The sequence below is a fragment of the Mustela erminea genome, chromosome 16, assembly GCF_009829155.1.
Source record: "Mustela erminea isolate mMusErm1 chromosome 16, mMusErm1.Pri, whole genome shotgun sequence".
Lineage (NCBI taxonomy): Eukaryota > Metazoa > Chordata > Mammalia > Carnivora > Mustelidae > Mustela > Mustela erminea.
In genome coordinates, this window is record NC_045629.1 from 32,404,996 (window position 1) to 32,472,377 (window position 67,382).

Below are 67,382 nucleotides of genomic sequence, written 5' to 3' on the forward strand. Positions count from 1 at the left end.
CATTTCAGATACCAGGAGAGAGTTAAAAGAGAAGGGAGGGCACACCCCACCTCTTAATGATGTGTCCCCATTAGAGAAGATGGGCTACTCTCACTCCCACCCCCGTTGGCCCGCACTGGGTCACGTAAACATGGGAGCCGGCAAATGTGATCTTTATTCTTGCAGGTCAAGTGCTCAAACTAGGAACTGAAAGAAAGAATATATACTGGAGGAAAAGGAATAGCCTCTGCATGGGTAGGAGACAGAATGCTGGGCAAAAGCTCTGTACACATCTGATAGCCGCAGTATTTTATGAATTACTCCTTGTATCTATGTGTGCATTATGAATTAGAAAGTTATTCCAGATCCCCTGAGGAATCTAGGCTGTCTGTGTCTAAACTTCCATAATTGCAAAATGGAGCGATCACATTAACTATAAAAAGGCTCAAGAAGGGGCGCCTGGGTGGCTCAGTGGGTTAAGACGCTGCCTTCGGCTCGGGTCATGATCTCGGGGTCCTGGGATCGAGTCCCACATCGGGCTCTCTGCTCAGCAGGGGGCCTGCTTCCCTTCCTCTCTCTCTGCCTGCCTCTCTGCCTATCTCTCTCTGTCAAATAAATAAATAAAAATCTTAAAAAAAAAAAGGCTCAAGAAATATTTGCTGACTTGATGAATCTTAAGTCAGAATTTAAAAATAAGTGAAATAATCTTTAAATCCAACTTAGTGGGGCACCTACGTGGTTCAGTGGGTTAAGCACCTGCTTCTTGATTTCAGCTGAGGTCATGATCTCAAGGTCATGAGATGGTGCCCTGCTTGGGTTCCCATGGAGCTCTGTTGGAGATCCTCCCTTTCTCTCCCTCTGCCCCTCCCGCCAACACATGCTCACTCCCTCTCTCTCTGTCTCACTCTTGCTCTCAAAAAAATGAAGGACTAAAATCCTTTTTTAAAGAAAACTCAACAATGGAGTTAATATTATTATTATTTTTTTAAGTGGGCTCCATGCTGCCTGGCCTTGAACTCACAACCCTGAGATGGAGACCTGAGTCGAGATCAAGAGTCAGTCACTTAACCAGCTGAGCCATGCAGGTGCCCCAAGTTAATATCTTGGAAAATAGTTGATTTTTTGTTATTGCTTATAGCCAGTGGTTAAAAATTGATTTTTTTTTCTTTACCAATACCTATATCCCTTAAATAAAGGTGTCTTGTTTCCATTTTAAAGTAAGATTTCAGAATCAAGGGGACAATTTATTTCTCAAATTTAGGAAATGCTTCTTAGGCTGTAAAAGCCATGTTGTATGATAATGAGTATGTACAGGTAAAAGAAAGTTTGATGAAAAATTTGGGTTCTGTTTGAATAGTAAAGAAAGTGAAGCCAGAAAATCTTTAAAGTCTTGACATCAGGACTAAACAAATAAGGAAGATACAAATGTCCAATCACTCATTAAACATATATTTATTGAGCACCTACTTTGTTCTAGATTAGAAGCTGGAAATACAAGGATAATAAAAGTAGACGAGATTCCTGCCCTCAAGCTTTTGCATGCTGGTAAGAGAGACAGGGAATAAACAAATAAACATAGCATGTAATAATCGATAAGATAATGATAAGTACTTACAGAATAAATAATTAGTGTATTTTGATAAATAATGGGGCATCTCCTTTAGATAGAGTAGTTGAGGAAGGTCTTTCTAAGAAGGTAACATTAAAGAAGAGACCAGGAGGATAAGCCACCAGATTTGGAAAGTGGAGGGAGAAGAAAATTTCAGACAGAGAGAACAAAGATCTGGAACAGAAAATATGTCGGCATGTTCAGTATAAATCGTAAGGCTAATAATAAGTGCCAATATATTTGTTTGCAGTATGAGTCTCTGAAAAGTATCCATGGTTAGAATTGTTACCTATACCACTTCAAAGTTAATTCTTTTTATTAGTTAAATAATAAAATTAAAAAATAAACGTGATGTGATGAGCACTGGGTGTTCTACGCAACTGATAAATTATTCAACACTACATCTGAAACGAATGATGTACTATATGTTGGCTGATTGAATTCAAAAAAGATTAAAAAATAAAAATATCTTTTTATCTTTAAAAAAGATAAAAATAAAAATAAAAGATAAACCAATAGGTATTTATTATAGGTATTTAGGTATTAAAGTTTGATGGCCAAGAGATAATATATGCAAGTAGAAGCCACTACAATGAAGTATTCCAGAAATGAATAGAACAAATTACTAAAAAGAAAAGAGCAAAATACTAGAACACGATTAATTTTAAGTTTATTTGCGAACTCCTGGCTGTTGCCAGTTTTTAATTGAGTACTCCTAAAAACAGATCTCACTTGAATTTTATGGACATGCTGTCACTCCCATATTTAGCTGGGGATGTGTTTACTTTGTAATTGGAAGAATTATCCATTCCTAGCTCTGCTGGATTTAAAGCAGGGTTGTTTTCTCCATCTTGAACACAGGGCTCTTGTCCAGCTCGAATCCCCAGGGGGAGGCGCACATCTATATCGGGAAATCCCATCGAGCTGAGCACATCGCCCTGGCCTCAGCCCTTCCGTTCTTTCAATACATCCCCCCTCACTTACAGAACAGATGCTTGAGATATGGTTTGCAATCATGACCACCCCTTTTGTGTGCTGACCCTTTCTTTAAATATAGAGGAAAACATTTTGCAATTTGTTATCAAGAAGGTTTGCATTCCCAAATTTACTCAGGAACATCCTAAGTTGTCAAATCATCTTTTTCCCTGAAACTCTTCAAAAGGAAAACCTATAGAGATTTGGGGATGAAATTTTTTTTTCCAAAGATGTTCTAATTCTTTTGCCTTTTAATGGATGATCTGCCCAAGACATGCATAAAGAACCCCTGGGCACAAGCGCTGTGGCCCATGGAGAAGACATTTGACTTTCCTGGCAGCTCTGTCCACAGTAGCACGTGTACCATAAGCACAAGATCAAGGACCAGAACCAGCATTGGCTTTGGCAAAGAAATTTTCTTAGAAAAACTTGCCTATCTTTTCCTAATGAGGAAATTTTTTTTTTAAAAAAACTGAAATTTTTCTGTTTTAGAATCATAATATATAAGCTTTGGGGGGAAAAAATTACACAGAAGCAGAAATGTACTTGTAATGCGAATGTGGCTTCTGCTTGGAAAGAAATCTTTTTAAAAACCACAATGGTCGTGTCACATCTGATTGACTGATGTGAGTAGTACGTGGACCAGGTGTAAAGGGGTGCCACACGTTTCCTGGGGGACCTATGTTGGGGCTGTGACTCGCTGGCTGCCTCCCACTGGTTCCTGCTGCAGAGTTTGTGAGAATCACGGGCCCGGAGGGTGCTCGCCCAGCACAGACTGTCCTCCTCGCTATGATTATGTTTAGCTCCTAATCAGGAAGGGACTGAATATCTTTTAAAAAGACAGTCGATGTGTTTGTATACCCTGGTGGTCAAGGAATGAAATTTTAGATAAGGAGGTTATGGATTACATAATGGATTTTCCACCAACTTTTTCCAGCGATTTCCAGTGATTTCCACTTCTATTATGTGTGATTTCCACTTCTATTATTATTCCAGTGATTTCCACTTCTATTATGTGTCCTGAATTTATTCTCCCCCCCTGCCGTTTCTGTTTTTAGATCTTCTGTCCGCTCATCCTGGTGCAGTAGCAAAGGATCAGTAGACTTGGAGTCAGAACACTAGTATGTGTGATTTGGAACAGGTCGCTCTACATCCATCAACCATAATTGTCTAAATTATAGAATGAATTCTAACACTTGCTGACCTCTCAAGGATACTGCCAGTATCAAGTGGATTTGATTATGAAAGCCTGTTGTAAATTGTAAAGAGTTAAACAAATGTTAGTTTTTTTCTCAGTTGTCTTACTTTGGCTTGGGGGAAGAGGGTTCATTCTTGATTGTGGATTTTTTTGGATGATATTGAAGATAATAGACATGAAAACATCGAAAGATATCCATGTCCTGTTTCCCCATCAGCAGGACAAAGTCTGGATTTAAGAGGATGCCTGATATACTTTCATGTGCACAGGAATCACCCGGACAGTCTTGTCAAATACAGATTTTAATGCGCAGATCCGAGTGTGGCAGGAGACTCTGCATGTCTTCTGTCTCCCAAGGGAAGCTCATGTTGCTGGTCCCTCCACTGCACTTTGAGGACCAGTGGATCAGAGAAGGGGGTGAAGGGAGTAGCTGATACAGGTAAAGGGAGTGATGAAGACAGAGCCTTCTTTCCTGTTGCCTCTTCCTCTTGGTAACGTATCAGTGAAATGAATTAGCATAATAGTCACTTGCTAAGAGATCTTTCTGTTAATACCGTTAAGGATCTGAACATGACTTGTTCTGAACCAACCACATTTCTTGAGGAGTAATTCTAATGGAAGAGATACGGTAAGAAACTGTGGCCCCACTCAGAACATGCCAGCCCTGCTCAGGATCTTCTACTTACATGGTAAGAAACTAGAGAAATTCAGTTTGTAAAAGAAGTGGTCCATATTCTGCCAACTGGGAACCGATCCAATGCTGATAAGATCATTAGCTCCTGTGACCCTAGCCGTATTTAAAAAGAGTATTCTCTTGGGACCCTAGTATAACATGTCTTGATTGGACATTGTAAACTAACATCCTTGTCATTCACATTTAGAAGCAAATGACTTCCTTCTAGCATTTTCACAGCCATTTGGTAGCCTGCCATGATATTATGCATTGTTCAGAATAATTTTCCATGTTACTGAGGTTGATTCCCCTGATTTATAGCTATTTGTGAAAGTTGGCTCTCCAAAGGGGTAGAAAAGTCAGGAAGAAAATAACTTTATAATAAGCCACTCCAAACAAAGAGCAGATGTGAAATTCTTGAAATACATTAGAATTCCATAAAGGAAAAGGCTTATGATATATAGCTCTTGCTGACCCAATTCAAATGTATAACTATTGAGCTTCTCTTTCTTGACACACAGAGATATCTTGACTCCTTGTTAGTTACTAAAATAATCACTCCTGGAAATGTGCTGTTGTGATTTGCAAGAAAGGTACACAGGCATAACCTTTGTTAGGCACTATTCTCAGAGCTTTGCTGCTTACCTCGTCACTCCACTTACATTAGCAGAATCTTGGTTAAAATTACCTATAGAGGAAATACAGAGAAATATCTGTTTATACCAATAGAATAATACACCAATATTACCAAAGATCTGGGAAGCCGCTTAATCACAGATTCAGAAGGACAGCAAAGTCCTATTATAGGGTAATATACCAATAATACCAATGGAATAGTGAGCATCCTTTAGTAGAATTGTGAAATTCTACACTGAAAAAAGAAAATCAGGGAAGAACTAATTTTGTTGAGTGAATCTCAACTATATAATGAGAACTCTAACTTAGTTCTCTACTTTTGTTTATTGTAGAGTTTTTAAGATCATTAATATGTAGAGTCAAAGAAAGCCGAAATACTCAATGGTTTGGTTCCATCATTTATTTCCTATTTCCTTTAAAAAGATTTCCTGAGTGGCCTCAGTTGGTTAAGTGTCTGCCTTTAGCTTGGGTCATGATCCCAGGGTCCTGGGATTGAGCCCCACATCAGGTTCCCTGCTTGGTGTGGAGCCTGTTTCTCCCTCTCCCTCTGCTCTTCCCCACTACTCGCTTGCTCTCCTGTGCTCTCTCTCTCAAGCAAAATAAATAAAATCTTGAAAAAAAAAAAAAAGAAGATTTCTTCAGTGGCTAAAGGGCAAATCTGTGTCATGATACAAACTATATCCAAAAGAGTAGTTGTTAGTGGCACCCAAATCCATTTCAAGTTCAACATTAGACTTTTATTGCTCTGGAATGATCACTTCCAACTACAAGGATTTTTTTTTAAGATTTTATTTATTTATTTGACAGAGAGGGAGATCACATGCAGGCAGAGAGAGAGGGAGAAGCAGGCTCCCCGCTGAGCAGAGAGCCCGATGCGGGGCTAGATCCCAGGACCCTGAGATCATGACCTGAGCTGAAAAGGCAGAGGCTTTAACCCACTGAGCCACCCAGGTGCCCCCAACTACAAGGATTTTAAAGAAGAGTAACAAATTCTCAGTCTTCTAGCCCGTAATTGCTCAGAGGTCAAGTACTGAGTCTTCACCAAGTATATTTCTATAGTTTTCGCTTTCTTTGTTCTTCACTACACAGAACTTAAAGAGTTCTTATCCCTCCAAAATGCATCTGGGACGCTTGCCAACAACTGTTTTCCAGCAGCGATGGCTTCTCCCTTTCAATGTTTCATCTGACTCCAGGGGCTAGGGACTTTGCTGTCCTTATGAATTTGTAACTAAGTGGCTTCCCATACCAATGCAGTTGGGTAAAAACAGAAAAGACCCATACTGAGTATCATTAAGTGTCTGCGCTTTACCCAAAAATAGGGACTGCCTGTTCTTTCAACACAGGCAGATTTCCTATGTACCTATATAACCCTGAACTTGCCAGATCTGTTTGATCAGGACTGGTGACTGGTCAGAGAGCAGACTCCTTGACATTCTAGTCTGTGCACAAGGGCAGGGCAAGGAATTCACTCTATTTATTAGGCCCTCCTGGGCCACACAGCAGTCCTAAGGGAAATGTAGATTCAAGTGGTTTTAAGAATGCCCCAGCTATTGAAATGCCAATGATAGAACCTCTAATGGGTCTCCTTAGCCCTTCGGGTAAAATTCTTTTTTTTTTTTTTAAAGATTTTATTTATTTATTTGACAAGCAGAGATCACAGGTAAGCAGAGAGGCTGGCAGCGAGAGGAGGAACCAGGCTCCCTGCAGAGCAGAGAGCCTGATGTGCAACTGGATCCCAGGACCCTGGGATCATGACCTGAGGCAAAGGCAGGGTCTTTAACCCACTGAGCCACCCAGGCACCCCCCTTCGGGTAAAATTCTTAAGGAAGGAGAATGGATTACATCACATAGCAGGTTCAGTGTTTATGCTTAAGGTTCAGTGTTTATGCTTCCTTAAACCTTATTCAAAGAACAGGACACTCATTACAGTTCTGTTTTGGGTTCTCAGTTAAGCTCCCTCCATGTGTTTCTGTCTTTCCCTGCCATCTAGCTTCCTTCACCCTGAGGAGTTAATTAGCTTCTTGAAGACTGGGCCTTTTCTTATTCATCTTTCATGTTTGTTGAGTGAGTGACTGACTGCCCATTGAATTAGACTGGGATTTGCAGAGCAGAGTGCTTGTTCAAGGTGGTATCTAATGTGCTGTGATTAACTATTACTGTGTAGAAAAGAAAGTATCCCCCCCCCCCATATTCACTGAGATCAAGAAAGCAGGGTGGGTGGAAGTGTTTGGTATTCTTGTGGCTTATGCACCATACTTTTACTTTCTGGAGTACACGCCGCAAATAATTGAATATTCAATATTGCCTGCTTCCTCTTTTCTCCAGAGAGGAGAGAGCCCCCTTTACCAGAATGGAATTATGTTCCTTTCTCTTCATCTGGGAATCAGTTCTGTTTTTACTGAGGAGTTATTTCAAACACCTTCTCTTTATTGCTCACCCACTGATTCTGATAACAGTATCATCCATTGATACTGTGGTTATCTACTGATAACCACAGAGTTTTGACTGAAAGGAGGAAATGATGCTTCCATTTAGACATTTGCTAATGGTAGAATGGTCTACAAGTGATCTCACACATCTACCAGCTGAATCAGTAAAACGGATAGAAAGCAGCAGGAAGACTGTGTGGATCTCGTGAATCCTACAGGAATTCTAGATTCAGTGAGTCATAAATACAGTTAACAAATACACAGAGAAACAAAAGTGTTTCCTTCTGTGCTTTTCTTATTCCCCGTGTCTTCTCCACCCAAATGTTTTTACACCCACATCAGTAATTCAAAAATCTAAAATCAACATGAATTTTATACAAGGTAAATACAGTGTGTACAGTTGAAAATCATGGATCTAATCTATTTTCCATGTTACAACAGAAATAAATCTTAATCATATTACTAATTCATGGACTCACCTATTTTTCATAATTTCTAAATAAGAAAATCCCTCAGCTTTTTTATGGAACCAGGAATTTAACAGGAATCCTGTTAAATCGGGTTTTTAGTCATCCCTGGGTTATGCATGTGACTTATCAGAGAACAGAAAAGCAGACAGATTTCCTGTTTATAGTTTAACATTCCAGACCTTACCATTTCAAGAGGAAAGAAGAGAAAGTTCGACGTGACGGCGTATTTTAACGTCATCTCATTGCTTCTCTTTGTCTGTGAAACTCCGAAACTAACTTGTGTGAGACCTAGCCCTCTGTTTTCAAACTCAGCACGGACGGAGGCTGCGTGCGCAGGGTAGTATGGTGGAATTGTGAAGTAGTGCTCATTCGTGCCCGTATTTACTCAGCAAATGTTTATAAAACTCTGCTAGGAATCACCTTCCACCTTGAGCTGGAAATTTTTTAAATTAAGAAATTCAAATTCCTTCACTTGAGCTTTCAGTCAGAATTAGAGATTTAAGTACATGGTTATATTGTAGTGGAAATACAGTGGAGGGAATTCTTTATTTTTTTTAATTTTTTAATTTTTTATTTTTTATAAACATATATTTTTATCCCCAGGGGTACAGGTCTGTGAATCACCAGGTTTACACACTTCACAGCACTCACCAAAGCACATAGTGGAGGGAATTCTTAAATTCTTCTCCTTGGAGGTCGGTCAAAGAAGTTAGCATGGGATCCATGTCTCTTGAAGATGATGTTGGGTGGGAAGCAGTGTGAGATGGGGAAGGGAAAAGATATAAATGTGTATCTCTGTCCACATGGAACTTCTAGAAGTTGGGGAAGCAGGTAACTAATTAAAATAGAAAAGTTCACAAACATAGGAAGATTATTTCAATATTAAAGAGCCAGTCCTATTAGATACGATGATATAAAATATAGAAATAAGTGAATTTTTTTTAAGATTTTATTTATTTATTTCACAGAGAGAGAGATCACAAGTAGGCAGAAAGGCAGACAGATAGAGAAGGGGAAGCAGGCTCCCTGCTGAGCCCAAAGCAGGGCTCAATCCCAGGATCCTGAGATCACAACCTGAGCCAAAGGCAGAGGCCCAACCCACAGTGCCACCCGGGTACCCCCAAATAAGTGAAATCTTTTTTTTTTTTTTAATTTTATTTATTTATTTGACAGAGAGAGATCACAAGTAGGCAGAGAGGCAGGCAGAGAGAGAGGAAGGGAAGCAGGCTCCCTGCTGAGCCCAAAGCAGCGCTCGATCCCAGGACCCTGAGATCATGACCCGAGCCGAAGGCAGTGGCTTAACCCACTGAGCCACCCAGGCACCCCCCAAATAAGTGAAATCTTAAAGATCATCTAGATCAGTCCCTCCTATTAAAGCTGGAGAAACTGGAGATTTGCAATGGAACTGAACTACAGAAGGTCAACCAGCTACAGAAGGTCAAACAGGATTCAAGACCATGACTTTAGATGCTGAATAATACACCAATTAACAGCATCTTACAGGATCTGCTTCCTTTTATTAATGGAATGATGCAAGGTTGTAACACATTCAACTTTATTCAATTCTTTTCTAACATCTAACCATTTAGGAGCCTGATAAGTAATAGGAAAGCTTCCATATAGTCATTATTTGGGATACTTCTCATGCACACACAGACACACACACACACACACACACAACAAAACAAAAAACCTATATGCTGAATAGAAGGATTTATATGTGTGATATAACAATAGACATAATAATAACATTTTACATATAAATAACGCATTACACTTTACATAGTGCTTTCAGATGCATGAAATATTTCCTCCCGCATCAACTGTGTGAAGTAGCCATTATTGTCCCCCTTGTACAAATTAGGACATCACAAGTGGCAAAGCCCGGCTTCAGATCCATGTGTTCCCACTTTGCTTACAGGATTCTTGCTGTTACACTCCTACTGCCTCTCTAAAACATGAAATAGGCAATAGATGCCTTGCATACCAGTCAAGCATTAATTAGAAGTCACTGGGACCTAGCACTTTCCTGGAAGCCTTCATGGACACAAGGCAGTTTTAAGATTTGGTGTCACCTTCAACAGCAAACTCCCACAAGTTCAGAAAAAAACATAAAAACAATGAAGCACTGAACTATTAATTAGTAGAAGTTTATTGTGTACACACCAAAAAGACAGTTTGCAACCAGGGACACCTAAACCAAAACATGGAATGATGCTCAGAGGTATGTTGTTAGAATGCAGTTCACATAATCTGTAGGCAGTAACTGTTTCCTCTTCACAGCAACTGGTTACAATATTAGAATCTTCTTAAATGAAATGGACTTGTTCAGTGGCTATTTCTTATCAGTTTGGGGGTACAATTTAAGTTCTGCTTATAATCATCACAGGCATAAGCTCAAAGCAACCCAGGTCAAGTGAGCCTCCCTTGTCTTGCAAAATGAACTAAATTAAATTTTGTTTATATGGCTAAACTGGTTTTGTTTGCTCAGGGAAATTTCGAGTCTGGTCTCTGTGTTTGATTTTAACATTGCAGTCTAGGGGTGCCTGGGTGACTAAGTCAGTTGGGCGGCCGGGAACTTGGTTTCATCTCAGGTCATGATCTCATGGGTGTTGGGATTAAGACCCACACTGCTTGTGCTCTGTGGGGAGTCTGCTTGAGATTCTCTCCTCCTGCCCCTCCCTGTGACCCCCTCGCCCCCACCATCACCGTTTGCTCATGCGCACTCTCTCTCACTCTCAAATAAATAAGTCATAAAAAAACAGTGCCATCTAGCTGAGGAAAACAGGATTGAGATGAATGAAATATGGTATAACATAGGTAGGTTTAATAAAAATCCAAATTTTTAGGTTTGGCTGGCTTTAAGTGCACTAAGTATTCACCAAATGCCAAATTACATCAAGAAAATACAGTACAAGCCTACCAATGATTTATTTTGGAAGTTTTAAACCTGAACTCTATCATCAATTTCGTCTACATTATTTATCTTATTTTTTAAGGTTTTATTTATTTATTTAATGTTAGAGGGAGAAAGAGAAGGAGAGAGCAGGAGGAGGAGCAGAGGGGGAGGAAGAGGGATAAGTAGACTCCGAGGGAAGCTGGGAGACTGACATAGGGCTCCATCCCAGGACCCTGAGATAATGACCTGAGCCGAAATCAAGAGTCAGATGCTAAACTGGGCAAGGAGGCTCCCCTACACTCTTAATCTTACTTAATGTGACTTCCATGCATTGACATTGCATTAATAACTTGAAAACAAATGCAATTATAGAAAATCAAGAATAAGCCTACTATAATGCCAAATTCAGGATTGTGCAAAAATTCTTGTCTATCTTAAATTCCAACAAAAGAATAATATTATTTGGCCATAATGAGTGTGAAACTTAAGACTTTCACATATCTAGTTTTCAAAGCCCTTTAAGTATAGAAGCATCAGTCCTTTGGTGTTGTTGGGACATTCACTTTGCAGCAGCAGACCTATTAGAAGTGTTGCCTAGGGGCCCTTGGGTGGCTTATTGAGTTAAGCATTGACTCTTGATTTCCATTCGGGTCACAATCTCAGGGTCATGAGATCAAGCCCTGCATTCAGCAGGGAGTCTGCTTAAGACTCTCTCATCCTCTCCCTCTGCCCTGCCCCTCATGCTCTTTTTCTCAAATAAACAAATAAATCTTAAAAAAAAAAAAAAGAGGGGAAAAAAAATACCTGTTGCATTGCAGTTGGTTGCTAAGGGGAGGATTTTAGATAGTGTCCAAATCCCAGTCAGGTAACAGATCTAAACACTTGCATGTCGTCACTGGTATTTTTAATAGACAGCAAAATATGAAAGTTGCTATTTCAAAAATTAGTCCCGTACTACATTTTCTGAGAGATTTGAACTTCTTTCCTAAATCCTGCTGAAAAAAAAATAGTTTCTCTTTTGCAGCAATTTTAGCATTGTTTTATAGCTTTGTTTTCCCTGTTGCTCCACATTTTGCTATTTTGAAAACTCGACTTTTCCATATGTCATGGATAATGGCCAATTGCGTTGCCTTCTGTGGAAAGAAAGATAAGAAGTAAACAGTTGCTTTCCTAACAAAAGACTTGATTACATCTGAGTTGATTTTACCATAGTATTTTCACTACGTACTGTTATTTAGTGTCATGTTGGGGACATTTAGTACTCCTGACTTTGATGACCTTTCACTCCATTTTAGTGGATGGCAATGTGATAATAGCCTACATTAAATTTCTAGCTTTGGAAGACTTTGGCACAGTGGTCCCCAAACTGGCCACACATTGGAATCACCTGGAAAAATACCGACACCTGGGTCTCACCCGTCACCCATACACTATGACTTAGTGGGTCTGTGGTACAATCTTGGTATTGGAGTATTTTAAAACTTCCAGATGATTCTAACATGCAGCCACATTTAAAGAGGTACCACTCAGTTTAGAAAAAGTATTCCCAAAAGCTAAGCCAGAGTAACTTAGTAAAAAATTAGAAATATTACAGTTAACATGAAACTAAAAGTGTTATTGGTAAAATCTACATACTATGCTATTTCTAGGCAGTGATATGCTTTCTGCTAATAACTAATGAGCGATCTGTGGAGAGATACTTTAAGACCATATTGTTTTTATGCTTATATAAATAATGTTTTTAATAAATTTAGCCACATGGTCTGTAAATCAATATCAACAGCTCTGAGATCTTGTGAATTCTCTTCATTTTGAGGTGTAACGAAGTAACCTATTTGAGCATCATATATGTTACTAGGTAAATAATAACAAAAGACATTTCCCTAGGGCTTTTCCTATGCCAAGGACATTACATATTTTAATTTATCTATCCCTCACAACTCTTTGAAGAATGTTCTATTATTATCCTTATTCTTACAGCGAAGGAGCTGAGGGGCAGAGAAGTTAAGTAACTTGCCCAATGACACACAGCAAGTAAGCAGCAAATTGGAATCTGAACTAGGTAATCTGATTGCTCTTAGCCCCCATGTTCTCCCAAAAAGAACTTTTTGTTCTATCAAGAAGAATTGAGAATCAAAATTATATTCTAGACTGTTTCTGAATACTGCAGAACACTAGCTCCCTCCCCTACTTCTGGTTGTTCAAAAATCTTTTTCAAATCTAGCAACATGTAGCACCTGCTGAAATGATCATTTTGTCTTTCTCATTATCAGTGCAGTTCCACTTTTCCTGTTCCAAAAACAGAAACTGCTTATGACTTTGGTATAATAGAGCAATTATGTTTATTGAGGAATACATTTTATTGCAAGTCATATTATTACAACCTCTAAAAATAGCACCACAGTTTTAAAACTCTCCTTTTTTATGGGTTTATTTGGCTGGAGCCAAAAAAAATAAATAAAAAAACCACACCTCGGTTATGATGCCTCTCAGACACGTGTTGATCAAATACCCAGGGGCAGAGAGGGACTTGGCCAAGTGGAGCTAAAAAAATATATTCTTTTTTGGTTGGAAATAGCTTTAAACTTGCAGAAAAGTTGCAAAACCAAACTCTTACGAAGAAAAGACATATTAGCTTCTAGTCAGATTTGTCTATTAAGTTTTACCCGCGTTTGCTTTATCAATTGCTCTCACTAGTATATATACACGCAGACAAATACACATACATTTTTTTTCAGTTTTTTAAAGTAGATTGCATATATTATGGCCTATTACCCCCAAATACTCCAGGGTGTGTTTCTCAAGAATAATGATATTCTCTTGTATAATCCCAGTATACTTCTAACCTAATTTGCCATCTATATTTCAATTTGTTTTTTACTGGATTTAGTCATCACATATTTTGAATGTAACTTAATCTAGAAAATTTCCACAGAGCCTTTCTTTGACTCTTATGACAATTACATTTTTGAAAAATTTGATCAACACCACTCTCCTCCTCTTTTTCAATAGAACATTCTTCATTTGGAATTTGTCTCATGTCTCCCCATGACTAGGGGAATCCATATGCACAGATGAGGATTCTGGACTGAAAGACTACATAAGTGATGTTCCTTCTCAGGGTATCACAATTGAAAACACAGGTTCTTCTGTCCCTCTTTGGCGATGCTAGGGGTGATTCCCCAATCAAGGAGTTGTCTAGTTTTTCCATGGCATAAACTGTTTTTTCTGCTAATAACTAATGAGCGATCTGTGGAGAGATACTTTAAGACCAAAGTAATATCCTTCTCCTAATCTAAATTTCCCTCCAGATTTAGCATCTACTGGCAATTCTTGCATGAGCCAATATTTACTGTGATAGTTGGAAAATTATGACTTTCCATTTCTAGCACTCCTTCCACATGTGCTGGTCAGCCCACAGCATTCTGCTATAAGGAAGACTCTTCTCTTTCTCCCTATTATCGTTATGGTTTCATGGATCCTTATTTTTCCTTCCATGGTTTATAAGTTATGATTTTTTTTCTCAATTATTTTACTTTTTCAAACTGTTGCAGTTTTAACTAAGGGAAACACCTCCAAGCTGGCTTCCATATTTTTGGTATTCTTCTATTATTTTTTAAAACACTTCCATCCTTTCTGATGTAATAAGATATTTCAGGCTCATCTTGTAACTACCCTAACCCCACATTAGAATTAGTTGTTTCTCCAAGGAACTCTCAGTCCTTTTAGTGGGTAATGACATTGGACCCCAAAGTCTGGGAAGCGGGTGGATTCATTCCTACTGAAGTGTCATTGCTTCTAAGCTCTTTGGGCAGATAGATCTGGGAAATACTTGGGTGTATATACACATACACATAAGTACATGTATACATATACCTCATAAATGCATTTGCAGACATGCATGTACAATTACATACACATGTGCACATATATATACACATGCCTTAGAAACCACAAATTTACATCTATCTCAATCCACTCTCACACAATTCATTCTTGCCTCCCTCATTCCATAGTTGCATGTTCCTCTTCCACAGTGAAAATCCTGGCCCCTAAAACACCAGCACATTTGTCATTTGCTCCAACATACATCTGAAAGAGTTTCATTATTACTTGGGCACAGTAGTCTCTATTCCTGCCTGTCAAAAATCAACTAGACCCAGTAATTCAATGCCCAGTTATTGACCCAAAAGGTAGGAACTCCTATGTCCTCCAACAACCTTGTATGAGAATGTTTACAGCAGCTTTATTCATCAAAATATGTTTGGCCAAAACCTGGAAACAGCCCAACTGTCTTAAGAGAAGAATGGAGGAGCAAACGGGGTTATATTCACGCAACAGAACACTACGTAGCAATCAAAGAGCAAACCGCTGCTGAGTGCAACAATACGGATGAATTTCAGAAACACTACTCTGAGTTTAAAAAGGCAAACAGAAAGAATACATAATGTATGACTCCATTTATATGAAATTCAAGAACTGGCAAAAAATAATGTCTAATGGTGCACTTTTAGAGATTTTATGAGAAACAGACAAGTTTCTAACAGCCAGGTGTGGCCAAGGAGACAAAATAGAGCAAAGGTTTAGCAAATGACCTTTCTTCATTCTCTACCACTTTGGGGCTTTGCACAAGTTACTCTACACTCTTTCTTCTTTTATAAACTGGAGATAATAATAGTATCTACCTAATAGGGTTGTTATGTGAAATTACATTAAATATGGCAACACGGCACATAAATTGTCTGGTAGAGAGTCAATGAGCTTGGCACACATAAAACATACAGTAGCTGTTAGCATCGGTATAGGACCTGTGTTTGTACATTGCCCTTCACAGGTATACTGCTGGTCCCTCATCACTAACAACACTCAGGAAAGCAATACAGAAATGTACATTGGGTTTTCCATATTGTTTAACTTACTAATCCCTCTCCTAGAAAAAGTATCCAGCACAATCAGATACATGCATAAAGGTAATTTTTGCAAAATAATGTGATAACTCCAAACTGGGTTAACTTAAAAATAAAACCATTACATTATAGAATCATAGTAAATTATGGTATAGCACCTGTTGAAATGTGAAATAATCTTTGTTAAACTCTCAAAAAGCAGAAGATAAAACAATATGAGCTCTATGGTTGCAGACGAATACGATATGTTTGCATGTACAAGTGATGGCTCATACTGTGTGACCTGGGAGCAGTTGACTTCCTCTTTCAGGGTCTAAAAAATTTCCTGGTTATCTTTTCACTTAAAAAATGCATACTTTTTTGAATTAAAAATAACCTTTCTTTGTATAAAAACCCACACATTAAAGAAAAGTATAATGGAAAACTCAAATGATAGAAGCCAAATGACTACTTGCTTCTGGTGGCGGTGGGAGAGGACAGAAACTGACTAGTAAGAAGCCTGAGAAAACTTTCTGGGAGTAAGGAAATGTATCATTATCTGGATCAGGATGTGAGTTATATGGGCGCGTGCATTTGTCACAATAGATTGAACTCTACCCTTAATATCTGTGCATTTCACTGTCCATAGGGAGTGGAGGCTGCCCTATGCCTGAACTAGAACTTTGATCTAAAACAATCCCTTCTTGTAGTTTCTCTCACTTCCCATCTTCCTCCCCATTGACTTCCTTTTACGTTACTTGCTTTACTATCCTTTCGGTATACAAAGTACAACATAAGTTAGAATTTCACAGCTAATTAAATGACATTATCAACTATTTAGTTGTGGCCAATATACATACTTTAATACAGTAAGGAAATGCATACAAATTGAAAATGTTTAAACAACACTGAATTTTAGATTAATCCTCACTTTAGGCCTTTACCTATCTCATCTATTAAGACAAAAGCAAAAGCAGAGAAACATACTGCAGAGCAGTTGGGGCCTTGCCAATGAAAACCGTTGATTTCCAACATAAAATGATCAAATATCACTTCAAGGAGGAAATGATTTTCTCAGACCTTCTCATAAATTCTGGTGCAGACCACGCCCTTCATTTTACATTCCTTGAGAAAAGAGAAAGATTCATTGAGTATCTAAAACTCAAACTAGGGAACAACAAATTTGCACATAGCAACAGAAGATAAAAACAAGCTCATAAGATTAAACTTAGAAAGGAGTAGAACATCAGTATGTCAAGTCTCTGGCAATTTGGAATTATGACCATCAAAACAGGAGAAGCAGTTTTGACATCATTCTATGTTACTATGTGGAAGAATTTTCTTAAAGTGACAAGTTTTAATGCATAATTTGCGTGCATTTAAATTCACTAAAAGTGGATTTCAAAACTATATGCGTATTTGCATCATCTGAGAAACATTTAAAGATACTGATGGTTCCTTCTATCCCAAGAGATTTGCATTTAATTAATCTGTGTTGAGAGCCCCATACTGGTGTTAACTCCCCATGCAAATCTACTTTGTAGCTAGGGATAAGAACCTCTAAACTAAAGGGAAGAAAGAACATTTAAAATGACATGAGTCTATGTTCAGTGTATGTATTAGTAAGCACAGAAGCTAAAACAAGAAAATTACTAGATGTCATCACAAGTAACCCTGGACATCACCCTTGATCTGCTGACTAAAAGGTCTCCCATGAGCTGAGCTTAAATCACTGACACGGTGAAGTCCAAGTTACTCTGAATTCTTGGAAGCAAAACACTCAGATACCTACAAATATTATGTAATTGAGCCGTTAGGCAGGTTTGTTTTGCATTTATAACTTGGACTTGCTTTTCTCTTTGTGAGTCCAAAATAGGGAGATTCAGCCATTCTTTCTTTGACTTACTGTTATTTTTTTTTTGGTGTTGTTACTCCTAAAATAACACATGAGCTTTGTTGTTTCTAAAATCTTGGATCTATACTTGAAGTGCTATAGAGGAGTCTTCGGGACTGAAATATTGCCTAACCACTAGCTCTGACTTTATTCTTAGCCATTCTTTTTCATGGGTATTGCAAAGAAAAAAGAATACTTTGAAAACAATGTAACCAATTTCCCTATTTAAATACCATTATTTTTGTATTTAGAAGCAAAAATAATCTTACCACTACCATTTTCCCATCCACCAGCTTTCTTTTTATTGTTGTCTCTTTGCCATCCCATTTCTGCACTTGATTCAACGAACCTCTTGACAAGGTCACGACGCTCTGCAATGACAAGCTCACATAATCGAGTTGCTTGGACCGTAGTTGATTAAAGAAGCAGTTCGTTTGGTATCGAACTGTTTTCATAATAGACGTCTCATGAAGAACATTCATTTTCTATTCAATTTAATTTAATTTATTTTTTTAGAGGAGGCTCCACACCCAATGTGAGGCTCAAATTCCCAGTCCTGAGATCAAGCAAGGTGCCCCCAAGGCACATTCATTTTTTTTTTTAATAAAGATTTTATGTATTTCACAGAGAGAGCACGCACATGCGTGAACTCAAGCAGTGGGAGCGTCAGGCAGAGGGAGGAGCAGGTTCCCCACTGAGCAGGGAGCCCGATGCAGGGCTCAAACCCAGGACCCTGGATCATGGCATGAGCCAAAAGCAGATGCTTAACTAACAGAGCCACCCAGGTGCCCCAATTTTCAATAGAATGGCATAGTCTACCCTTTTGAATACTAACAGGAAGTATCTTCTCAAGCTGGAGAATGAGCTAGCTTTGAAGAGAAATATTAAAATTTACCTTTGTTTTCCTGTTGTCAGCTGTGGTTTCTTCAAATTCCTGACCTAACTTAAAGGAGATCTCTGTATTTTTAAATGTACTCTCAGTCCTTATAGTTATAATATCCCCTTTCTTGCTGATGATCACACGGGGTTTGGCCAAATTTCCCAGTTTTCTGGTGGTTAACCCCACACCTGAAAATGAAGAGAATGTTAGAATTATGTTGACAAGGAGATGTATCTGTAGAGACTACACATGGCCACTTTCTATCCTCACTTGTTCATCTGGTGTGGAGATGGTGCGTAGTATCACTGACTACTGAGGATCTCCTCCCATGTTTCACCATCTAACGGAAATGCGTGTCCATCGACTTAAATATTTCAAGTTTATCATTATAAGAATAATATCTGCAGATTTTAAAGATAAACATGTTTAACTTAAATAGTGCAAGTTAACCCCTTTTACATCTAATCCCACAGTCTTTGAAAATCACCAGTGTTTTGTATGAATCATTCCAGAAATTTTAGTTTTTTACATATAAATACTATGGATGTTTTTAAAATGCAACTATGACAGATACACACTGTTCTTTGATTTTTTTTCTCTTCAGTAATATATTGTGGATATAGAAAAGAACTCTCCCCACATCCTTAATAGAATCCTATTTCTGCAATTTTATTGTGGCCCCTAAATTAACTGGTGGGAAAAATCTATCCATCTCCTTTCAAGATCTCTATCATTACATGTAATCGCAAATAAACTAATTTTTAAAAATTTTCCTTGTTTGGAAAAAAACACAAAATTAAACTCTCAAGTTTTATTACTACTATTACTAAGACTATATACATGGAAAAGGAGAAATTACTAAGACTAAATACATGGAAAAGGAGAAATGTCAAATGAGAGCAATAAATGAAGGGAAAACTAGTTTCATATAAATATATGAAAATATATATTCTATATAATCTCCGCAGTAGAGCCTGAGAACCTACACTATATCGAACCCTGAGGTGATCTTATGCATTCTAAATTTGAAAATGACAGAATTAGGGAGTCTGTCATTGATGCTCTTGTATTTTTCTTCTTCCTCAGCTGTAAAGTCAAATCTTTAAGTCCAACCAATCTCATGGTACGATCTGTCCCCATAAGTTCTCATAGTTTTCTAGGCAACGTAACATGATTTTGCTCATTTTACCTAAGAATACAACTCTTCTCATAAGCTTTCTATGCAGGTAAGTAAAATTACAGGCCCTTTGTCAAGCATAGAAACCTGGGTCATTGACACCACTTTCGATTATATTTATATAGCTCTGGAAATTTCCAAAAACAATTCATACCTGTTGTGCTCATATCATGGAACATTCCTAGAAATAGTATAAAATAAAGTTGATAAAACTAAGGACTGGATTTTCCATCTTCATCCATCGCTTCAAATACAGGATATTCTGATGTTAGCCTAACAGAAATTAGTGTAAATGTCTGGTTTAGCTAAACACCAAAATTTTAAATTGAGGTTTTCTATTAACTTCAGTTCCTTATCTTATAAGCATTTCAGCTGTTATAAAAGGAACCAGAGGATGGGTTGCCTAAGCCTTTAGGATTTCTTTTCTCTGAAAGCAAAGCCCTACTGATACAAAACTACCTTTGAAATCAGTGGGAACTCCACAAAATTAAGCAGCTCTTAGGTTAAAATCTATTACAATTTCCACAAATGCAATGCAGTAAATTATTGAATGACCAAAGAGATTAATTTCAGGAAAGGATTATAATTCAGCCTGTGCAAACCTCCCCAGAGTCCTGGAAAAGGAGTTAGAAGGAAATAGGCATGCAGCTTTCTCAAAAAAGGATCTTCTCAACCAGAGCTACAAGAAACATTTCTTACCCAGAGCTTTCATGTAATCATCAAAATGCTCACTGGAGACAAGTTTCCAGGTGCCCAAGAATTTGTTGCTCATTGTGATGGAGGAGAATTCAACCCAGTTCTAGATGAGATTCAGGAGACTCAGATGCTGAAGGCTCAGAAGATTCTTTTCAAAGATGTCCAAAGCATGTGACTCTCACAGAGACCCAATGGGGAAAAGCAGTATCAGGACTGGGCAATGAATCATCCATTGGGACAAAAGAAACCCCCACATAATGTTTCCTTAGTCTCCAAAAATTTTTTTTTAAAGATCAACGAGAGCACTATTTGAACCTTCAAAAAAATTTTCGGTCAATCTTACATTTTTAAGAAGTGCTTAGTCTTTAATGCTTTGGAAAAGACTCCATGAATTGAATCCTATACCAAACTAAATTATATTAGCGTGAATGAGAGAGAAAGAGAGAGAGAGAGAGAGAGAGAGTGTGTGTGTGTGTGTGTGTGTGTGTGTGTTTAGGCATCTTAGTCACTCTCAATCCTGAGTCTGCACAATTAAGAATTCTTATTGAAAGAGAAGAAAGAAAGGAAAATGTCCATGAGTATTGTGATAACTGCCTCAAATATGTTGTGGGAGAGAAATGCAGGGAAGCAGTGTGAGGAAGTATTCATAGGTAAGGGAGGCTTGGCATAGTTCACATATCCCAGGCAGGCAGAGTAGGCAGACAATACGGTCAGTCTATTACAGCAGAGCACAGAAACTGTATTCATGGGATGGATAAAAAGTAGCACTAGAACATGATGTGGCTTTGGCACAACAAAGATTTTCATCTAAAAAAAAAAAAAAAAAAACTTAAGTCCAAATTGAGCAGGTTCTTAGTTAATACAACAATTTTGAGTTTAAGCCCTTTAAAATAAATCTTCAGTTTTATAAAGAGAAGGATTTTCTATAGAAATAATTCTAATGTATACGACCTGAGAGGTCGTTGTAGGCCAGCCACCATGCCAAGTGCTTTTTACGGATTATTTCATTTAATTCTCTCAATACCTCCAAGAGTTAAGTACTATTATTACATCCATTTTACCAATGAGAAGGTTAGGTAACTTGCTCCCAGGACTTGAATGAGGAGAGGCAAGGTTTGGACGTGGCCTTGTTCTCTAGCCCGGACTTGGGATTATTATCTTACATTGCTCCCTTTACATCACATATGTGCAGAGGCCTTGGCCAAAGGTCAGATGATACTGACATCACCATGTGACTAAACAGAGATATTCATTTCTGCCCCCAAATCAGGAGAGGTAAAAGTCATGAGATGAGGCATACAGGCTCCTATGGTACATCAGAGCCCAAGTCTTTGACTAGAGGGAGCAGTTATAAAACTACTTCAAATGTAGGTGTTGCTCCTCAGAATAACTTCTTGCTGCCATAACTTTTCCTAGTGGTTTTTTATATTGCCATCAGTCCTGACTGTGAGGTTGTAAATATTTTTACACAGGTTGGCTCTCTTCACAACAATGGAATATTTTCCCATGATCAGTTTGCTCATTAACAGGTAGACCTGCTGGCCTCCTGGGCTTAGGTTACCAATGTCAGAGGTGAGCCACAATGATTGCATTTATATTGTTAGGGTCCAAGGTGGGTCAAAATATGGAAACATACACTGTGAGTCCAAGTATCACCTTACATTACTCATGCATGGATAATCAAAGTGGGAATGAAACAGTGACTAGAAAATTTCCTCAGTTAAGTAACTAACCCAGTCCTAGGCCCAGGAGAATATAACTGGAGGAAGGACATTATACTCGGATAGAAGAAACAGCTATGAAGAAAAAGGGACTTTTGATTAGAGAATGTATTATTTTCTTTTTTTAAGATTTTCTTTATTTGAGAGAGAGAGAGAAAGTGGGAGGGAGTGGGAGAGAGAATCTGAAGCAGACTCCACCCTGAGTACATAGCCTGACCCAGGCTCAAACCCACAACTGTGAAATCCTGACTTGAGCCCAAACAGAGCTGGTTGCTTAACTGACTGAGCCACATTGGTACCCCAAGAATGTGATATTTTCTTATCCAAAACACTTAATAAAAATGAATGATGGTATCATTTTGTCCTCAAAAAAATTTTTTCAAAAATTAGGAGTTCTGCCTAAATCTGTAAAGGACTCTCAAACTACCCCACTTGAGGTGATCCCTTGTAATCAGAGGGACTGGTAAAGGAGAGTGGTATGAGTTATCAGCAGTCCCTGATTGTTCATGGGCATAGCCGCAGAGTCAAAATACAAACATTGAGGGGCGCCTGGGTGGCTCAGTGGGTTAAAGCCTCTGCCTTCAGCACAGGTCATGCATGATCCCAGGTCCTGAGATGGAGTCCCACATCAGGCTCTCTGCTCGGCAGGGAGCCTACTTCCTCCTCTCTGTCTCTCTGCTTGCCTCTCTGCCTGTTTATGATCTCTGTCAAATAAATAAATAAAATCTTAAAAAAAAAAAAAAATATATATATATGTATATATATATATAAACACATTGAGGGGCGCCTAGGTGGCTCAGTGGGGTTAAAGCCTCTGCCTTCCGCACAGGTCATGATCCCAGGGTCCTGGAATCAAGCCCTGCATTGGGCTCTCTGCTCGGCAGGGAGCCTGCTTTCTCCTCTCTCTCTGCCTGCCTCTCTGCCTACTTGTGATCTCTGTCTGTCAAATAAATAAATAAATAAATTCTTTAAAAAAAAAAAAATATATATATATATATATATAAACATTGAGCTATGTATTGGCAGGGCTTTTAACTTTGAAGCAATTTTAAACAAAGAAAAGAATTTCTGTTTTAGCTTATCAGCAAGGTACCTGCCTGCTGGAATGAACCAGATGTATCCAGACAAAGATAAAATGCTGAGGCTAGTATGTGAGTCAAAGGCCCAGATCAAAGCAATGAGTGAAGATCCACACTAAAGCCGACTTGAGACATTAAGTCAATCCTAGCTAAGCAAGTCATTAGTATCCTAGTGAAAAAGAATGGATAATAAACACCAGAACCACACTATCACTAGATAGATTTATTTAGACTTGAACTAAATATTTATAGTAGTAGTAGTCTGTTTATAGCATGGATTCACCTTTCATAGATTTACTGCCTATGTGAATTCTCATGATAAGGCAAGCTACTTGAATCATACACTGAAAAGAGCACCCAGAGGTCCAAACAAAATAAAGCAAGCTTGTTCTTTATCATCTATCATGTAAATATTCCTCACACCATTGTCTTCAAGCTACATCCAGTTATATATTCAGAAAAGTGATAACCAGACGTCCTATAGTAAATAAACAAAGAATTCATGATCATCCACTTGAGGGCTAAAGATCTGACTCCATTCCTTTCATTCATTTAATTGCAAAAATATTGAGAGCCTACTAAGTTCTAGGCACTGTTCAAGGTTAAACATCATTGAATAAAATTCCATGCTTTTTTTGGAGCTTACTTTCTATAGTAAAATTATTATACTTATAAAATAGAAATACTATGATCATAATTGGTAGCATGAAAAGCACACCAAATAATGTGTTATTATAAATAAAATGGGCATTTAAAAAAATAATTGAATAAACAAAAATGGACTTCAGAATTTTCACTTCCTTATGAGAGATAAATTAATTAAACTAAATTTCCAACTATGACATCTTAGAAAAAACAGATTTTTTTTTTAATTCTTCAAAGCTCCAGAGAGATAAAAAAGCAGAGAAAAATTAAGGGTCTAGGATTTGGGTGAAAAAGGCAAGGCCAGAGAAACAGTTGCAATATTTAGGGCTACAGGCCATCTAGGGATTAATGAATTCTGCAAAAGGCAGATGAGAGACAGAAGTGTGAGGAATATTTGTGACCGTGTTATAAGGTGTAGGGGAAAAATGAAGGAGAATCCTGGTTAATCATCATGTTTTGGTTTAGGACTTTGAAAGGGTGCAGCATAGGGAAAAAGGTGAATTAAATAGGCCTGTGCTAATGTCAATTCAATTCTTAAAAATAGTGTGTGTGAATAGTTTAGTGTGATCTGGTTAGCCAGTGAACCTAGCTACCAGTCCGAAACAAACTCTTTCCAAAAGAAGATAATGTCATCATAAATCTAAATTATCACCACAACTTTTCATGTACACTGTTAAAAAGGGCCCCTGAGTGGCTCAGTCAGTTAAGCATCAGACTCTTGGTTTTGGCTCAGGTCATGATCTAGGGGTCCTGGGACTGAGACCCACATAGAGCTCTGCCATCAGCATGGAGTCTGCTGGAGATTACCTCCCTCTTCCTCAAATTCTCCCCCTGTTTATGCATGCTCGCTCTCTCTCTCTGAAATAAATAAAATCTTAAATAAATAAATAGAGCAAAGAGATAGGAAAATATATTCAAAAAGCAAAAGAAACAGGAGTCCACAGAACTAGATGACTGACTGAGAAGATATTAATAAAAACAAGCATATTATGGAAAATATCATCAAAACCAACATTTTTTTAAAAGACTGACAAAATTGAAGGGCACGTGGGTGGCTCAGTCAGTTAAGCATCCAGCTGTTGATTTCAGCTCAAGTCAAGATCTCAGGGCCATGAGAGTGAGCTCCCCATCGGGCTCCATGCTTCTGGTGAGTCCACTTAGGATCCTCTCTCTCCCACTGCCCCCCACCACCTGCTTGGACGTGCTCACTCTCCCTCTCTCAATAAATAAAAAAAAAATTTTAAAAAAGAAAAAGACTGATAAAATTGGCAAAACATTTAGCAAAATGGACTTTAAAAAAAGGCAAAAGTTATTGATTGCAGGAATAAAAAAGGGCATATCAGTGTATCTTAGTTATTAAAAAATTATAGTTACATAACTTACAGTAATTAAAAAGATCATAAGAAAATATGAGCTACTTCATGCCAATAGATTTTAAGATTTAAAAGCAATGTTATAAATTCCTTAGAAAACACAAAATGTAAATACTCCCAAATCCATTATTATTGAATCTATCATTAAAATTTCTCTCACGAAGATACCCCAGGCCCATAAAGTTCACCAAGGAATCCTTACAAATATTTACAGAAAAAAATAACACCAATGTTACACAAAATCTCCCAGAGAATAGAAAAGAAAGTAGTAATTTCCAACTTGCTTCTACCAGGATCTTTGCACATGCTCTTCTGCTCTTCTCCTTTCCTGGAATGTCTAACCACTCCCATATGGTTAATCCTTAAACCTCAGTTCAATTGTACTTTCCTACCTTTGGGTTGACATCCTTTAGATTTCAACTCAATCATCTTTCTTAACCTTTTTCTAGTATAACATCATTGAACAGTTAGTGCAATGGCAATTTTTATTAATTTTGGATATTATTTAATTAATATGTATATCACCCACTGAAGTCTTGATTCCATATAAGCAGGGACAACATGTGACTTTCCTCATGTAGTAGCCCAAGTCCATAACACCATTCATGGACATGGTCAATAAATATTTGTTCACTGACTAAATGAAGAAAATATAAGATTTTCTACTTATGGGAGTTATTGTTTGCATTAACTCATATAATAAATATTATGAAAGCATCTAAAATTTGTGCTTATGATCAATAATATTCTTCTCCTAAACTTCCTTCCCTCTTCTACCTCCCCTGCCTTTTCTTTGTTTCTTTTTTCATACCCACTGGAAGCACAGAAAAGACATTGGCTGTGGGTCATATCTAAGTGTGAAATTTAATTACAACACTCATTCCTACATTTGGTCATGCTTCTGGTCAGTTTTATATATATATATATATATTTTTTTTTTTTAATTCTTTTCAGCGTAACAGATTTCATTGTTTTTGCACCACACCCAGTGCTCCATGCAATACGTGCCCTCCTCAATACCCACCACCTGGCTCCCCCAACCTTCCCCCCGGCCCAGAGGAGAAGGGAGTTGAGGGAAATTGGAGGGGGAGGTGAACCATGAGAGACTGTGGACTCTGAAAAACAATCTGAGGGTTTTGTCCAGTCAGTTTTTTTAAAAGCAGGTGATTCTTTCCATGTTCAAGGATGACATGATCATAATATACCACTAGGAAAGCATATGTAAGGTAATTCCAAGATTCATTGTACATATTCTCACCTGCATGCATGCAGACAATTAATACAAATTTATTGAACTCAACTAACACGGGAGGGAACATGGTGAGTGAAGCAGCAACAGTTCCTGCCCATATGGGTCTTATATTCTAGTCAGGAAGACAGACATTAAGAAAACATTTAGAGACATACTAGAATATCCAATTATTATTTTCTTTTTTCCCTAATTATTATTCTCTATCACTTGCAGATGGAGGTGGTGAGGATACCATAAAAGAGCCAATGAACCATTATTATGTAGAAAGATCCCTTATGGACTTGTTTAGGCACCAGATGCTATGAGACTGATGATCGGATTTATCGTCAGAACTCAGCCACTGAGGCATCTGGTGACTCCCCTCCCCCCCAACCACAAGGAAGCTATTTGACAGAAGGTGACAATGGCACTTCAGGCCAGATATTTCCTATTACAGGTTTTGTGTGTTTTTCTCTACGATGGAGAACACTGAGATTATAGTTGCTTTCTTAATGCAAATCATGTCTTAGTCACCAGTGGATATTTGACCTTTTGGTTGCTATGGTGACAGTTGCTGTGACATTTATGCTGCCCAAAGGTGGTTAATAGCTTTCTTTTGTTGAATGTCAATAAAGAAAGGGAAGTGGTTTTTTATTCCTTCAAACAATGCATTTAGCTTTGTTTTTACTAGACTGCAACAGACATGGCCTCTTTTTCAGAATCTAGTCTAAGATTTCAAATCATTATTCCTAATAGAACACCTGAGAATTAAATTTCCTCATTCACTGGGGAGGAAATAGAAGACAATTTCTGTATTTCCATTTCTTTTGTTAGTCTTTATAGCATATACCAAGCTGGCCACAGTTTTTCTCTTCTATTTGCATTTTTTCCCTCTTAGTGAGAAAGTGACATTCACAGCGTTAAAGAGGCTGTACTTTCCAGGCATTAGCATAAAGAGCCATAGCAAATACTTTTGAGGACTCGGCCATCTGCTCCCTTACATCTGATGGGAGAAAGAAATCCCTGAAAAATAATTCATCACAAAGCATAGTGAGAAGCATTTTTGTGTCTAGCTTTATTTCATAAAGAACAAATATAAACCCATAAGAGTTGAAGTGATTTTCTAGTTGTGTGTTATATAGGTAACCTACTTTGTTTCCTACTGTATTTCTTGATTATATCTTATAAATGTTTTCAATAATTGAGATGGTATAAAGACCTTGATCTCTCATTTACGCACATATGTACACACATATGTACACACACACACACACACAGTATTTTCTCTAAACGTTCAATTTAGAAATCTTAAGACTTTGGGATTAGATTATTTCCTAATATCTTACCCTAATTTTCCATCTACAGAACTCTGTGAAGTAGACAAACTCCCACTTTGCGAAGGAGAAAACCAAAGTAGAAAGCAGCTCGCGCATGCTCACTTAGGTGTTCACAGCAGAAGCAAGATTCAAGTCCTACTCTGGACATTTCTCAAAGCCCCTTTGTTCCAGGGCACTGAGGTTCATCTCTGGGGTACCAGACAAGTCCCGTTCTAGCATGGGGTGGTGTCTAAATGGTTCCTCCCCAGTCTTATCCCTCTCCAAAAATTACACAGGGCCTAGATATCAAACTTTAAAATGGACAAACTATACTTTCCCTAAACTTCAATGTAGAAGTCTTAACCTATAACTTTGAGATTAAGTTATTTCCTGATAGTTCATCCTAATTTTTCATCTACCCTTGGTTATTATCTTTGGAATAGTCACTTATCTTTTTATGGCCAGTGAAGAAAATCATGGACTTTTGTGTGTATTGCATTTTTGTGCAAAAAAGTACAAAAATTAAATACACCAAGAATGTTCAAATAATTTTGCTGGTGATTTACTAAGTAGTTTTGGGTACCAAAAAAGAAAATCTGGTGAATTATTCTTTGGTAGTAGTATTAATCATGATTTTAATATGACTGATCTTTCGGTAATTAATGCTTTTGGACAAACTTCAATGTGGATTTGAAATGTGATGGAATTTGACTTACTACTAAGTCATTTAGGTTAAAAATATTCAAAAATAAAATATATTTCCCTCTGTGGTTTATAAAAACTACTCTCACTTCCTTTTCAAACCCCTTTGGAAAGTGAATAAATAATGGTTTTTTAATCCTCAAGTCACCGTAATGAAAAGTTCCATTATTTCCAGCACAAGTTAACAAATGTGACATGCTATTTTATAATCACATATAGATAACGATAAAAATACAGTACAACTTGACAAATATGGCATGTTATAATTTACTTACAGATAGACGATGACTTTTGAAGGCAAGTCAGACATACCAGGAGACTGATCATGTGAAAGTCCTTAGCAAAGACAAATGATTCTAAGTATGAACTTCAGTGAATTTTTTTTTTTTCCTACAGGAATTTTTGACATGAGTTGACTGAGAATAAAAGTAAAAGCAATAGGGCTTCAAGATGCTGGGCTACTTACAACATCAAAAGTTGTGAACTCCAGGCCTAAGATGGTGCTATGTTCCAGCACCTAACATGGTTTTGAATAGTTGTCAGAGTAAGAATTTGTTGAGTGAATGGATTCCTTAGGAGTGGATACAGATGACAGCTACTTAGTGTATGTTTAATTCAACCTACTAAAGACTCAACATTCGGCTTTTGATTCATTTTGGCTCCTTGTATCTTGAGCTATGCCATAAAGAGAAGAGAAATAAATCTTGAAAATTCAGAACTATATTATTCTTTTCTAAATTCTGCCTCTGTAAATCCAAAGATTAATTTTTTAAAAATTTATTTGACGGAGAGAGAGCTCACAAGTAGGCAGAGAGGCAGGCAGAGAGGGAGGAGGAAGCAGGCTCCCTGCCAAGCAGAGAGCCCGATGCAGGCCTCAATCCCAGGACCCTGGGATCACGACCTGAGCCGAAGGCAGAGGCCTCAACCCACTGAGCCACCCAGGTGCCCCCAAAGACTAATTTTTAAAAGAGTTTATTTATTTATTTGAGAGAGTGCACATGCAAGTGGTGGGGAGGGGCAGAGGGAGAAGCAGACTCCCCACTGAGTGGGGAGCCTAACACTGAACTTAGTTGGGCTCAATCAGAGCTCAGTCCCAGGACCCTGGGATCATGACCTGAGCCGAAGGCAGATATTATTTAACCAACAGCCACCTAGGCATGCTATAAATCCAAAGATTTAAATGAGTAAGTGCCTAGTGCTTTTTAGAGTAGTGTCTTCTTCCTGAGGGTTGCAAGTTTTCAATCCCTGCTCGCTCAGAGGGGCATTGCTAAGTAGCTGTCATCCGTATCCACCTTGCAGACCGTCCTCTGATTAAAGAACCATTGGCCCATGTTCCTCATTGTGCAAGGACACCCTGGGGGCTGAGAGTCTCTGACTTCTGGAGAGCAAGTATGGTTTACATTTTGTATACACTTGATTCCTTTAAGAAGGAGGAACACAAGTCATGTAGGAATGACTGTCACTGCCCATACCCAGCAGCTGGGTGGCCAACACAAAGCCCATCGCTTCAGGTGCACAGCTGTATGTTTCTGGTCTCAATAGGACAACACTAATTCCCTTCCTTGGCCTCCTTACTTGATTCATTCCTTGCCCCAACCCATGCTCAGTGCTTTTGTATGTAACCTTTCAAATTTCATCCTACTAAGGTGGCCATTCCCCCCAGGTTGCCTAGGGCAGTTCCCATTTATGCCTATTATCTGAGTATAATTATTGATACAGCCCTTTTCCACTTTAGACAACAAATTACATGGACATTCTGCTTTAGCACATATTAAACATAAGTGTCGGGACTTATTTTTTTTTTTTAAGATTTTATTTATTCATCTGACGGAGAGAGAGATCACAAGTAGGCAGAGAAGCAGGCAGAGAGAGAGAGGGAAGCAGGCTCCCTGCTGACCAGAGAGCCCAATGTGGGGCTGGATCCCAGGACCCTGAGATCATGACCTGTGCTGAAGGCAGAGACTTAACCCACTGAGCCACCCAGGTGCTCCGCAGGACTTATTTCTGATCAACTACTACCTACTTTCAAATTTAAGGTATTAACATGAGATTTACATAATTCTTACTCTTCCCCCTTTTTCCTCGCCTCAGGTTTTCAGACTTTACATTTTAATTTTACCTATATCACTGTGTTTTGCTCTACGCCCTGAGTGTACTTCCTAGCAGCCGTCCTGAATGAAATTATAAGGTACTTTGTGTAGCTCTAATAATTATATAGTTACAAGGCATTTAGAAATTCAGGACTGACATTTAATATAATGTCATTTTGCAAAGACTGAGCTGTAAACAGTGGTGAGAGACGCCCTAGCCTGATTATTTTAAATGGGCTTATCGATATGTAAGACAATAATTGTTTTAAATGTTTTTCCATAATAATTCAACCACAGTGTATGAGGTGCAGGCTCTGTTTGTAATGGACCTATCTCAAGACTTTAAACAGAGCTGCCTTCTGCTAAAATCAAAAGTCAGCAGTGTCGGTTTTCAACATCTGTGTAGCCCAAAGTAGCTTCCAGTGATTGTATCTCCAGTGTATCAAACCCTCTGTGAGGTCCCAGGAATTTCCACAGAGCGCTCTTTGACAGAAAGTCTTAACCTAAATGGAGTAGGTCCACCGAAGGGAACTCAAGGCTTATGGAAGTCGGGTGGACAGAGGCTTAGGGGGACTTTGGTGCTCTTATCATCACATCGTGAGCAAGTAGCTTCTTACTTCACCAGTTAATCCATTTGTCCCCAACCCTCACCATTACAGAGCTCCAAAACTGCACTTAACTTGTTGGTTTTATTGAGCAAATTTATGTTGGACAATTTTTAAATCACCGGCCCTGAGGCATATCTTCTTTAAGTCCCAGCATCCTGTTAGTGAACAAGTTTCCATGATGTAGACACTTCCTTCATACCTTTTCATAAATTCGAGTGCTGACAGTTTTATTCATGATATATTCCTAAAAGCAAAAAGGGATCTATTAGAGTTGGTGGATGACAGTTTCAACTTTCTCTGCTCCTTCTTCCCCAGACTCTCAATTCAGGACACACAGCCACTGAGGAACTCGAAAGGCATGCATCAAACAGGAGTATCTAAAATATTCAATTTATTGAAAACTCACCACTACCATTTTTCCATCTACAATTTGTCTTTTGATTGTTGTCTCTTTGCCAAGCCATTTTTGGACATGAATCATTGCACCATTGTTTAATGTTATGATGCTCTGTAAATGCATAAAGGAATCAGTTAGGGATAGCAATTCACTACACTCCGAACTACAGGAGACTAGACGTCTATTTTTCATTTCTATTTTGACATTCTTTTCCTCCCAAATTCCTCCCTCAGTTCTTATCATAATTTAATATCATTGAACTAGAGAAGTCTCAAGAGATTATTTAATTAATGCTCTTCTTCTACAGACAAACAATATCTAAACTGTTTGTGAATGATTGTTCTCTTCTCTATACTCTTTAATACAGTGACAAAGAAAGATCACACACACACAAAAAAATGAAAACATGTCCAGGTTTTTGGCCCTGTTAACCATCAGCATAATTTGCAAAGGGGTTGGCTTTAGAGCTGTTCAATAGTAATTAACAAAACAAGCCCAAACTGACTTGGTCATTAATCAAGTTAGATATGTATGAACCATGCTCAATGACCTTCTTTTTTGTTTTGTTTTGTTTTGTTTTGTTTTGTTTTGTTTTTCCTGGACTGTAGAATACCAGGAAGACGTAGTGCTCACCTTTACTTGTCTGTTGTCCGCTGTGGTTTCATCAAACTCTTCCCCCAGTTTGAAGGAGATCTCAGTGTTCTTGAAGGAACTTTCTGTTTTGATGTTCACTTCATCCCCATTGGCACTTATACTGATTCTTGGCTTTGCTAACCCCGCCAGGTTCCGGGCTGCTGTGCTCATCCCTGTAAGGCAACAAGCCTTCAGAAGACATTTAGGAAGCGCTAACAACCCTTTTGGAAAGCAATTGGAAGAGAACATATTCTTCCTCCATTCAGTGTTGTAATTTCTTCAGTGCTCACTGTGATAGCGGGGTTGAGCCAAACAAGCCCATTCAGAAGGTATATCTAGTAATTACACTTGACATTTTGAAAAGTTAAATTCACTTTTTGAGGCTATTGTGCCTCATCTAAAATCTTCCAGACTCATGCTTCATCTAAAATGTGTATCTGTCTGATACCTTTCAGGGGATCAGACCTCATTCCTTACCTCGTGGGGTGTTCTAACAACAGTGCAGAGGGTGTTATTATCCTCATTTTAAAGATGAGTACGCAGTGTCCTAGAGACATAGAGAGGCTTATTCTAGGTGATGTGTCTGTTAATCAGCAGAACTACAGGTTTTCTAATAGTCTAAAGAATCATCATAGTGACTTAAAAAAATAAAAGCAAAATAAGAAATCTAATTTTCAGAGTACCTAAACTACTCTAAAAGATAATGACTTATAAAGTCCAAGCTCCAGAGTGTCAGGGTGGCTCCATCGGTTAAGCGTCCAGCTCCTGAGTCAGCTCAGGTCATGACCTCGGGGTCATAGGATTGGGCAGGGTCCCTGCTCAGGGTGTCTGCTTGGGAGTCTCTCCCTCTCCCTCAGCCCCCTGCCCTGCTCTCTCATAAATAAATAAATAAATTCCTTAAAAAAGGTAATAAAGTCCAAACTCCTCTCTTATTTGTGGATTACATTCAGTTCTGGCCAAGTAAAGAGGAAGTAGGCAAACGGCACAATTTGGCTTAGAGCCTGGCCCTGTTGTTCAGGCTGGGGATGTCCCACTGCCAAACTTGATTCATGTAATGGATAGACAGAAGAGGTGAGTCCTCTCTCTCCGTATCAATATCGAATGCAATTTTACGTTTACATTGTGGAACTGATAAGACACACCTGACTACAGAAAAGCAGTGATACCTGCAGGTCACAAAAGAGAGAAGAGCCAGACGGTTGCCTGTGCAGGCTTTGTCACCTGTGAGTTCAAGCGTTATTTCCCTTCTCTAACCTTCAGATTTCTCAGGAGCGGAACATGAATGACCATGGTATTTGCCTCCTAGGTGTTCTGGGAGATGAAGTGAAAGGGCTTAACATGGCCATGGCACACAGTAGGCTTTCAGCTCTTAGTCTCTGCCTAAGCTCAGCTCCCAATCACAACAGCTCTTGCCATAAGCCCAAAGTTTCTTAGATGCCCCCATATTCAAACTCAAAACAGGAGAGTCTATGAATCCATTGAAAAACACGGAAACATGTTTCTTATGGCTCCCTAGGAAAGTTAATACTGAGTATGAAAAAGGGACAAATGCATAATGTTACATTATGCACACAGTGACTTGTTATGCATTGATTATTTCAGCCAAATTTAAAGAATAAAATCTTGGCTTTATATACAGTTTATTATTGCAAAGGAGACTTCTTTTAATTAAATATTAAAAATTACTTAACAAATATTAAATAATTACCATTCTTCTAGCATTAGTGAGAACAGTTTAGTTGTTATAGGCCTGAGCCATTGTAATTGATGTTTATTCAACTTGAGTGTAGAGCTAAAGGATGAGCAGGGTTTATACTTCTGAGAAATAGCCAATGGTGAGACATTCAATGAGCAAAAATGTTCCATTTCTCCAATAAAAAATTTGAAATTCTTCAAAATATTTTAAAAATATCTCCCCTATATATAAAGACTTTAAATATTAACCAACTAGGGGGGGCCTGGATGGCTCAGTGGGTTAAAGCCTCTGCCTTTGGCTCAGGTTGTGATCCCAGAGTCCTGGGATCGAGCCCCACATCGGGATCTCTGCTCTGTGGGGAGCCTCCTTCCTCCTCTCTCTCTGCATGCCTCTCCGCCTACCTGTGATCTCTGTCAAATAAATAAATAAAATCTTAAAAAAAAAAAAAGAGTTGTAAATATTAACCAACTAGAAATTTCATTTGTTGCTATTGTTCTTTTGAAGTCGTGACTTAAAAGAAACCTTGAAACAAATTTAAATGATAAATTTAATTATAGATATTATTAATATCTGTAAATTTGTCTTTTTTTAGAAGATTTTATTTATTTATTTGACAGAGATCACAGGTAGGCAGAGAGGCAGGCAGAAAGAGAGGGGGAGTCAGGCTCCCTGCTGAGCAGAGAGCCTGATGCAGGCAGGGCTTGATCCCAGGACCCTGGGATCATGACCTGAGCCGAAGGCAGAGGCTTTAACCCACTGAGCCACCCAGGAGCCCCACTATCTGTAAATTTGAAGCTAGGAAATGTTGTTAGTTGAAATGATGAAGGTAGAGAGGATGAAGAAGTATTTTCAAAAAGAATAAATGGACTTAAATATACAAATAATGACTAGAAGGAAGTTTCTGTGAACCTTGTATTCTACGAAGAGACAGTTACTGCTAGTAACCAAAAAAATCAAAAGCAGACACACAAACCTTGTTAATCTTACATGACTATTTCCTAAGATCACAAAAGAGAAAATTGTAGGAAAATTCATTGTAAAATGCAAACCTAACCACATCACAAAATGTATTGTCACTTTCCAAATCCCATGATGGTATTTCTTACCCAATTGTTTCATGTATTCCTCAAAGTTTTCACTGGAGATCATCTTCCAGGTTCCCAAGAAGGGCTCAATCATGATGGAAAGCTTGCTGAGCAGAGGCACTCACAACCAAAAGCCAAAGGAACTTAGGGAATGCAATGCTGCCAGTACCTTTATTTAAAAGGCATCTTCATCATGTGACTTTTCTGCAATGACCAATGGGCAGCAGCAAGACCAAAGATTCTAGGTACCAGCATGACTCATTCTGTTTACCTCCAAATTGAGAAACAGAAAATCAACGTGTAAAGTTGAATTTAAGTCGATGATTATAGCTTCTAGGAAAGAGATTTATACCCCCAAGTCACCTGATAAATATTATTTGTGGAATGGAGACAATTTTCAATACATCAGCCCTTTGAAACTTAAATGCTGAGTCAATGCGGAAGGAATATCCCAACAAATGTCCAATAAACTCCTGACTAAGGTTGTTTTCCCACCTGATAATAGAAGCACATCTTTGCTTGGTCCACCTCAGCTGGTTTTTGTTTGGACAAGTCATGGTTCCAGAGTACATTCTTCATTAAAATAATATCCTCCCCTCCCTTCCTTGCAGGCTTGATGAATTGATATTAATGTAACTGAAATGTCTTCAGTTGCTTGGAGTGAGGTATAGAGTATTATTAATATTATCATTGTTGTTCATCAACAGTAATTGCCCACTGGGAAGAAAGGTAACAATTACCATTGGCTGCTGTTTTGTGACTTAAGCCCTAAAAAGGATGTGGAGCTAAGCTTGGAAAATTCATCTTTTAGGCTCACAAGGTAATCTTGAAATACTCCTTGGATTAAAATTAAAGCACTCCTTGGGGAAAAAAAAATTAAAATACTCCTTGGAAAAAAAAAAAAGATATCGTGGTGCCTGGGTGGCTCAGTGAGTTGGGCCTCTGCCTTCTGCTCAGGTCATGATCTCAGGTCCTGGGATCGGCCCTGCATCGGGCTCTCTGTTTGGTGGAGAACCTGCTTTTCCCACCCCCCGCCCCCGCCTGCTTCTCTGCCTACTTGTGATCTCTGTCAAATAAATAAAATAAAATAAAATAAAGATATCACTTGAAATTGTGAGGGGAAGTTTTAGAGAGAGAAAGGGCATCTTGATATCTGCATCCTAAAAGGCAAAGGCAGTAGAATTAAAATCTCTTTACAGTGACTTCTGAAATCATCTTCTGTAATGCACATAATATGGGCTTTGCAATTTTGTCTTTACTGAAAAGGATCAGATTCAGAGGCTCGAGATTTATAGCTCAGCTTTGAATTCCAGTAGTTTTGAAGAAGGCTGGAAAATTAGGCACCTGCAAAAGAATATTCATATGATATTCTGCCTGGGTCAAATATTTTTTCAATTCTGAGAAGTACTTATTTAAATCATCTGTTTATGGAAAAAACAAACTTTAAAAAAGGTTGAAATTTTGGCACCACAGTGTTATAACTTAAGTGGGATAAAGAATTTCTTTTGATGAAAACACATAGAGACGAAATTTACAATGCTGTATCTTTATAGATGTACTATGTGTGTGGGGGGGGTGGGCAGAACAGGGGAAGCGAAAACCCCAGCATCAGTTTCAGGAAACTGAGACCTCTCCCCAAAGTAAGTGCCTTAACAGTTGAAAACATACTCAGAGGTGATGTTCAAATAAAGAACAAATGATCAGATCTTGCTTTCCTGGTTCTAGATGTGTATTAACATTGTCTGCTTGAAAGATAGCAAGTCATGGTGGCTATATACTCTGCCAGTGGGCTAAGGTGACATTAGTGTGATCATCCTTGTTCCACTTTCCTTTCCACTGATTGATTCAGAAATCAACCCTGTGGTCCAGAATGCAGTTGTCCCATGAGACAAAAGGGAAAGTAAAACTTCTGGCCTCCATAAAAGTCCCTGGCCCCTAAAAGAAAGAGCCAGAGGGACGCTTTCTCTTTTCCTCTGCACATTTTGCTTTTTGTATGATATGTAAAACTGTTCCATCCACTGTGTTACCAATTCAAAGATAAGACCAAACTGAGGATGGCAGAGTGGAAAAGTGGGGTGGAACTAAGACCATTTTATTTCTGGAATTTTGAATATATGGATTAATAAATTTCATTATTGTTAAACAACGTGTGTCTGAGTTTTTGTTACTCGCAGCTTAAGCCTTTGTAATTGATACGCCTAAATAAATAGCTTTGCCTACATGATCAATTTGGACTCTCAAAACAACCAGGTACATGTATCATATGATATTGGCCTCCTACACTGCAACACCCACCTTTCCAGGTCCAACTCAAACATTTCCTTCTCTGGGAAACTGGCTCAGAGCTAATCGATCCCTAGTATGTAATACAATTATACTCCAACAGAAGTGTATTAGTGAACATTTCTCATAGTATTGCAACTAGTTATCTTCCAGATGTCTTCTGAATTATTTTACAAGTGCATCAAGGAAAGAAAACATTTCCTGCTCACCTCCAGATCCTTAAGACAGTGCCTGGTATATTATAGGTGTCATTGACTGTTTTATGAATGAGTAACAAAAGAAATAAGCAGTTTTATTTCATTTTAATTGACAGTTCCCCACATTACTGATCTTAATCTCTCTGACAGTGACTATAGGCAAGCTTGTAATATACCGTTCTCTCCCAACTTGCTCATATGATAGGTCTTTCATTACAGTCATCAGATGGTGGAGGGATTCTCAGACTCCCTTTGTCTTGGCTCCGTGTCTCATTGTTACCATACAAGTCTCCCTTCTCAACTAATAAAGTGTTCTGCTAGGTCTGCCATTGTTACCACTAGTCTTTGGCCTTTTTCTTTGATTATTAAAACAAAACAAAACAGAATGAAATGAAAAAAACACCATTCCCTCAAATAACAATTTTTCGGTTGAGAATGTTCTTAATTGCTAATCCTAGCGAAGGAACTGGAATACAGTAATTTGTTATAGAACAGTCACACATCTTGTTTTCATGACAGTTACAATGCTTCTTTCGCCATTATCTCATTTTTATATGTTTCTCCAACATCTCACCTTCTATATTAACTCTTTTCTTGTGACATTTTAAAATATTAAGTCGTTTTTGATAAGGCTTAATTTTGAGATGCCACATTCTTCCCTGGTGAGGAGTAGTGGTAAAAAGTAAAAATATACTGGCAGCTACAGCAGTATTCAGAAGTATGTCTGGTAATTTATTGCTGTACTGATACTATTTTAGCTGGTGCCACACTAGATTTATTTTTTGTTTTAAAGTACATGTAGCGTGAAATCATCTGGACCATTTTTAAATGTGTAGTTCAGTGACATTAAATACTATTCACATTGTGGTATAACCATCACCACCATCGTTTCCAGAATCTTTTCCTCTTGCAAAACTGAAACTCTGTACCTACTAAACAATAACCTGATTGTCCCCTTCTCCCAGCCCCTGGCAACCATTATTCTACTTTCTGTCTCTACAATTTTAACTGCTCTAAGTACCTCACATAAGTCAAATCATACAGTACTTTTTTGGCATATTTCACTCAGCATAAATTCCCTAAGTTTCATTCATGTTGTACCATGTGTCAGAATTTCCTTCCTTTTTAATACTTAATAATATTCCATTGTATGTAAATGCCACATCTTGCTTATCCATCTATCAGTGGACCTTGAATTGCTTCTACATTTAATTATTGTAAATAATGTTGTTATGAATATGGGTACACAGATAGCTCTTTGAGACCCTGCAGAATTGCTGGATCACAAAATTACATTTTTAATTTTTTGAGGAACAACCATACTGTTTTCTATAGTGGGTATATCATTTTACATTCCCATCAATGGTGCACAAGGGCTCCAATCTCTCAACATTTTCACCAACATGTTGTTTTGTTTTTAAGATTTATTTATTTATTTTAGAGCGAGTGGGTGGAGGGGCAGAGGGAGGAGGAGGAGAGAGAGAATTCCAAACAGATTGTCCACTGAGCAAGGAGCTCAATGCAGGCCTTGATCCCAGGACCCCAAGATCATGACCTGAGCTGAGACCAGATTTGGCTGCCCAACCAACTGAGCCACCCAGGTGCCCCTGGTTTGTTTTTTTTTTAATAGTTGCCATCTTAATGGATGAGACGTGATATCTCAACGTAATTTTGATTTGCATAAACACTACTGATTGGTGGTGTTGAACATCTTTTCATGTACGGATCGGACATTTGTGTATCTTCTTTGGAAAAATGTCTTTTCAAATCCTTTGCCCATTTTTTAATCAAGTTGCTTGTTTTATTTGTTATTGAGTTTTAGGAGCTCTCTCTATATTCTATATATTAATTCCTTATCAGACATATGATTTGTAAATATTTTCTCCCAGTCTGTGAGTTTTTACTCTGTTAGTAGTATATATCAACACAATAGATGAGCACAGAGTTTTAATTTTCATGATGTCTGATTTGTCTATTTTTTCTTTTGTTGTCTGTGCCATTGGTTTCATGTTCAAGAAATCATTGCCAAATGCAGTGTCATGAAGTTTTACCCTGTTTTCTTCTACGAATTTTATAGTTTAAGGTCTCATATTTAGGTCATGGACCATTTAAGTTCATTTTTGCACAAGGTCTTAAGTAAGTATCCAACTTCATTCTTTTGCATGTGATATCTTTTTCAGCACCATCTGTTAAATACATACCATCCTTTACCCTTTGATGGGTACATTCACTGAAAATTATCTGACAATGTCTGTGAGGGTCTATTTCTGAACTTTCTATTCTATTCCATTAGTCTATATGTCTATCGTTATACCAGTACTACACTGTTTTGATTATAGTAGGTTTGTAGTAAGTTTTGAAATCAGGAAATGTGAGTAAACCATCTTTGTTCTTCTTCTTCTTCAGGATTTGGCTCCTTGTGGTCTCTAGATTCCATATGAATTTAGAATGGGTTTTCTATTTCTGCAAAAAATATGTCATTGGGATTTTGATAGAGATTCCATTAAATCTGTGGATAGCTCTGGGTAATACTAACATCTTAACAATATTAAGTATTCCAATCTATGAACATGGGATATCCTTCCATTTATTTATGTCTTTTAAAAATTTCTTTTAGAAATGTTTTGTAGTTTTTATTGTATGAATATTTACCAAAAGTTAATTCCTTTAATTAAGTTAATCCTTACATATTTTATTCTTTTTGCTGCTATTTTAATGAGATGTTTTCTTAATTTACTTCTCAGATTGTTCAAAATTAGTGCATAAAGACACACCGTTTTTTGTGTGTTGATGTTGTATCCTACTGCTTTGCTGAATTCATTTATTCTAATGGGTTTTTTCAGGTGGGTGGAATCTCTAGGGTTTTCTTCATATAAGATCATACCATCTGGGAACAGAAATAATTTTACTTCTTTTCAGCTTGAATATCTTTTTTTCTTGCCTAATTATTCTGACTAGTACTTCCAGTAACCTAGTAAATAGAAATAGAAGAAGCTGACACCTCTGTCTCATTCCTGGTTATAGAGGAAGAGATTTTAGGTTTTACTATTGAGTTTAATATTCAATGAGGAGTTTTCATACTTGGTTTTTGTTATGTTAAGATAGTATCCTATTGTTCCTAGTCCATTGAATGTTTTTACATGAAAGAGTACTGAATTTTGTCAAATGCCTTCCCAGAATCACTTGAGATAACCATAGAGTTCTTCCCCCTTCCTGTGATAATGCAGTATATTACATTGACTGTTGTATGTTGAACCATGCTTGCATCCCCAGAATAAATTCCAATTAGTCATGTTGTATAATCCCTTTAATATGCTGCTGAATTCTGTTTGCTAGAATTTCGTTAAGTATTTTTCCCTCAAAATTTATGTGGGATATTGCTCTCTAATTTTTTTCAAATATCTTGGTCTGAATTTGGTATGTGGGTAATAAGGCTTCACAAAATGAATTAGAGAGTCTTCCTTTTTCTTCAGGTTTTTGCTTTTTTGTTGTTGTTGTTGTTGTTTTGTTTTGTTTTTGGTGTTTTGTTTGTTTTGAAGAGTTTGAGGAGGATTGGCCTTAGTTCTTCTTTAATTTGGTGGAGTTCATCAGGTGAACAATTAGCCTCCAGGACTTTTTTTCTTTTTTAAAGATTTTACTTATTTATTTGACAGACAGAGATCACAAGTAGGCAGAGAAGCAGGCAGAGAGAGAGGAGGAAGCAGGCTCCCTGCCAAGCAGAGAGCCGATGCGGGGCTCGATCCCAGGACTCTGGGATCATGACCTGAGCAGAAGGCAGAGGCTTTAACCCACTGGGCCATCCAGGTGCCCTCAGGACTTTTCTTTACCAGATATTTTGTTACATATTCAGTCCCTTTATTAATTACAGGTCTATTCAGATTTCCTATTTCTTCATGGATTAGTCTTAGTAGGTTTTGTATTTCCAGGAATTTGTTCATTTCATCTAGGTTATCCAATTTGTTGGTATACAATAGTGTTCTCTAATCTTTTCTATTTCTGTAGAATCAATAGTAATGTCACTAGTTTCATTTCTGATTTTAGTAATTTGAGTCTCCTTTCTTTCTTAGTCCAGCTAGCTAAATTTTGAAAAATCAAATTTTGGTTTGGTTTATTTTCTCTCTTGTTTTACTATTTCCTATTTCATTCATCTGCTCTGATCTTTATTACCTCCTTCTGCTAGCTTTGGGTTCTTTTTTTTTCTTGTTTTTCAAGTTTCTTATTCAACATCTCACTAGCTAGAGAGATGGCCATTAACAAGCTATCCACGTGCTGTGCCTCACTCCTTCACCAAGCCATTTCCTGTACCCATACAGTCTGGCTAGGAGTGCTATAAATACATTGCTTAAGAGCTAGACCCCAAAGATTTAAAAAAAAAAAAAAACCCACTACCTGACAGCCATCTTGGAGGTTACACGTTCCAACTCAAGACTTCACAATCTATTTTTCCCTTCAGCAGCAATGTACCTGAGAAATAACTTTCACAAGTACTCATAAACCCTTGAGTAATTTTCATGCACAAGTAATAACCTCTTTCTCTCCCATTCAAGAAAGCAAATAGAAGAACAGTTTGTGGGGGAAAAAAATAATACTTTACAAGTTAATGCTAAATTTAAGTAATTTATTTTTAAAAGTAAAATAATTCATAAATTTTTGTACTTATTATGGGTGGTAACTTATTTTGACCTACCACACAACGGTTCAAGTCACAGTAATGTCTTGGGTGAAAATCAGTATTCTAAGCGGACTAGGTCACCTGTTCAAAACTGAGGCATAATTTTCAAAGAAAAATTTAAGTCAGTAATGCTTTGGGCTTTGGAAGAAGCATTTCTAAGCCAGAAATTTTAGTTTAATGATGGTCATGGTGGGAATTGGAGAAAAGAAAGGATACGCTGGCCTATCGTGTTGTCTGAGTCTTGCAATTTCCAAAGACTAAGTGAATAGCTTTTTGAACCTTTCATATCCACTTCAAGATATAGATTGACTCTATATCCACACATCTGTTTTCCTGAGAAGTATCCTCTTGATCCTCTCTCTCCTCCTGTAAGTGTAGAATTATCTCTATGTTTATATATATATACACAGACACACACATCATATATATATATATATATACATATATATACAAAAGCAATGTCAGACAATGGAAAATTCTTTGAGCTTCAAAGAAGTCCCAGGCAGGATAAATTTGAGAACTGTTACTCAAAGTTTTCTATTGTGTCTGTGGCCTTAGTTTTATGAAAATATAGAAGGAAGAAATCAACTTTTCTAGCGAATTCACATTGGACTGGATCTTCTTACTCTATGCTTCCATACCATCTGAAAAATAAGAATTAAACTTGAAGAGGAAATTTTCAAAAATAACTAGATCCACAAATACACATAATTAGAAGTGGCACCAAATGCAACTTTGTGATGGAACCATTAAGGGATGAGAAAGTTTCAGGATGAGGGAAGGGAGAATTCTAGACAGAAAGAAGTAGAACACATATGCAACTAGAGGAAAAAAAAAAAAAAGGAAGGAAGGAAGAAAGAAAGAAAGAAAGGAAGAAAGAAAGAAAGAAAGAAAATAAATTGCTTGGTGTGATTGAAGCAAGAAGTGTAAAGACAGGAGCAATGATAAAACCAGAGAGATGAGAAAAGGCAGGCGTAAGACAAATATGAATGCCATGTGCGGAGATTGGACCTTCTCTGGCTGCAACAGGAGCCACTTAAAGGCTTTCATCAGTGTGTGTCCAGGTCAAATTTTTATTGTGTAAATATCCTTTATGAAGTCTACAGGGTTTGGAAAAAAGAAGAGAGAATGGAGAGTAAAAGGGGGAGATTTATTAGGAGAGCCCTAAAGTAACTTAAAAAAATGTTTGGTGGTATTGGCAATGGGAATGAGAAAAGCAAACATTAAAGAAATTTTAAGTTAATAAATGATTTTAAAAAAATAAAGTAGAGGATGTAGAGTGAAGAAGAAGGCATAGTCAATGATGATTTTAAGATTTATGGAATGGGGGAGGGCGCCTGGGTGGATCAGTGGGTTAAGGTCTCTGCTTTCAGCTTGGGTCATGATCCCAGGGTCCTGGCATCAAGCCCCACATCTGGTTCTCTGCTCAGCAGGGAGCCTGCTTCCCCCTCTCTCTCTGGCTCCCTCTCTGCCTGCTTGTGATCTGTCAAATAAATAAATAAAATCTTAAAAAAAAAAGATTTGTGGAATGGGCAATTAGACAAAACATCCTGATATTCACTGAACTTTGGAAAATAGGATGCTGAACAGGTTTTAGGGAGTGGGTGGAAGGTGGCAACAATAACAAGTTAGTGTAGAACATGTTGAGTTGAGGTGGCTGGGACATCCACTTGGTCGCCTTCAAGTCTTTCTTTTTTCTAAGTCTCCCTTATCCTTGGATAATCTTATCACCATTTATGAATTAAATCATCACTGGGATACCGATATACCTAAATGTATATCCCAGCCACTGTAGCATTCTTGAATTTTAGATTCTATGTCTATTCCCTATTTAGCTTTATACACTTAAACTCTAAACCTCCTTTTCCTCATCTGTGAACAGGAATACTAAAATCTCCTTATAGGATTATTTTGATGATAAATGAAGTAAAACATGCAAAGTGCCTGGGACCAAAAAAGTGCTTAATAAATATTGGTTCATTTAAGAATTGTCCTAATCAGTCTCTATAATTCTTCTCTTTTGGAGTTCTTCAATCTCCAACTAGCCCAAAGTGAAAGTATGACTCTCTGTTTCTGCAAAGAAAGTAAATTCTTAAGATTGGGAACTTATTTCACCTCTTCTGGCCTTTTCATATATTAGTGTTGTGCATAAAATAACTATTCAGAAAATAACGGACTTATTTTTAAAGGAAGCATAACAAGCAGAATTATAGCAGTTGCAGCACACTAACAGACTCCGGCTAACTATAAAATACAAGTATATAGTTTAGAAATTTTAATCTATGTGAGTGGAACTCCAGTAATTTCTAGAGTAGCTTCAAAGTTTCCACAAAGGGCAGAAGAATCCTCTTTCTCTAACACAGACACATAAACACACACACACACACACACACACACACACACACACACACTCTCTCTCTCTCTCTCCTCCGTTTGGGAAGCCTCCTTATCATTTTTGTCTGTTTGGTTTTTTTTTTTTTTTTTAATTTGGGATTTCATGGAGATTTTATTTGAAGAAAAAGTTCTGGAACATACTCAATATTTTTCTTTAATAAAAACGTTCCCTAGTAGAAAAAAAAAAAAACATTTGGAAACCACTATAAAAAACATTTGCATCATTACTCATTAAAAGCTGTTCTTTTCTGGAAAGAAAGTTATGGGATTATTTGCACTTAATTTTTGAGAGATTCCAGTGATACCGTGGTTTACCAATAATTTTTCACACTAAAATTTATTGTTCTGCAACAGTGTATTGCTGCTCCTTTTCTCAGTGCTCCAGGACACGGAGGGGTGAAATGTAATAACAAATGTATCATCTCTTACCTAAGACAGTGGAAAATTCACAAATGTTTATTTTTTGCCTTGGATTACCATGAAAAATCATGAGAAACAAAATAAAAAACACAGTTTTCTATTTCCTTCATTGGATTATGAGTAAGAAATGATCCAGCACAATAAATCATTACATCGCCTTCTAAATCTAAAAAGTTTTATTTAACGAACACATCCACATTGAGTAAAATCAGTTTGGGGTAAATTAGTTGCTTGCTAATTAGTAGAAAATAACAATATATGTTTGGACAATATATCCAATGGAAGTTCGATGCAAACTTCAGCTCGATGTTCCTTGAATTATGCTCTCTCATAAATTCTGGTAGAAGTAACACCTTTCATGACACATTCCTAGACACACAAAAAAATTTCTTGGTCAAACACAGGACTAAAACATGGGTTATTTATTGTCTCCTTTAATATTGGGAAGGAAAGTGTTTATTTGAAAATATTCATTCTGGTATCCTATATATACTTGATAGTATAGTAAGTTAGGGAGATATAAAGACCCGAGAAAACACAGGGAGCTTTATAACGTATAAGGTGAGTGAGAAATATAACCAGAAATGCATCATACCATAGGGTGTGTGCTGAGAGCAGTAACAGAATGCATGCCTCGACAGCATGCTTCGACTGAACATAAAAGCATGAAGGGCAATTGCCAGAGTGAAACCATAATCCCAATGGAATCATCTTTTTTGTTCTATGTAAGCAGGCATGACTGTCTGTTTCTTTAGGTAGAATAGTGATTATAAGATGACCTAGCAGTAGAGTCTAGAATTAAGCAACTAGAAGAACTCACCACCACCAGTTTATCGTCCACTCGTTTTCTCTTTATGGTGGTTGATTTCCCATCCCACTTCTGCACCTGTACCAGGACACCTCCATCTAAGGTTATGATGCTCTGTGAACACAATAAAAAATGATTACCACTGATACATGGTAGAGGAAAACAAAATAAAAAAACACATCACCTTTGAATGAAGGAATATTTTGAGGTCATTAGTCATTCTAAATTGTAAGGATATATTAAAACAAAAAAAATGAGTGTCAGAAACAATAGCATACAAAGAATACATTTTGATCAGAATATTATATAAAAACACCTACTTGAAATAATATCTATATTAAAAAATATGGATACTAAATTTATGTTGAGATGATAATCTTATAGGTAGTTTTTCTATTTTTGCTTCCACTCTTTCATAAACATTCTCTAACATTGTTATGTTATTTTAATTCACTTCAAATCTATATATTGCATGATGAATTGTATTAATCACTTTTATAAAAGAATAAAGACAACTTTATAGAAAGGAGAAGATTCACCAACTAAATATCAAAGGCAACATGGTTTAAATCTAGGAAGTCAGGGATCATTGACCTGTGATAGAATAGTTTCTCCTCCTTTTATACAAAATGGCTTCTTATGGGCAGCAGTCTTCTAGAAACCCTGCTTTTATTTTGCTCCAATTCCTTCTTCCTCACCTTGACTTTTCTGTCATCTGCAGTAACTTCCTCAAATTCCTGGCCCAGTTTGAAGGAAATCTCAGTGTTTTTAAAGGTGCTTTCTGATTTAATGGTGATCACATCCCCATTCACACTGATGATCATGTTGGGTTTCGCCATGCCAGCCACTTTTCTAGTGGCAAAGCCCACCCCTACAGTTGGAAAGAGAAAAAACAAAATGTCAAGTTCACAATTTTCCTTTACGTGTTTAATGAAGTCAGAGTTGCAGTTTGTGTGTGTGTGTTTGTGTTTGTGTGTGTGTGTATAGGTGGGTCAGTGTGTACAGGCGGGTGTGTGTGAATAAAAGGAAAAAAGATGCCAGTGAGTTTAGTAAAAGCCTCATAAAATAACAGCTGCAAGTAAGTAAGGCAGGCTAATAATATTCAGAGAAACCCATGGCATGATTAAGTGTAGGTCTATCTAAATTTCTTCTTCTGGGTTTCAGATACAACTCCATAGAAGACACATCATTAATCTTGAAAAAGATTAAGTCTTCTGGAATGAATGAATATATATATATATATATATATATATATATATATATATATATATTATATATATATTCCCTACACTCTCAAACCAACTGGCCATCTCAATCATTAGGGCAGCAACTATCATTTTATTCAACTCATGGAACACTTGGGTAACCTCGACCTTTCCTTTTTAGAAAACAAAAATCCATAGTCAAAGACAGATTTCTCAGTAGGATTTTGAAAATGAATATAGAGTTATTCCATTTAAAAAAATAATCTGTTTGGGTGTACAAAAGTCACATTTCATGGCATGTGTTGCCAAGTCCTATTTTCCTGGCTTTTCCAAATCACTACACAATGAAGAGTTTGATTAATTTCTCCAAAAGGCACAGTTTTAAAGAATCACTATTTTAGTAAGTTTCAAATTCAATACTTTGGTTCTCAGTCACCTCAGCTGCAAACCCCTCTTTTAAGAAAGGAAATTTGGGGGATGTAAGTGATGGAAAGGATGAACAATTTACAACTTAATGTAGACAATGGCAACTCACTGCCACTGTGTGTATTATACAGAATTTGTGACAGTTGTGGATGTGGTGAATTTTTTAACACATGTATATAAACCTCAGCTACTTATTTTATTAAAGACTACTTATCTGTACCAAAGGTTAGATATAGGGGGTAAGAGGGAGAGAAATACTGTACAAGCAAGCGATCCTGAGGCTCTTTTCTAGCTCCCTGTCTGGAAAATGGCTGCAGGTGGAAAGATACATCGTTTCATCAAGTCTTGGCTCTGTTACAAAATATAACTTCACATACATGGAGTGAGTCAGTATAATGAATGGATGCAACATCAAGTATAATTCCAGACTGGCTGACCTTGGGAAAAATTACATTCTCCACAGTCCTTCTCTGACTGGCGAAACTAATACCTGCTTCCTGATCATCAGTCAGAACAACTAATTCCAAGAGATATCTTAATGTCTTTCATTATCACCAGTGCTTTATAATTTTAAAACATAGTGGCATGAGAATTTAAAGATACATGTTAAAAGTGTAAAATGTTCCAAAGAATCAAGAGCAAAATAGCCTCAAATCCTGACATTTCTGTATCAGCGCATATGTATTACTTTATTGAATCACGACTAGTCGATAGTCTAGAAAGTTAGATCTCACTTATGCTGAAGTCCCTAAATGCCCTCCTGTCTATAAACAAGGAAAATAGTAGTACTTACAGAAGAGGGAAAAAATATATACTATGTGATTTAGGGAAAGGTGAAGTCTTAAGACAGATTAAATCCTAACCCCTGTAAGAACACCCCCCCCCCAAACTGCTACCCCTGGATACCACCTTATCAGTCATAGAGGTGTGAGGAGAGAGGCTTTCAAGGTAGAAGCTGTCTCAGTGAGAACCAGTCCTCACCCCCTTGCTTCAGCACAGTGGTTATCCACGGAACGTTCACACAACACAATGGCAATACTAACAGAATCTAGAAACCCGAAAGCCTCCATTATCAAGTAAGAATTATGTTATGGATAGAACATTGTCCTTTTGACTTGATAATCCTATGGCATCCCATGTAATTCCTAATCAAAAAAATATTTAACCCCTTAAAGTGACATATTTCCTGAAATTGAGATTTTTGCTCTGATAAAACAACCATACATTTTAACAGATTGACAGTTGAGAAAATAAAATAATTAGTAGATGTTTACTTTAAAATTACATTAAAAAGAGAAATACAGTGCTTTCAGCTTCAAATAGAAATTACTGACTCCTAGGAAATAAATATAGTCTTATTTATTTTATATGTAAGAGAGATTAGCAACAGGCAAAGAGCCAAGTACAATAAAGGTACCCCAGTTTAGCAGTGAAATAAAATCTTATCATTTCTGTGGACCATAAAAATTCTAGTCAGACCCTTTTTCATATTGGCTCACCTATAGGAAAGCATCAGTTGTGACTTTGGTCTCGAGAGTTTCTCCAGACAAATGATTCTCACTTGCTATTTTTATAGCCTCTCTATAGAAAGCAGCATTTCCTATCTGGCTAATACTTCCAGAATGAAAAGCAGCAATAATAAAACTTCTTCCCCCAGAGAAAAAGGTATAAATCCAGTCACCCCACAACAGAGTTTCTTACCCACTTCTTTCATGTAATCATCAAAGTTTTCACTGGAGGTAAGTTTCCAGGTACCCACAAAGGCATCACACATTTTATGAACTTTCTAGGATTATCTTCAAGATGAGGAAAAAAGCTGTAGCTCTCAGGAAGGTGCTGTGACCTTCTTGAATCCAGATAACTTCCTTTTAAAGATGCCTAGATCATGTGATCTTAGGAATAACCAATTGGGGATGGTATCAGATCATTTCCTTCATTACCAGCCTCTGCAATTTTTCCTCTGAGTCATATTTTTAACAGAAATTTCTCAACTTTGGTTCTCTCTGGCAAATGGTCAGACTTAGAGTACAAATTATTTTTCAGCGTTCAAAAAATATTTTCAACATTCCTATTTTGACTTTACTGCCCAGTGCATTGAATTTGTACCTACTATTTCCATACATATTTATCCCAGGGTAGAGTAAGATAATTATCCTGGGATGAACCTTGACCCTCTTTTCTGGAGTTTCTATTAACATTGCAGTTATGTGGTTCTTTGGAATTGAGGAACATAAGAATTATTTTACAGACTCTTCAGTAATTGCAAAGGCTCTTTGGGACAGTACTGTCTTGGGAATTATTTGCCAACTAAAACAAAATAAATAATGGCATCTTAAAGTACCTTAGTTTTCTCATTTCAAATGTTGAGCATGAGTGAAAACAAAATTATCCATCAGGAATCTGTCAGTTTAGTTAATAATGATTTAATCTCATTCTTTCCATCCCTTTAATGAGAACATAGTATTTATTTCCATAGTATTGTGGCCTTAAAAAAAATAAGCCCCCTTCCAAAATATGTTCCTCATACTGAGCAAATCCATCCAGATCCTGAACTATGTTATTAGGAGCTCAAAATTTACCTAGATCTAAATGGTGTTGCTTTATTTGAAAATGATCAGTGTTGGTGGCCACACACTATCAAAATTTTATTTCCTTCTTTTACGTAGTGGATATTTCATGAGATTACTTTCTTAAAGTATTCCTGTCTTTCGGTCTTCTCCTACCCCACACCAGAATAACTGAAGATGTTCATATGTGCATCCAACTGCCATGAACATATACAGATTTTAGAAAAGAAAAAAGCAATAAAAATACTGCATGGTGACGAATCCCTACACTGTATACCTCTCTGAGTAGCAGCTGCGGCACACACGATTGATTCACAGACTCCTGTAGGTATCCTGACAGCTCCCCAGAAATGTTTGAGGTAGAGGATTCTATAAAAGACAGGTTTTTCTGTAGGCAAACAAGTTGCTATAAAGGCCTGATAAAGTCATGTTACAATAGTAAGTGTTAATTGTTGCATTTGTTAATGGCACGGTAATAATGTAATAACGTCCATCCACTCCGGACGGTTGCATAGATATGTGGACTATGGGTGATGTACCATTCTGGGTAGACTTGCTATTAAAAATTCATCTGTTTCCCACTGAACAAGCAAATAAAAATGATAGAACTTAATACAGTGATAACTTGACAATGTTCTCAATTAATAATGGTTGGTTTTTTTGTTTTGTTTTGGGTAGGTTTGGGTTTATCTTTTTTGTCCCCCTTTTTTCATTTATTTATTTATATATTTATTTATTTTCAGCATGACAGTATTCATTGTTTTTGCACCACACCTAGTGCTCCATGCAATCCGTGTCCTCTCTAATACCCACCATCTGGTACCCCAACCTCCCTCCCCCCGCCCCTTCAAAACCCTCAGATTGTTTTTCAGAGTCCATAGTCTCTCATGGTTCACCTCCCCTTCCAATTGGGTTTATCTTTTTAAAGATTTTCTTAAGAGAAGTTTTAGGTTTACAACAAAATTGAGAGGAAGGTTCAGAGATTTCTCATGTACCCCCTGCCCCCACACATTCACAGCCTCCCCCATGATCAACATCACTCACATTTTTTTTAACCAAGGATGAACCTACATTGACAGATCATAATCACCCCAAATCTATACTTTATGTTAGGATTCACTTTTGATGTACATTCTGTGTATTTGGACAAAGTATAATGATGTGTATCCTTCATTATAATATCATAGAGCATTTTCACAGCCCTAAGCATTCTCTGGACTCTGCCTGTTCACCTGCTTCCCACATCCCTAAGCCCCCAACCTGTGCAAGCACTGTAGTTTTTACTGTCTCCATCGTTCTGCCTTTTCCAGAATATAGTTGTGTATGTGGCCTTTTTAGATCGGTTTCTTTTACTTAGTAATAGGCATTTAAGTTTCCTCCATGTCTTTTCATGGCTTCATAACTCATTTCTCATTAGTGCTGAAAAATATCCCATTGTCTAGACATACTATAGTTTATGTCATTCATCTACTGAAGGACATTTTGATTGTTTCCAAGACTTGGCAGTTATGAATAAAGCTGCTATGCATATCCACACGCAGATTCTTATATGCACATAATTTTTCAACTTCTTTAGGTAAATACTAAGGAGCATGATATAGTGAGAGTATGTTTCGTTTTGTAAGGAACCACCAAACTGTCTTTCAAAGTGGCTGTGACATTTTGCATTCCCAAGAGCAATGAATGAGAGCTACATCCTCACTAGTGTTTGATGTTATCAGCGGTCCAGATTTTGGCCATTCTAACAGGTGTGGAATGTCAGCCCACCACTGTTTTGGTTTGCGTTTTCCTGGTGGCATATGATGGGGAGCATCTTTTCATATGCTTATTTGCCATTTGTACATCTTATATGGTCAGGTGTCTGTTAAGGTGTTTGACTCATTTTTAATTGGGTTGTTTGTTTTCTTATTGTTGAGCTTTAACAGTTCTTTGTATATTTTGGATAATAGTCCCTTATCAGATATATTTTTGGCAGATATTTTCTCCAGCCTCCTGAATAATGGTTTATTTTTTAAAATATATGTTGAAGATGTCGTGAAAAGAAGGGCCATCTGTACCCCAATGTTTATAGCAGCAATGACCACGGTCACCAAACTATGGAAAGAACCAAGATGCCCTTCAACGGACGAATGGATAAGGAAGATGTGGTCCATATACACTATGGAGTCTTATGCCTCCATCAGAAAGGATGAATACCCAACTTTTGTAGCAACATGGACGGGACTGGAAGAGATTATGCTGAGTGAAATAAGTCAAGCAGAGAGAATCAATTATCATATGGTTTCACTTATTTGTGGAGCATAACAAATATGGAGGACAAGGGGTGTTAGAGAGGAGAAGGGAGTTGGGGGAAATTGGAAGGGGAGGTAAATCATGAGAGACTATGGACTCTGAAAAACAATCTGAGGGGTTTGAAGAGACGGGGGGTGGGAGGTTGGGGTACCAGGTGGTGGGTTTTATAGAGGGCATGGATTGCATGGAGCACTGGGTGTGGTGAAAAAATAATGAATACTTTTTTTTCTGAAAATAAATTAATTAATTTAAAAAAAATAAAAAGAAAAATGGGAGTGATCCCTGTGGGGATGGAACCGATAATTATCTTGGTAATAGCACTGGATACCTGTGATAAAATTATACAGAAGAGAACACACAGGGGGACAAGTACACACATGATATGGGTGTCAATATCCTGGATGTGATTACTGTACTATAGCTGTGCATCATGTTATACCACTGAGGGATTTCTTATAACAGCATGGGAATCTACAGTTATCTCAAAATAAAAAGTTTAATTAAAAAAATAAATTAATTAAATAAAATAAAATATATGTTGATGCTTTACCTTTAGTAACAAATTGCTTCAGACAGATTTTCAAATGATTATCACTCTTAAACAATATAGCATATATATAGTGTAATAACAATATAGTGTATTTTAACACTGCAATTTAAACATTTTTTTTAGAGATGGACTGCCCAAATGCTATAGTCTTTAGTCACATGTGGTGCCTGAATACTTGGAATGTGGCTAGTATGACTCAGAAATGGAATTATTAATTTTATTTACTTCTAATTAAAATTTAAGAAATTATCCTCATACAGTTACTGAGAAACTTTTAAAATTTGTGGGAGAACCTGAATATGTGAATCTACTCTTCCAGTTATAGAACCTAAATTTGATGAAATCTAAATGTCAGTCAAGTATTTAAAAAAAAAATTTAAAATCTGAGTTGGGATGTACTAATAGAAAATGCACACTGAACTTTGAGGACAATATAAAAAAGTACAATATCTCATTGAAAATTCTTGCACTGATTATATAAACTATGAAATGTTGAAATTATGACATTTTTGGTATATTGAATTACGTGAAATACATTACTAAAATTATTAAATTATTAAAATTAGTTAAATTAATTAATTTAATGTTTCTTTGTCACTTTCATGTGACTCACATTATGTTTCTATTGAGTAGCACTATTTTACACTCCCATAGTGACATCAAAGTTTCTTTGTTTATTCAACATGTGTGTCAAACGCTTTGCCAGCCACTGGGGATTCAATATGGGCAACCTTACCAGGCACTTGCTGGCTCTCACAGAGCTTACCTTCTAGTTCTGGAGAAGATAATACACAAGTAAACCAACATCAGGTAGTGATTTTCGAGAAAAAAGAACAAGGATCTGATGTAACAACTGCTCCAAGGGTTGGCAACACTAGATGGGCAGTTCAGGGAGGTCAGTCAAAAGAGGTAGACAATGGAGCTGAAACCTAGAGGGTGAGAAGAAAATAGTCATGGAAAGATGAGACAAAAGATGTTCCAGCCACAGGGAACAGCGGGAGTTTGCGGATTCCATTCTTGTTCGAGACAATTTCACCTCAGCATGACCACAACACTAACCCGTGACATACACAGACATATAGACCTATAAAGCCATGACAAAAGTACAGATATATGTTCCTGGTGAAGAGTCCAAGCTCCATTAAGGCAGGAGTTTTCATGGTGATTATTTACTGGAATATACCCAATAACTGAGTATTCAATAAAATTGAATTGAGAGTCCAATAAAACTCCTGTAAAATTACCTCAGGAGTATTTCCATGGGCCAGTATCCTCATGTTCCTATGTTAACATATTTAATGTCTGAACATTGCTGGAGAAATGGTATATTGAAATTTTTAGAAACAACACTGGCTCCTTTAATAATTTTCTATCAATGAAAATAGTAACCCATAGTATAGGAACTTGATAACTTAAATATCAATGAATTAATGTATAAGAAAGTTGTTGGGTGACATGAAAAAATTTCACGTTATCAGTTGTGTAGAGTAACTAAATAAGCTTACCAGACTTATTTAAGGGGATTGTGTCTTTAAAAGCTGCTCAGTTTATATTCCAAACACATGGGCTATCCTGTGGAAGGCTAATATTCTAGGAACAAGTCCACTAAGTTATGTATCATATAAGGCAGAGATTTCCCTCAAACAAGAGGCTTTCCTTAAATTATTTCTATTTTTTAATTTTAATTCCATTGTAGTTAATGGACAGTGTTATATTAGTTTCAGGTGTACAATATAAAGATTTAATAATTCTACACACTACTCAATGCTCATCATGATCTTTAATCCCCATCACCTATTTCACTCATACACCCCCACCTATCTCCCCCTCCAGTAACTTTCACTTTGTTCTCTATAGTTAAGAGTCTGTTTCTTGGTTTATCTCTTTTTCCATTTGTTCATTTGTTTTTTTTCTTAAATTCCACATATGAGTGAAATCATGTGGTATTTGTCTTTCTCTGACTTATTTTGCTTGGCATTATACCCCTCCCAATTCCATCCATGTTGTTGCAAACAGCAAGATTTCATTCTTTTTTACGGCTCAGTAATATTCCATTATATATATCACATCTTCTCTGTTCCTCTATTGTTGAACACTGGGCAGCTTCCATAGTCTGGCTATTGTAAATAATGCTGCAATAAACATAAGATGCATATATTTTTTTAATTAGTGTTTTTATAATTTTTCTGTAAATACCTAGTAGCATGATTTACTGGACCATAGGGTAATTCTATTTATTTTTAATTTTTCGAGCAACCTCCATACTGTTTTCCACAGTGGCTGCACTGGTTTGCATGGCCACCAGCAGTGCACCAGAGTTCCTCCATCTCCATATTCTTACCAACATGTTCTTTCTTGTGTTTTTGATTTTAACTATTCTGACAGGTGTGGGGTGATATCTCACTGTAGTTTTGACTAGCATTTCCCCAATGATGAATGATGTTGAGCATCTTTTCATGTATTTGTTGGTCAACTGGATGTCTTCTCTGAAGAAATGTCTGTTCATGTCTTCTGCCCCTTTTTAAATTGGATTATTTGGGTTTGGGGGGTATGGACTTATATAAGTTCTTTTTAAATTTTGGTGCTAAACCTTTATCAGATATGAAATTTGCAAATATCTTCTCTCATTCAGTAGGTTGCCTTTCTGTTTTGTTTTTTCCTTTGCTGTGGAGAAGCTTTTTATTTTGATGTAATCCCAGTAGTTTATTTTTGTTTTTGTGCCCCTTGCCTCAGGAAATACACCCAGAAAAATGTTGCTACAGCCAATGTCAGAGATATTACTACCTGTCTTCTCTTCACAGACTTTTGTGGTTTCAGGTCTCATATTTAGGTCTTTCATCCATTTTGAATTTATTTTTGTGTATGGTTTAAGAAAGTGGTCCAGTTTCATTCTTTTGCATGTAGCAACACCATCTGTTGAAGAAACTATTCTTTTCCTCATTGTATAACCTTGCTTTTTTTGTCAAAGGTTAATTGACCATATAATCATGGGTTAATTTCTGGGCTTTCTATCCTGTTCTATTGATCTGTGTGTCTATTTTTGTGTCAGGACCATATTGTTTTGATTACTACAGCTTTTTAGTATAACTTGAAATCTGGAATTGTGATACCTCCAGTATTTTCTTTAAAAAAAAATTTTTATCTTAGAGAGAGGGGGAGAGAGAGATCGCAGAAGAGGAGCAGAGGAAGAGGGACAGGGAGATAATCTCCAGAAGACTCTGCACAGAGTGCAGAACCCAATACTGGGCTCTATCCCAGGACTCTGAGATCATGGCCTAAGTTGAAACTAAGAGCTGGACTCTTAACTGACTGAGCCACCCAGAAGCCCCCAGTTTTTCTTTTTCAAGATTGTTTTGGCTATTCATGGTCTTTTGTGGTTCCATGTAAATTTTAGAGTTATTTGTTCTAGTTCTGTGATAAATGGTATTGGTATTTTGGTAGATTTTCTTGGGCTAGTATGAACATTTTAACAATATTCGTTCTTACAATCCATGAGTATGGAATGTCTTTCTATTTGTTCTTGTCATCTTCAATTTCTTTCATCAGTGTTTTATAGTTTACGGAATACAGGTCTTTCCCCTCTTTGGTTAAGTTTAGTCCTAGGTATTTTATTATCTGTGGTGCAATTTTAAATGGTATTGCTTTCTTAATTTCTCTTTGTGTTGCTTCACTATTAGTGTATAGAAATGCAACAGATTTCTGTACATTGATTTTGTACCCTGGAACCTTACTGAATTCATTTATCAGTTCTACAAGTTTTTGAGTCTTTTAGGTTTTCCATATATGGTATCATGTCATCTACAAATAGGGAAAGACTTACTTCTCCCTTAACAATATGGATGGTTTTATTTCTTTTTGTTGGCTGATTGCTGTAGCTAGGACTTATAGTACTATGTTGAATAAGAGTGGTGAGAGCGGACATCCTTATTCTTTAGGGGGAAAGCTCTCAAATCTTTCCCTTTGAAGATGATATTCACTGTGGGGTTTTCATATATGTCCTTTATTATACTGAGGTGTACTTCCTCTAACCATACTTTTTTGAGAGTTTTTAATCATGAATGGATATTATACTTTGTCAAATATTTTTTCTGTGTCAATTGAAATGATCATATGGTTTTTATCCTTTCTCTTATTGAGGTATCACATTAACTGATTTGTAAATACTGCACTCTACCCTTGCATCTCTGGACTAAATTCCACTTGATTGTGATGAACGATTTTTTAAAAGTATTGTAGTATTGTTGGAATTAGTTTGCTAATATTCTCTTGAGGATTTTTCCATCTATGTTCATCAGAGACGTTGACCTGTAGCTCTTCTTTTTTTGTAGTTTCTTTATCTAGTTTTGGGATCAGGATCATGCTGGCCTCATAGAATGAATTTGGAAGTTTTCCTTCCTCTTCTATTTTTTGGAATGGTTTGAGAAGAATAGGTAATAACTTTCTTTAAATGTTTGGTAGAATTCATCTGTGAAGCCATCTGGTCCTGAACTTTTGTTTGTTAAAAGTTTTTAAATTACTAATTCAATTTCACTGCTGGTAATCAGTCTGTTCAAATTTTCCATTTCTTCCTGATTTAAATTTGGGAGGTTGTATGTTTCTAAGAACTTATCCATTTTTTCTAGGTTGTCCAATTTGTTGGCATGTAATTTTTCATAATACTCTCTTAAAATTCTTTGTATTTCTGTGATGTCAGTTGTTTTTTCTCTTTCATTTCTGATTTTGTTTTGATCCTCTCTTTATTTTTTTTTTTTGATGAGTCTGGTTAAAGGTTTGTCAATTTTTCTGATCTTTTCAAAGAATCATAAGCTGTCCAGAACTTAATCCAAAGACCCATATGTCTTATTTCATGTATCTACATTGCAGTATGACTTGGAATAAAAGCAACTGCCTTGTACTTCCACAAATTCCCTCCATCTCAGTTCCTAAGACTGAATTTTGCTGCCTAGATAAGACAGAATGTGCTCTTATCAAATAATCACTATCATTCACTATAGTGTTCGTGGATTGTTATATGAACAGATGGAATGCAATAAGGAGAATCACACTAAAAAACAATTCAACATTATAAGACCTTGGATTCAACGTTCCATGAAGAATATCTTCCCCATGTATTAGTGAAGAAAATTCAGACTTAACCAAAACTTTTGTGCTCATCCTTTCCTGAAAACTAGTAGAAATTATACCATTCTCATTTTCTAATCTTTTTTCATTGTTTAAAACTCAAACTGGCAATTTTTTTTCACAAAACCCTTTTTGGTAATCCTACTATGTCCAAGGCACTGTGCTAGGTGCAATAAGGGAACAAAGTAATATATAAGATCTGATTTCTGGGCTCTTGGATGGCACAGTCAGTTAGGCCTCCAACTCTTGGTTTCATCTCAGGTCATGATCTTAGGGTCATGGGACTAAGTCCCATATTGGGCTCCATGCTCAGCTCCAACTCTGCTTGATATTCTTTCCCTCTCCCTTTCTCTCCCCCTTGCCCTCCCCCCTTATACACATATCATGTGCACAAGATAAGTGGTATCTTCATCCCATCCCCAGTCTCTCCTCATTCCTGATCTCCCCTCATCATCCTAAAATTCATTTCAATTTTGACTTAAAGTTCCTTGTACTTTACTCATTCACCAAATATTTGCTAGATTAATGAATGCATTAGTTAACAAAAACAATGAGGTTTGTGTTTAGGCTACATAATCATTCTTATCGCTTGTGTATGAGTTTTAAACCAATAAACCATGGGCTCTAATCTGTGCTTTACAAAGGTATGGTAGCACTAGGAAGGGTATATTATAAAGGATAAAGTAAGCAGATGTAATTTCCCTCACAAGACAGGACTTATGGGATGGTGAGGAGTTGAGCAAGGGTAACAGCAGAGAGATGACAGAAAAGCAGTAGAAGAAAGTGAGGAATGACAGAGGGAGGGTTGAGGAAGCTCCTTCCTTCTGGGGGAGACTGGTCCCCATAAACAAGGTACATGGGAGAAAATGTACCTGTGGCTGTAAAAGGAATTCTCATAGAAGCAATGATGTTTTTATTCACAAATATTCAAATAACAACATTAAAATGCACATAACAGACCATACTCTTATTCCAGAGCCATGAAGAAGGGGTGTACAGTGACTAAAGCTTTCCTTTGCTCTGGAAATGTGGACACTAGGAATGTGGCCCCAGACACTCAGTGCTGACTGGGGACAAGCCCTCTCTGGTTCAGGCCAACTGCTTTGCACTTTGCTCCACTATGGACAGTTTCCATGGAATGCATCCCTCTGACCTTTGCCTGTGTTTATTTCTTTTGGAGGAAATGAGGGTATTTTTTCTGACAATTTTTAAGTTGAAGAGGAAACATACCCAATCTTGGGATAATAAGGGGTAGAGACAAAGCCATGGTGAGAGGGAGTGTTTTCACAGAATGTGTGTGATAGGTTAAAAAAAGGGTTCATGCCAAGCTTCTCCTTTTATTTAAGAAAGTTCCTATATTAATGGAATATTATTACCAACGTTTGGAGATTTCTTAGAGTTTTAAGATGAAATTTTGGCAGGTAATTTAGGCATATTTTGTTTGGTTCTCTCCCCCACAGATTATTGGGAACTTTTAATTGAAGATTATTTTATATTTCCTATCCTAGTTTGAACAGGCAAAGTAAAGGTAACCTTATTTAGTTGGTGTATCATTCATTTTTTTAAACTTATTTTTTATTTATTTTCAGCATAACAGTATTCATTTTTTTTTCACCACACCCAGTGCTCCATGCAATCCGTGCCCTCTATAATACCCACCACCTGGTTCCCCAACCTCTCACCCACCCCCTCGCCACTTCAAACCCCTCAGATCATTGAATATATGTTCACAGTGACTAATCATTGATACTTTGATTTCAAATACTGATGGTTTTAGAAAGAGGAACTAAGTCAGTAGTCTATGCATCAGTTAAAAAGGTTGTAGCTAATTATAGATTTGTGTTGTGACTTCAAAAGTGTTGTGTAACTTCTTCACTTGTCCTCTTACTCATAAAAGGGACTGTTCATTTATAGTGTAGTAGGTACAAGTAGGAACCAAGTTAAGAGCTGGCAAAGCACTTTCTGAATGTAGAATGTGTCCTACTCTGTCTTTATATAATAAAGCAAGCATTATTATGAAGAACAGATGGTGGGCAAGTGAAAAAGTAAACCTGGAAAACCAGAAGGGAATGTACAAATGAACCAGTTGTGATATTAGATGATATCACTAAGAAAATGTCCAGGAGCCCAGACAGAAACACACACACACACACACACACACACACACACACACATCAACTTTGTTCTCTTCATTATGTTCAGTTAACATTAAGTTATTCCTTTTTTAATTCCTGGCTATAATTTCCTTGAGGGTGTTTTATTATTTGTCCTTTGATACTCCAGGCTTAGCATTCTGTATGATGTGGAAGTTCTATATAGTTCATTGTTGAATTAGGAGGGAATCAATCAGATTTATTTAGATCATATTAAGGCATAAATGATAGGTAATACTGTAATGTTAGTAGAAGTTTTTGCATTTAAAAAATAGATCCTGATTAACCTCTTGAGATTTTTTTTATTAACATAAAATGTATTATTTGCTTCAGGGGTATAGGTCTGTGATTCATCAGTCTTACACAATTCATAGCACTCTCCATAGCACATGCCCTCCCCAGTGTCCATCATCCAACCACCCCATCCCTCCCACCCCCCACCTCCAACAACCCTCAGTTTGTATCCTGAAATTAAAAGTCTCTTATGATTTGTCTCCCTCTCTGGTTTCACCTTGTTTCATTTTTCCCTCCCTTTCCCTATGATCCTCTGTCTTGTTTCTCAAATTCCTCATATCAGTGAGATCATGTGATAACTGTCTTTCTCTGATTGACTTATTTTGCTTAGCATACATACATACATAATACCCTCTAGCTCCGTCCACATCTTTGCAAATGGCAAGATTTCATCTTTTTTAATGGCTGCATAGCATTTCATTACATACACACACTATATCTTCTTTATCCTTTCATCTGTTGATGGACATCTAGGCTCTTTCTAGGGTTTGGCTATTGTGGACATTGCTGCTATAAACACTGGGGTGCAGATGCCCCTTCGGATCACTATATTTATATCTTTAGAATAAACACCCAGTAGTGCGATTGCTGGGCCATAGGGTAACTCTATTTCAACTGAGATTATTTTTTGATAGAGTGAAGGGAAAAATGTCAGGTGTGGGAAATATACAGTAGAACGGAAGAACTAGCCTGCCTCCTCAAGTCCTAGTAGTATATACACTGTTGCTTGTGCTTATAAGAACTTTTCTCAACTGACAGTGAGCACACCCTGTGTTCTCCAAACTTCTATTCGTAGCCTCACTTGTACCAGTCTTAACCCACTTACACTTCATGTGCTTTTTTAAAACTGCACATACATCATGTGGTTTTAATTTCATAAATAAAACTATAGACAAAGAAGGTATTCAGCCACATATTCACCAAATGTCTAATAAGTGTCAGTCGCGTGCTGGATGCTTGGGCATAAAACTGAAGAAGACAAGCAGACCCAGGCACATGAGGACTAGAAGTTTCTGGAGAGGAGGGAGCGTGCATCCGGGGGGGGTCAAGAGTGGCTCTGGCAGACAGGAGGCACAGCTTCTGCTTCACTGAAGGCACTGAAGAAATGACATTTATGAGAGAGAAGAAGGAAGAGGTCATGGAGAAAGAGGACTGGAAAAAGAAGGAGAAAAGGAAGAAAGGGAAGAGAGACTAGGGAAGAGGGGAAAAGGGACAGAGAAAGAGGATGTTTAGGATGAGCTCCTGGGTACCCCAAGGCTGTAGACAGAATGAGAGCTGTGTGGTAGAATGAAAACACCAGACGGTAGCAGGTGCCACACTAGGGCCCAAACTGTGACCTGATGCTGGTAAAGAGACAGAAGAGGAGCAGCTCATCCAAGAACAATTTTGATTACAAGGAGACACTGAGTATTCTTTCTGGGAAGTACTTTTGCTGTGGGACTTCTCCCCAGTGAACTCTGATCGAGTAAGAAAGCACACATGTCAGGCATCTGTGAACTATTTTTGCCATCTGGGTGTTAACTTCCCTCTTGACGAAAATCCTCTCTCACTGGGTGAAATGTGCATTCCTGCATTCATTCAGTGGCTTGCCAAGGTTCTCCAAACCTAGATATTATTATCCCTGCAACAGGATTTTTGGTCATGATTTGATGCCATAAAGATAAATGTATGTATATATCTTCCTTATAATTGTCACTATTCCTTAGAATTCTGTCATTATCTTAAAATAGTCGGTGAATACCAACATACCTATGACATTCTCATGGTTGTCATATAAGCAAGTGTTACATTAAAAGAAGGCTCACAGCGCCTGGGTGGCTCAGTGGGTTAAGCCTCTGCCTTCAGCTCAGGTCATGGTCTCAGGGTCCTGAGATCGAGCCACACATCGGGTTCTCTGCTCCGCGGGGAGCCTGCTTCCCCCTCTCTCTCTGCCTGCCTCTCTGCCTACTTGTGATCTCTGTCTGTTAAATAAATTAATTAATTTTTTTTAAAGGCCCATAAGCTCTGGAGTTAAGACATATTGAAATTCTGTTTCCACTCTTCACTGGCTTGTGACCTTTGGCAATCTAACTAATTTCTATGGCACTCAGCTTTCTCATCTATAAAACTGGAAAGCTCTATTTTATGGTAGCGTTTAAATACACAGCCTTGATGTCAAGTATTCACAGCCTTGATGTTGCCTGGCATTTCCTTGCACATGTTGCCTAGCATGTACCTTACTTAACATGTGGCAGCTAGTAATGGTGGTGTTGGTGGGAGCAGTAGTAGTATAGTTCCGGAAGATAAACCACACACTTGGGGGTGTGTGGGGGGTTGGGGCTGGGAAGAATTGGAAAATTTTCTCTAATGCAGAATAGCCTTATTCACAGTTATCTTTGATTTTAGAATGCTCAGAAGGTTGAGATTTCTCCAGCAATGATTCTGGAATGAAATTTGATAGCAGAGAAATTCATGAAATTCAAAAAAGTTTTCTTGATACTCATGTTTCAGAACTAGAATTTTTTCTCTCAAGAGATGATACCATGATAATACTCTTCCTCTCACTGTGGAAGATTTTCCCCCACAAATGGAAATATTTTGAATGTTCTTTAAAAATGGGTGTATGCTTGATAATATATACTATAATCCTATATTTTATATATATAAAATATAGGATTATAGTATATATTATCAAGCATACACCTATTTATATATATATAAAATATACTATAATCCTACTCTCTGGATTATCACTTTCAATGATTCCAGGAATATCCTTTCAGTTTTTTTCTATACATGTGTAAGCAAAAATATGGAATATGAGTATGAGTTTTTATTAAAGACATTGGATAAAATGTCAAGATTTTGTGTATATGTACTCTTCCACTCTCCCGTAACTTTCATCTTCACTTAGTAATACAGTGTGGCTGTCTCCTCATGTCAATGAATATAAATACATCTCATTTTTTAAAAATTGCTGCCAAATAGTCCACTTATATATGTACCATAGTTTAACCAATAACTCCACTTTTCACTGTTAAAAAATAATTTTAGTAAATTTTCTTGTACATATGTATCTTCATCTATTTGCGTTGGTATTCCTGTAGAATAGATGCCTACAGGTAGAGTTGATAAATACAGGTAGATACAGGTTGATAAATACGGGTAGAGCCTACAGGTAGAGTTGAAGGGCCAGTGGGTATACGCATTCTAAATGTTGATACACATTGTTGAATTGTCCTCTGAGAAACTTATGTTCTTTAAACTCTCACCAGTTGTGAATGACATCACCTATTTCCTTTCAGGGGAACTGGCTTAAAACCAGACTTGCTTTCAGTGGACCTTATCATTTGAGATAGTCAACATGGGCCAAGGTAAATTGGTAAGAGAACACAAAGCTGACTCCTAGAACCCAGAGCCAGAATGCTACCCAGGGCCTGGTTTATGGAGGCCAGTAGTCATTCAAGACATATTTGATGACAGACTGAGCATCTGGTTGTCTAACCAAGCCCATCAAGGGCCTGGCTCAGGAAAGACCAGTAGATGGAATGAAGCCAAAGTAACATTATGTACAAACATTAGCGTTCATTGTCTTCTGCTAAAAAAGCAAAAATGTATGAGTGAAGAGCTTGATGCAACTTCACTTGAGAAGGCTTAAGGGAGATGGTTGAAACTTTTCCAATTCCAGTCAGTGACAGGTGGAATATTCATTTTCCAATCATATGGAAAATGCGATTTTTCATATGCTTTCCAAATAAGGAAGCAGGAAAATTACAGCAGCTATGCTTTGGTCGTAACTGCTCCCTCGAGGATTTATATGCTTTTCCCCCTTTGGGCCTTTTGGGTACATGAGGATTTGCCCTTATAGTTCTCAATGGAGGTGATTTTCTTTATTTGTAAGTATAGAAAGCAGATTTGAAATGTTGTATTTTTCTGGGATGAGAAGAGTTACTGTGATTCTAATTCTCTTAGAATGCTTATTCTCTTTAGTGTATATGTATTAGGGAGTGACGTACACATATTACAGATCGTGTTGCCTGACAGGGTGTACCAGACAGGGACTGGGTAGCCAAATCAAATTAAGTACAAATCTGTAATAAATAAATAATATCAAATAGCATATTTAAATAGCATAGGAGTTCCTTTAATGTGGAAACAGAGAAAACCTAGCATAAAATCTGATTTTAAAATTTAGGAAACTGTGGGTTGTGTTTCCTAACATTATGATTTCCCCGCCTGAGGGTGCAGCACTGGGGCCAATTGCCCTTTCCATGACCCTCCCATGGTTGCAAGCACCACGAAGCTGCCTCCTGATCATTAATATTGCACAGGGCAAGGATCCTACCACAAATAATTGTTTTGCCTACTTAAAGATATAAGTCATTCGTCAAAGACATTTCAACGAATACAAATGCTGAAAAAACTCCTTTGAACATCTCTATTAAAAATTGCTGCTATTAAAAAAAATTGCTGCTAGTGTCAGATATTGGTAAATGAAAACCTCCAAGTAGTGACAGGTTCATCTACTACAAATAAAGTCAACCCCTTGATTAGTTCTGAGTGGATTAATCATTATGTCTGTGTGTGAAGAATCATGAATGACTTTGACACAGGCTGATTTTTTTTAAGGGGTTCTTTTTCTTCTTTTCTCCTTTTTAAGGGGTTATTTTTCTCCTTTTCCTCCCCTGGAGAAACCATTTTGGTAAAGATTTTGCAGAGGTTGCAACTTCATTTATACATTGAAGGCTGTGCTTTTCCAAGCAATTGTTGAAATTTATATTTCTAATATTTGTGTTGTTGCTCCAAGATTGTCCCTAAAATATGCTTATGTTCCTCAGAATTTCCTGAATTATTTATTTCTTAAATCCTCAAAAAAGGAGTTCTGGTTAGGGGAAAACATCTAATGTGAAATGCATTATTTTTTCTTTTTGCTTTGCCATAATGTGCCTGGGTTTAACAAAACATGTTTCTTTCTCTGTCTGAGTTTACCCAAAGGAAAAAAATCAGCATCCTTTCTATAGTATTAGCAGGCAAGACTATGAGCTAAAGCATTCCCAGGGATGCCAGAGTGGAATTTCCCTTCATCTGAGTTTCTCCAGGGTTTTAATTCCTGATTGCCCTAACACTGGGAAGTGGCTGTTCTAGCTCTTGATCTTTCCCCTACTTATCTTGCCAAATATTGCAAATGTCGTTCTTGCTTCCTCCAAAATCATACTCCGGGACATTGTCCTCACTTTTTTCTAGATGGCTTTTTCCCCTTTGTCCTTTGACATACTTCTGAGTTCCTCCGGACTACAGAATACAGACTATTTTAAATCAAGTCAATGACACATTCTCAGTTCCCATATCTGTGTTTTTTCTTTTTAAATTCTGATACATGTATTGTCTGACTCCAAAAATAATAGTCTATTCAAAAAGCACAAAATAGGGGCGCCTGGATGGCTCAGTGGGTTAAAGCCTCTGCCTTCGGCTCAGGTCATGATCTCAGGGTCCTGGGATCGAGCCCCACATCGGGCTCTCTGCTCGGCGGGGAGCCTGCTTCCTCCTCCCTCTCTGCCTACCTCTCTGACTACTTGTAAACTCTATCAAATAAATAAATAAAATCTTTTTTAAAAAGGCACAAAATAGTAGTCCAGAATGCAACCCATTTCATTGCTGCAAAAACATCTGGAACATAAAACCTTAGTAAACAGATCTTCTTAGCGAGCATGTGCTATCAGCTGGGGCTCCAGGTAGGTAGCACCGTCCCGCGGTCAGGCCATTACTTGGGACTTGACCAGGAGGCTGGTTAGCAACAAGTAAGACCAGCCATTGGGGTCAGACAGCAATTCGATCACTGGAACTAGTCTACAACGGATGCTCTGGGTTCCAGAATCAAGAAGGCAGCCTGATCACCTGAATCAAGATACCGATGCGCTGGCGCCTGGGCTCTAAGGTCAGAGGTTGAGAGGAGGCTGTCTCTAAGTGAGGACCCAGACAGAACCCGTGCTTCCTACGGACAGCAAAGCTACAGAAAGGATCCAGGAAAGGAGGAAGTGGCCTGAACCACAGGACGAGGACCGTGACTGACCAGGGCCTAACAGGTCACAGATAACCGGGAACCGTTCCCACGTTCTTTCCCCCAGCTGGACTTTTAAGGTCTGGTCTGGTCTAGTCTGGTCTGGTCTTTTCTTATTTTATTTTAATGTCTAGCTTCTAGCTTCTTTTTGAGGCTTGTTATTGAAGAAACAATTTTCAGAAAATAAAAGCCATTTCTAGTGCCTTTATTTTCATCTCTCCTCAAATGCAAATACTGTCCAAGAAATCCTTGCAGATCACTTTGTAATTAGCAACAGCCATAATTTAGTAATCTGCAAGCTTTCTGAAAAGTGGGCACATTCATTCATTCATTCATTTACACACCCATGATATATTCATTTGACAAGTATTTGCTAAATGTCTACTGAATGCAAAATGCCTCCTCTCAAGACAGACAGACCCATGTTCTAACTCTACCCTGCTGTTTCCTAGAGGCAAGGCCTTTTTCTTCAGGCGTTAAAAGGATTGAGTGAGGGGCGCCTGGGTGGCTCAGTGGTTTGGGCTGCTGCCTTCGGCTCGGGTCATGGTCTCGGGGTCCTGGGATCGAGCCCCGCATCGGGCTCCCTGCTCCGCAGGAAGCCTGCTTCCCTCTCTCTCTCTCTCTCTCTCTGCCTGCCTCTCTGCCTACTTGTGATCTCTGTCTGTCAAATGAATAAATAAAATCTTTAAAAAAAAAAAAAAAAGGATTGAGTGAGATAATTCATACAAAACATAAAGCACAGAACCTCGCACTAGTAAGTAGTTAATGTATAATAGCCACTACGATTACTTTTACTTTATTAATATCAATGTTAATAACATTAAAACATGGTTACAGTCTACTGAAAGGACTAGACTTTAAAATAAGTAAATGTAATATGGAGTAATGGGTGCTAGGGGACAGGTTGGCACGAGTGTTGGAGGGCATGATAATTCTGGCTGGAAAGATCAGAGAAACCTTGACAGGATGAATCATGTTTTAGCTGA

General features: G+C 37.5%; 3 protein-coding genes across 4 annotated transcripts; all 3 read right to left on the bottom strand.

The window, feature by feature from the left end:
- Nucleotides 1-13,426: 13,426 nt before the first annotated feature.
- Nucleotides 13,427-20,527, bottom strand: LOC116575478 (myelin P2 protein). Of its 2 annotated transcripts, none has more exons than XM_032316875.1 (4): nucleotides 20,405-20,527; nucleotides 18,544-18,716; nucleotides 17,924-18,019; nucleotides 13,427-16,879 (listed from the first exon to the last, which is right to left on the bottom strand). In XM_032316875.1, exons 1-4 carry the CDS (start codon nucleotides 20,475-20,477, stop codon nucleotides 16,829-16,831), a joined length of 393 nt encoding a protein of 130 aa, XP_032172766.1. In that variant the 5' UTR covers nucleotides 20,478-20,527; the 3' UTR covers nucleotides 13,427-16,828. The 2 variants fall into 2 exon arrangements, with proteins under 2 accessions (XP_032172766.1, XP_032172765.1); XM_032316874.1 differs by having other exon boundaries at nucleotides 17,918-18,019.
- A 10,717-nt stretch (nucleotides 20,528-31,244) lies between these two features.
- Nucleotides 31,245-35,100, bottom strand: LOC116575326 (fatty acid-binding protein 9-like). Its single transcript, XM_032316642.1, has 4 exons — nucleotides 34,999-35,100; nucleotides 32,197-32,369; nucleotides 31,573-31,674; nucleotides 31,245-31,410 (listed from the first exon to the last, which is right to left on the bottom strand). Exons 1-4 carry the CDS (start codon nucleotides 35,069-35,071, stop codon nucleotides 31,360-31,362), a joined length of 399 nt encoding a protein of 132 aa, XP_032172533.1. The 5' UTR covers nucleotides 35,072-35,100; the 3' UTR covers nucleotides 31,245-31,359.
- Nucleotides 35,101-45,096: 9,996 nt separating this feature from the next.
- FABP4 (fatty acid binding protein 4) lies at nucleotides 45,097-49,251 on the bottom strand. The gene is made up of 4 exons (XM_032316640.1): nucleotides 49,084-49,251; nucleotides 46,450-46,622; nucleotides 45,764-45,865; nucleotides 45,097-45,312 (listed from the first exon to the last, which is right to left on the bottom strand). The coding sequence occupies exons 1-4, from the start codon at nucleotides 49,154-49,156 to the stop codon at nucleotides 45,262-45,264; spliced, it is 399 nt and encodes a 132-aa protein (XP_032172531.1). The 5' UTR covers nucleotides 49,157-49,251; the 3' UTR covers nucleotides 45,097-45,261.
- Between the last annotated feature and the right edge of the window lie 18,131 nt (nucleotides 49,252-67,382).

Coding starts and splice junctions, on each gene's coding strand:
- FABP4 (XM_032316640.1), bottom strand. CDS start 49,156: ATGTGTGATGCCTTTGTGGGTACCTGGAAACTTACCTCCAGTGAAAAC. Junction 46,623..49,083: donor TGATTACATGAAAGAAGTGG/GTAAGAAACTCT, acceptor TTCCAACTGTAG/GGGTGGGCTTTGCCACTAGA. Junction 45,866..46,449: donor CAGATGACAGAAAAGTCAAG/GTGAGGAAGAAG, acceptor TTGTGTTCACAG/AGCATCATAACCTTAGATGG.
- LOC116575478 (XM_032316874.1), bottom strand. CDS start 20,477: ATGAGCAACAAATTCTTGGGCACCTGGAAACTTGTCTCCAGTGAGCAT. Junction 18,717..20,404: donor TGATTACATGAAAGCTCTGG/GTAAGAAATGTT, acceptor CTTCATTTTCAG/GTGTGGGGTTAACCACCAGA. Junction 18,020..18,543: donor CTGACAACAGGAAAACAAAG/GTAAATTTTAAT, acceptor TTGTCATTGCAG/AGCGTCGTGACCTTGTCAAG.
- LOC116575326 (XM_032316642.1), bottom strand. CDS start 35,071: ATGATTGAGCCCTTCTTGGGAACCTGGAAGATGATCTCCAGTGAAAAC. Junction 32,370..34,998: donor GGAATACATGAAACAATTGG/GTAAGAAATACC, acceptor GTTGCCTTACAG/GGATGAGCACAGCAGCCCGG. Junction 31,411..31,572: donor TAGATGGAAAAATGGTAGTG/GTGAGTTTTCAA, acceptor TTTTGCTTTTAG/GAATATATCATGAATAAAAC.